The sequence below is a fragment of the Lepisosteus oculatus genome, unplaced genomic scaffold, assembly GCF_040954835.1.
Source record: "Lepisosteus oculatus isolate fLepOcu1 unplaced genomic scaffold, fLepOcu1.hap2 HAP2_SCAFFOLD_64, whole genome shotgun sequence".
In the NCBI taxonomy this organism is placed as follows: Eukaryota; Metazoa; Chordata; class Actinopteri; order Semionotiformes; family Lepisosteidae; genus Lepisosteus; species Lepisosteus oculatus.
Genome location: NW_027168193.1, coordinates 86,887 through 157,120, shown reverse-complemented (window position 1 = coordinate 157,120; position 70,234 = coordinate 86,887). Strand labels below are relative to the sequence as shown.

The window sequence follows — 70,234 nt, the reverse complement described above, 5'->3', positions numbered from 1 at the left end:
CCCTAAAAAAATAGTTGTACTTTGTCAATGGTCAGACAACACTAAATGACACGAACAGTCACTCAGTCTGTTTGATGGGCAGGAGGGCTATCCGTCCAGGAACTGCACATATCAGTGTCGTTATTGAGTGTCAACATTACGATCCTGTTTGCTCAGGTGGACCGATTCCTTGCAGTAGTTTATCATTATACTTAAAATCGTTATATAACTAGGACTAGTTATAGCAGTCTGTGCTTTCTGTTGGTTTTACAACATTTTTTCTTAACGATTCAGAACGTCCATGTAGCTGCAAAAATGAACGCTTATGGTACTTTTCGCTCCAGGCAATACTCTCCAGTGAGAGTGACGAAAAATGTGAAACTGAACTTCATCGCAAATACCAGATTGCTAGTCGATATCTTCTATCATGAAGCACTAATCAATGGCATAGCTGCGAGATTTCATTTGGGTAGCTGCACCGTACAGCTCCGTTTCAACCGAAATATCACCCCCCCTCAGAATTTCAGAAGCCCCCCTACAGATTTTTCCCCGGGCCCCGCGCACTGATGGGGGACGGGGTTTCCAGGAAATGGTATCAACTTTTCTCAAGAAAATAAAAATAGAAACTCTATAGGCACTCAAAAATTTTACTGTTTTTTTTTCAGGCAGGTGGCAAGACCCCTCCGCAAAACCCTTGTATGCCAAGCTGTGGGCATTGATTCGTCGAATATACGTATATTCACGGCGAAAATACGGCTATACGTATATATACGTCGCCTCGACGTATAATCAACGTCGAATTGCAACCGTAAAATCGACGACATTAATAAATGCATATATAACGTCGAAAACACATCTAACACTAGGAGTATACGGCACTCTGCACAGTGTACGAAGTAAATTATTTTCGCAGTAATTAATTTACACGTGTATAATAAATATAGTAAATATTGTAACGCCCTCGCCTGGTGGTGAGGAGGAAGCGCCCCTAGGCGCTCGTAGTACCGCTGGGCATGCTGGGAGTGGTAGCCGGGAAGAGTCTGAGGGTCAGCACGATGACCAGCGGCTGACCCTACCTGTGTAAATAATGTCCTAGTAATTCTAGTGCCCTGTGTAGTCCTGTAAAAGTAGAGTGTGTTGTTAGGTAATTACCACCCTAAATGTGCGTACGTTTTCGTCAGTCTCCTCATGTGTGTGTGTAGATCCTGTGTTCGGTTTTGGTGTGGTTGTTAAATAAAGTCAGTGCTTGGTTAATCGCGTCTCCACTGTTCTTTAGTTCTGAACAAGAACCTGCAAGCGCTACATTGGTGTCAGAAGTGGGCAGAATGAACAACTCGTGGCAGACACTACCCGATTCCGTAAAGCGCCGGCTGACGCTGAAAGACGCAGAACCCATCGGCGTCGCACATAGGGAGCCTGAGCAACTCCTGGGTGCGACAGGTGGCCACAGCCCTTACCAGGGCTACCCAGTAGTGGTCCCGCCAGTAGAATTGGGGCGGCCGCCCCGGAGAGAGGATGCCCTCCCTGCCGGAGCCGATCAGCGATTCCCACACCCATCGGCGCGGGTGCGACCAGGTCGCTACGATGGTGAAGCGCCTTGGGAGACCTATGAGGCGCAGTTCCAGCTCGCGGCCCGGACGAATGGCTGGAGCCGGGCGGAGATGGCCGGCCACCTGGCGGCGGCGCTGGAAGGAGCGGCCTGCCAGGTGCTCCTGGACGTCCCGGAGGAGGACAGAGGCGACTACACGGCGCTGGCAGCAGCCCTCCAGCTGCGCTTCGGTGTAGAGGAGGTGCCGGACTTGATGCGGGAGAGGCTGGCCCTGCGGCGGCGCCGACCAGGAGAGCGACTGGGCCCGGTCGCCGCGGATGTCATGTTCCTCGCCCGCCGAGGATACCCAACTTTCCCCCGGGAGGCGCAGCGGGAGATGGCTCTCCAGGCCTTTCTCAAGGCCATCTCGCCCGAGGAGCTGCGGCGCCACGTGCAGCTGGCCACGCCAACATCGCTGGAGCAGGCCTTGGCCCTTGCTACACGGGCTGAGGTAGTGTTCGGGGTGACTGGCAGCGCCAGCAGACGCAGTGCGCCCTGCCGGCTGACCGAGGCGGCGACGGAGGAATCCAGCGAGGGGGAAGAGGAGCCAGCCCGTGCAGCGACCGCCACGGAACAGCCCCGCACGCTGATTTGCAACCGCTGCGGGAAGAGAGGACACCAAGCCCGGTTCTGCCGGGCACCCGAACCTCGCTCTCCCCGATCGGCGTCGGGAAACGGGAACGGGGCGGCTCAGCGCGGGGAAGGCCACCCTTGAACACCTCAACCCCCGCTCCGGAGAGCGCTGTAAAAACCGGCGCCCCTCACGCCACCGTGGGGCGAGTCGGCTGTAGCCGGGGCCTGTACCTCCACTGCCGGATTGAGGACCAACCCTGCCTGGCCCTACTCGACACCGGTTCATCAGTAACCCTACTTCGGCCGGGCGTCCTCCCCGACACCGAGGGCACCAACCCCCCAGGATGGGAGGCCTCCAGGACCGTGAGGACCGTGACGGGACAGCTCGCTGCAGTCCGGGGGAAACGGGTGCTTGCCTTCCGTCTGGGCGCAGCGACGGTGCGCCACCCCTGCTACCTTGCACCCATCCAGGAGGACTGCATTCTGGGGCTGGACCTACTGCAGCGAGTGGGGGCCAGGTTGGACTTGGACCGGCAGGAGTTGGTGTGGCAGGGGGAGCGACTGCACCTGGTGGAGGGCAGGTCCGGCGAAGGCCGAGGGACGCGGGCTTGCCGGAGCCGGGGGAACAAGAGGCAGCGGCAGCGGCGGCGGCGGCGTCAGTCGCCGGGGCAGACCAGGCCTGCGAGCCGGGGAGCGAGCGTGCCGGATCCTGCTCCTGAGTCGGCCGGGGGGCCAGACAAGGTAGCGGCGGCGGGGGCCGAGCGTTGCGTGGAAGCGAGGCGCGCCGTTGAGGATCTCTACCAGCGGAGCTGCGAGGGCCTCGATCAGGACCAGCGGCAGCGGCTCCAGGAGCTACTCGCCCAGAACGAAGACCTCTTTGCGGCGAGAGATGAGGACTGCACCCGCACTGCCCTGGTCCAACACGAGATCAACACCGGCGACGCTCAGCCCATCCGCATCCCACCAGGACGCATGATTCACGCCAAGCGGACCGCCGCCGAGGAAAAGATCCGGGAGATGGCCGCAGCGGGGGTGATTGAGCCCTCCGCGAGCCCGTGGTCGGCGCCAGCCGTACTGGTTAAAAAAAAAGACGGCTCGTGGAGGTTCTGCGTCAACTACCGCAAGCTGAACAAGGTCACCCGGAAAGATTCCTACCCCCTGCCGAGGATAGATGACGCCCTGGACTACATCACCGGGTCGACCTAGTTCAGCTCCTTGGACCTCCGCTGCGGCTACTGGCAGGTACCGCTTGCTCCCGATGCTCGCCCGAAGACGGCCTTTTCCATCGGCCAGGGCCTCTGGCAGTTTACTGTCATGCCTTTTGGCCTGTGCAATGCCCCGGCGACGTTCGAGAGGCTGATGGAGAGGGTGCTGGCATCGGTCCCGCGGAACCAGTGTGTGTTGTATCTGGACGATCTGCTGGTTCATGCACGGAGTTTCGACCAGGCCTTGACGAACCTCCAGGCGGTGCTGGCCTGCATCCGCCGTGCTGGCCTGAGGCTCAACCCCCGCAAGTGCGAGCTCCTGCGGCGGGAGGTGACCTTCCTGGGACATGTTGTTGGATCGCGAGGGGTGGCTACGGACCCAGGTAAGGTCGCCGCAGTGAGGGGCTGGCCGACTCCACGCACCGTCGCGGAGCTCCGCAGCTTTCTGGGGTTGGCCTCGTACTATCGGAGGTTCGTCCGGGACTTTGCCAGCATCGCTGCCCCGCTGCACCGCCTCACCGACAAGGGCCGCCGTTTTGACTGGGACTCGGGCTGTGAGACTGCCTTTGGCCGGTTGCGTGAAGCTCTGGTGGGGGCCCCCGTGCTGGCCTACCCCAACCCGCGGTTGCCGTATATTCTCGACACCGACGCGAGTGACTCGGGGGTGGGGGCGGTGTTGGCGCAGGAAGGGCCAGATGGGGAGCGCGTAGTGGCTTACTATAGTCGGGCTCTGACTAGGCCTGAGCGGAACTACTGCGTGACCCGTCGCGAGCTGCTGGCGGTGATGGCGGCGGTCCACCACTTCAGGCCGTACCTGTTCGGGACCCGGTTCCGGTTGAGGACCGACCATGCGTCCCTCACCTGGCTGCTCCACTTTAAGGAGCCAGAGGGACAGATGGCGCGATGGATAGAGATACTGCAGGAGTACGACTTCACTGTCGTGCACCGTGCGGGGTCTCGCCATCTCAATGCCGACGCTCTCTCGCGGCGCCCCTGCGAGGCCGCGGACTGCCATCACTGCGCCCGGCGGGAGCAGCGTGAGGAGGCTGTCCGCGCCGTGGCGGGGGTGAGCGCCACGGCCACGGCCCGGGAGGGGCCGCTGGGGGTGGGCCTGCCAGACCTGGCGCAGCGTCAGGCAGCTGATCCTGACGTGGGGCCGGTGCTCCGCTAGAGGGCAGCAGGAGTGCGGCCTACGCGAGAGGAGCTCGCCCCGCACCCGAAGTCCGTCAAGGCCCTCTGCGCCCTGTGGGAGGCCTTGGAGGTAAAGGACGGGGTGCTGCGCCGGGGGTGGCGGGTACCCTCCAGTGGCGAGGTACGGTGGCAGCTGGTGGTGCCTCGGTCGCTCCGCGGGGCGGTGCTCCGAGCGGTGCACGGCCAGCCGGGTGTGGGGCACTTCGGCGGTAAAAAAACCCTGCAGCGTCTCCGAGGCCATTTTTATTGGGGTCTTTGCCACCGGGACGTGGAGCGGTACTGCCGAACGTGTGCGGTGTGCGTGGCGCAGAAGGGTCCCCCCGAGCGCTCTCGGGCCCCCCTCCAACAACACCAGGTGGGGGCTCCTATGGAGCGGGTGGGAGTGGACGTTTTGGGCCCGTTTCCGCGCACCGAGGCCGGGAACCGCTACGTCTTGGTGGCCATGGATTACTTTACGAAGTGGCCGGAGGCCTACGCCCTCCCGGACCAGAGTGCCCCCACGGTGGCCGATGCACTGCTGGAGGGGATGTTTGCCAGGCTGGGGGTGCCGGAGGAGTTACACAGTGACCAGGGGCGTAACTTCCGAGTCCCAGGTCTTCTCCAGAGTGTGCCAGCGCCTGGGGATTACTAAGACGCGGACCACCCCGCTGCATCCCCAGAGCGACGGGTTGGTAGAGCGGTTTAATCGGACGCTCGCCACCCAGCTGGCCACCCTGGTGTCCCGGCACCAACGGGACTGGGACCGCCACCTCCCCCTTGCGCTCTGGGCGTATCGGACCGCGGTCCAGGAATCCACCGGGTGCACCCCGGCCTCGCTCATGCTGGGCCGGGAAATGCGAACACCGGTGGACCTGGTCTTCGGCCCGCCGCCCGGAGACGGGTCGGCACCGCCGGCTGGACCGGACTACGAGTGGGACCTGCGGCAGCGGATGCAGCGGGTGCACAGCTTTGCACGGACCCACCTGACACAGGCGGGGGTCCGGCAGAAGCTGTACTACGACCTGCGCTGCAGGGGGCCTGCCTTCCAGCCCAGGGACTCGGTTTGGGTGTACAACCCGCGCCGCTGCAAAGGCCTCAGCCCTAAGCTGGCGCCGTCGTGGGAGGGGCCCGCTGAGGTACTCGGGGTGGTGGGCGAGGTCTGCTACCGTGTCCGGTTGCGAACACAGGGGAGAGTGGTGGTCCTGCACCGAGACCGCCTGGCCCCCTACCGGGCCCGGGAGGAGGAGCCGTGTGGGGAGGCTCCAGAGGACCAGCCGGGGCTGGAGCCGGCCGATAGTGGGGCGTCCGTGGATCGCCAGCCGTCACCGCGGCGCAGCGGCCGCTCGCGCAGGGTTCCGCAGCAGTTTGCCGAATACGAGTACAGCCTGAGGGGGGTGTTCGACGTCGGCGAGACGCCAGACGCTTCAGGTGGGGGCAGTGTAACGCCCTCGCCTGGTGGTGAGGAGGAAGCGCCCCTAGGCGCTCGTAGTACTGCTGGGCATGCTGGGAGTGGTAGCCGGGAAGAGTCTGAGGGTCAGCACGATGACCAGCGGCTGACCCTACCTGTGTAAATAATGTCCTAGTAATTCTAGTGCCCTGTGTAGTCCTGTAAAAGTAGAGTGTGTTGTTAGGTAATTACCACCCTAAATGTGTGTACGTTTTCGTCAGTCTCCTCATGTGTGTGTAGATCCTGTGTTCGGTTTTGGTGTGGTTGTTAAATAAAGTCAGTGCTTGGTTAATCGCGTCTCCACTGTTCTTTAGTTCTGAACAAGAACCTGCAAACGCTACAATATAATTAATTACTGCGAAAATAATTTACTTCGTACACTGTGCAGAGTGCCGTATACTCCTAGTGTTAGATGTGTTTTCGACGTTATATATGCGTTTATTAATGTTTATTTCACAGCGTCGTGCACCTTTTCATTGCTCTCGCTTTCAGAGCCTCCGCACGGCACACGACTCGACATCAGGAAGCACATTGAAGTGAAAGCAGGGAGCGCTGCGACATGCACTGTGCAGATCCCGCCACACTAAGAGGTATATAAGCGTCAAAGGCAAGTCATTCCGAGTTGGTCGTTTGTGTTTTCCGTTCAGACGCGAAATGCTGAAATGATCTCTCGGCTCCTCGGTTGTCATTTCTGCTCCGTAAAGGAATCACAGCACGCGTCGCCTTCCAGCACGCTGGGTCGGGACACGATGCCGGGGCTCGGAGCGTGCGATGTCTTCCTCGTTAGTATAGTGGCAAGTATCCCTGCCTGTCATACGGGAGACCGGGGTTCGATTCCCCGACGGGGAGTAGCTTTTCTTTTACCTCCTTAGAGAAAGGACTGCCTTTCACTTCTCTGTTTTCTAACACAGCGTCGTGCACCTTTTCATTGCTCTCGCTTTCAGAGCCTCCGCACGGCACACGACTCGACATCAGGAAGCACATTGAAGTGAAAGCAGGGAGCGCTGCGACATGCACTGTGCAGATCCCGCCACACTAAGAGGTGAGTGGGTCTGTTCGATGCACAAAGAACGCTTTGATAAGCGTCAAAGGCAAATCATTCCGAGTTGGTCGTTTGTGTTTTCCGTTCAGACGCGAAATGCTGAAATGATCTCTCGGCTCCTCGGTTGTCATTTCTGCTCCGTAAAGGAATCACAGCACGAGTCGGCTTCCAGCACGGTGGGTCGGGACACGATGCCGGGGGTCGGAGAGAGCGATGTCTTCCTCGTTAGTATAGGACCTGTCACCTGTCCCCACCTGTCACGCGGGAGACCGGGGTACATCAGGACGCGCATTGAAGTGAAAGCAGGATGCGCTGCGACATGCACTGTGCAGATCCCGCCACACTAAGAGGTGAGTGGGTCTGTTCGATCACAGCGCTAGGCGAATCCCCAATCCCCTTTTGTGCGTGGCGACAGAAGAAGTCTGGTCTGTTTCCGCCCGGTTTCGATCCGGGGACCTTTCGCGTGTGAGGCAAACATGATAACCACTACACTACGGAAACTGTGGTCAGATGTGCCCAGCGGCCCAGCGCTGAGCTTCGCCAATGCGATTCAGCTGCTTCCAGTGCCTTTATTGGGGTGCGCTGATGGACCGTGCTCTCTCTCCAGAGACCAGCACGCCTGTCATGGACGGAGCAGGAAAGACGGCGCCACATTCTACAGCCCTCTCCACGCAATCGACGAAATCGGGCTACTGAAGTGGAGAAAATCGCCTCTCCAGAAAGTGCAAATATCATCTTGGAGAGTATAAATCCTATTGCCGAAGGTCAGCCCTGTCTACCAGAGTGACCCTCCCACCTCCTGCAGCGATGGTCAGCTCGTCTCACACGCGAGAAGTTTCGGCTGGAAACAAGCGCCCCCTCTCTCGCACGTTTTGCACGTTGAGTAGTTTTAATGCGGCTCCTTCGTACACAGTGCTGATCTTTTGGAAAGCAGGAGGCAAAATTGACACGTTCCCATACCAGGAGTCGAACCCGGGCCGCCTGGGTGAAAACCAGGAATCCTAACCGCTAGACCATATGGGAGTGCACAACCCTGCTGTTCCGGGCATCATGCAAGCAAACTACATAAATATGAGAAAACACGCAAGAGAGTTGTCACTCAGAGTGTCGAAGGGTCGATGTATACTGGGGCTCAGTTGAAATGCAACGTCAGGACTTTCCCGAATTATGTCACACGAAGAGAGCACAGCCTTTTCCGCCCTGCCACGTGTGTATCGGTAACTCGCCGTGATCGTATAGTGGTCAGTACTTTGCGTTGTGGCCGCAACAACCCCGGTTCGAATCCGGGTCACGGCAGAATAGGGGCGTCTGCTTTTACTACTTGCACGAATGAAGGCAAAAAAAAGCCAATTGATGTGAACGAACGGCGCTTTACAGAGGAGTACTGCCTGACTGGATCGTTGATGAACGACAGAGACCACTCCGACCTCTTCTCGGGTTTCTTCAATGACTTACTAAGGATCTTCTTCACATTCGCCCATGCAGGGGAAGCCAGTTATACCAAAGCAAACGCAGGAAAGTGCAATTCAAGCAGAGACCAGGAGGGACTTGTTTACACCGAGAGTGGTCGGAGAATGGAACAATGCGCCCAGTCCTGTTGCTGGAGCCGATTCTTGATGAGATCTTGGGCTCACTAAGAAGCCCCCGCTGGATGCTAATCTTTCTGTTGTTCTTGCAGGTCCTGCGCTGCTTTTGAGCCGACAGAGCTCGTCCTGATCTGTCGGCACAGCCCAATTGCAAATGATCGGCTCCGCATACAGAAGGAACGTGCGTTTGGTACAAGAGTGCATGAAGGCACCGGAAATAGAGGTGCGAACGCAAAATGTGTGGTTATCTGAAGAATTTATTTCCATGACAGCAGAGCCAAGCGATTTAGCGTTCTTATAGTACCAGGAAAGGAGAAGCAGCACTTCGCCTTTGCCGCGCAGGCACAAGGCGACATGCGGCAGATGCCGTAGTCGGCAGGATTCAAATCTGCGCGGGGAGTCCCCAACGGATTTTGAATCCATCGCCTTAACCACTCGGCCACGACTACAGCGAGCTTTCCGCCGCCGCATTCTTCCTATAATCTAACACGGAGTGCGAGGTGGCTGAGGAAACGTTTTCAAAGTCGCTCTCCGTTAAAAAAAAAACCTTTCACAAAATACGTGCCGGCAGACAGACACGCCTCAGAGGGTTTAAGGCTGGCTTCACGTTCAAATGATAAAGTCTCCCCGTCTGGATGTCAAAATGCAACTTTGGCAGACAGAAAAACATCAACAAACCACAAATGTGGACAAGGATTTTACAAGCTGCACCACACTGCACTTTCAAAAGCATTTACATTCGTGTTAGACGCAGGAATTGCCTTTGATTTGCGCGCTTACGAACGCCATGGAAAACGAAACAAAACAAGAGCCCTCAGCTCCTGCACTTGATTATAATGCCATTACGTGTCGAAGCAGTAATTTACGTAATTTACTGCCTGAAAAAAAAAAACAGTAAAATGTTTGAGTGCCTATAGAGTTTCTATTTTTATTTTCTTGAGAAAAGTTGATACCATTTCCTGGACACCCCGTCCCCCATCAGTGCGCGGTGCCCGGGGAAAAATCTGTAGGGGGGCGTCTGAAATTCTGAGGGGGGGGGGTGATATTTCGGTTAAAACGGAGCTGTACGGTGCAGCTACCCAAATGAAATCTCGCAGCTATGCCATTGATTAGTGCTTCATGATAGAAGATAACGACTAGCAATCTGGTATTTGCGATGAAGTTCAGTTTCACATTTTTCGTCACTCTCACGGTTTGTATTGCCTGGAGCGAAAAGTACCATAAGCGTTCATTTTTGCAGCTACATGGACGTTCTGAATCGTTAAGAAAAAAATGTTGTAAAACCAACAGAAAGCACAGACTGCTATAACTAGTCCTAGTTATATAAAGATTTTAAGTATAATGATAAACTACTGCAAGGAATCGGTCCACCTGAGCAAACAGGATCGTAATGTTGACACTCAATAACGACACTGATATGTGCAGTTCCTGGACGGATAGCCCTCCTGCCCATCAAACAGACTGAGTGACTGTTCGTGTCATTTAGTGTTGTCTGACCATTGACCAAGTACAACTATTTTTTTAGGGCGCAAATTAAGTTAGGTAAATCTTTTTGCCCAAAACTGAAGGGGCGACACTCCTCCCTCCCCCCGTGATGCCAGGCCTGTCCCCATCCTATTCCATAATGTCATTATATATAATACCATACAACAGTACGATCCTTACTAACTGCATGCGTTAAAATTGCACATCAGCACATAGCAGGGGGCACATAGCCGCGATGTATTATCAATGTTAAATTTCAACCATAATATCGACAACATTAATAAACGCATACGTTGAGAAAATATCGAACCCAGCATATTTTCCGGTTATATACCACAATGCATTGCTAGTATTCGTTGGTCACCATTTTGGACACGTTTTTCAAACGTAAAAGTATATCCGCAAATATCTCAGCAATCCTCTTTTGACGAGTAAGTATGAACAATAATAATACTATCTGAATACACACAGATCTTTCTTAATATTATTTTGATTAAAATAGTACGTGAATAAGCAAAAAATGGCACATAAAAATAGTGTGAATGGGGAAGATGGCACAAAATCGTTTTGCCATTTCTCTATTCTTATTCTATGTTGTACTTTCAAACTTTAGGTACTCTTTAATTAGGACAGACTTTATTGCTCAACTGCTATGATGCAAGCCAAATTTTATACATTTATTTCAGCTTTGAGCTTTCAGCTTTGACCAACCTTGAACTCACCGGCCGTGGTTAACGCGTGTTGGATTTTAACGGGCTCTGTGTGTTCGATGTACATAAGCCACTGATGCTGGGTGTAGAAAATCGTTTTTGCTGGTGGTGGTAATTGTCATGGGGTAGCAACGCTATCGTCTCTTCCTGTAAAAACATAAGTCTGAACATGGCCATGCAGACACTAGCGATGGTCACAAACTGAAAGGGGTCGATGCACACAACGCAGGCGGCCCCTGACTCAGTCACGCGTGTCTGTCTGGTCATATTCATGACCTCGTCCCAAAACCTGACACAGCCTTCTCTTAGAATTGCCACATCCAACTGGCAGTAACGTTTCAACTCTCTCTGTAAGTTAAACACACTTCCCTTGCATTCTTCATACCAAACCAAAAACTCGGCTTTCTCCCTCTGCAGCATGTAGTTAACGCCGTAAAGTTCTGGCGGCGGCATCGGGCTGACATAATTTTGGTTTTCTGAAGTGTTCATCAAGTGTGGAAAATGACCCTTACCCCCGGGGAACCCCATGGCGGCCGACAGTTTGCTTAATTTCATAGGTAGAAAGTTTAAAGAATCGATAAATCTGATGTTCAGAGCTTTTACGGTCATACACATTATCTTACCACCCTGATTAATTAGTTCAACGTCCATCTTTTCATCTTACAACTGTCTGATTACTAGGTAATTGTCATATCCCTTGCCATTGTGCGATATGAATGTATGGATTTTGAAACGTCTATCGATAAATTTACACACAAAATCCTTTAGACAAGTTTCACCATAAAATTCCCAGCTTCGTTTATTGTTAATATGAAGGGCATGGATGTAATTTGGTATGTGTGTCCCCGTTTCTTGCATGCATTCAAAGTCGAAAAAAATGTACTTGTTTGAAATTTTGGGGTTGTCCAAAGGCAGTATGTAGCACAAATGTGTGTCAGGGGTGTCGATCACGTTGTTACAATGCGAGCACAGTTTCTCTTTACATTTGTGACTAGAGAGGTTATAAACCTCACATTTCTCACAAAAGACCCTGCGCTCACACTTACTAACACCCGTCGCTGCATTCCGAAAGTGTCTCGCCAAACATTGAGAGCTACGACAAAAGACCTTACAGGCCGGGCAATTCTGAATTTCTGCATCAATTTCGCAACACTGGGGATCTAAACAGGTTTTACAAGCTTTAACACAGGCGTGTGCGTTCTTGTGGCTATACGCCGCATGGTAGTTAGTGCAAAAATATGCCGCCCCCACAAAAGCTTTAATATTTAAAACCCCATAAAAATGCTCTTCATGCAGTAGAACAAAAAGTATTTTAGAATTAGGTGGTGTGGGCCCCGTTGTAAAATATTTCCAATCACCCTGGTCGTGGTACAAAATTTTAATGACCACCTTTAAATGTTTTTCAAAAGCGGTAATGTCTGACAAACTAATTTTCTGATTCTCTGAAAAACCCAACTCTTTGTGCATTCGTTTAGCGCCCTGTAACATTTCCCCATTGGTACAACCTTCATTCAACAAACCGTACACACTCCCGGTGAAACACAGATTACCGCCCGTGTAATGTAAGTCGATAAGGTGCGCTTTTTTCTGAGCAATTACCCAGAACGGATTTAAATCTTCGACGGGCACCCCCCTGCATATTCCTAACTATCGTCACCACTAATCGGAGGCTGTCATCGGTGAGAATTTCTGTGTGGCTCTGTAAGAGGTCTGAGATGTGGCTTAAAAAATCAGCAGCATTTAATTCTCCGGGTTGTCTCCTGCGTGAGAACAAGGGTTTGTTAAAACCACCCGCAGTCAAACGCAGCTGTACAAAATCATTCGCCCCGATGTTTGGAGAAAGTTCATCCAATATTCTCTGGACTGCACCATGCACATGTTTAGTCATTTATCCCGGTGGGTCTTCGCCAGTGCACCATGAAATAGCATTATCAGGAAACGAAATGCAGAGGTTAGATCAGCATCTTCTTTAGAAAAAACGTCTAAGAGTCTAGCGGCGTAAACCTGGATCAGTTTTGGAAACACTGAATGTACACTTGCTAAAGCGGCTCTTAGATTCTCTAATCTACACAGTGTACGAAGTAAATTATTTTCGCAGTAATTAATTTATTATATTTACTATATTTATTATACACATGTAAATTAATTGCTGCGAAAATAATTTACTTCGTACACTGTGCAGAGTGCCGTATACTCCTAGTTGCGGCACACACGATACATACAGTAAAAAGCCTCAGGCACTGTGTTAGATGTGTTTTCGACGTTATATATGCGTTTGTTAATGTCGTCAATTTTACGGTTGCAATTCGACGTTGATTATACGTCGAGGCGACGTATATATACGTATAGCCGTAATTTCGCCGTAAATATACGTATATTCGACGAATCAATGCCCACTGGGAACAAGCTCGCTTCTTTCTACCATGATGTCACCATGACCAAATCTGTCTTTAAACACCTTGCTCAGTCTCTAACGAGACTGTCAAAAATAGCTTTCGCTGATTGTATTGCAAACCGGCGGAAGCGGGGTATTGGGAAAAGTTTTCAACTAGCAATAATCCCGCCTCGGCTAAACCTCACAGGCTACGATACTGCCACTGCGCAAAGCTGACGGTTGCCAGGCAACCGCGGGGATCCTATGGAAATCGTTATCAATCGTCTCATGGCATGTCGTTGCTGTAACGCTTCATATTTGTCGTCTTCTTCTAGCTTGAGGTTTTGAAGAATTTCATGACAGACAAGGGCTCCGTTGGGAACAAAGAAACCCGTTGATTCTTTTCAGCAGCAGAAATACAACCCTTTAAATACAAGATGACAGAACAATGACGAAGGGCATGCCGGGAGGAACTCATGCACTACAGAGGAAAGGGGGTGGGCACGTACAGTTCACATTCAAGCCACAAGTACTCTTCTCGGATGTTGCACAAACAAATCCTAACGTCTTGAAAGCATTGCGGCATGTTTGTGTCCCACTTCCCGTGGCTGCAGGATGACTGACACGAACGGACAAACACAATCTGTGGCGTTTAGCGTGACATAGTCTTGCAGGCATCGTGCTGTCTCACTGCAATACTATACCGCTGGAGGAAACAGTCCATCTGGCCATGAAACTCATTTGAACGTCTAGCTACAGCAACTAACAATATCATGATTTATTCAGGATGTGTGGAATCAGCACGTCCCGGAGACAGCTTCCGAAATCTTGAGCATTCTCTGGTGGTAGGGGCGTTCAAGATGGCGCTCAGGTGGGAGGTAAAGTTTAGTGGTTGAGGATTTTTTTTGAGTTTTTCATGACCTGAATGTTAATTTTTGCTTTTTTTGACTACAGAAAAATAAGGACTTAACACTACTTGTTTAAACTTCAGTTATAATTGAAAGAAAAAAAAACTATTTTTTTTAGGTTTAAGAATTTCGATATGAGTAACACTGGGAAAAGAAAAGAGAGTGCTGGGTCTTCGAAGGAGAACTCTAAGATACCTCAATCGTATATGTATAGCACTACAAGAAAATTGATGGCAACTAAAGGGAAAAGTGAAGCAGCTGGAGGGGACGTGGAAAGAGTGCTGGAGATGCGCTCGTACGCGAGCGCTCGCAGCCCAAGTGAGACTCAGCTGCCAGAGGAAGAGCCGGAGTCCCTGCCCAGCACACCTGTGAAAACCCCGGCAGCCAAGAGAGGAAGGGGCAACCTGACGCTGGAGGAGCTCCAGACCAACATCTTCAACATGATGGCACAGAGCATGGGTGAGCTGAAGGAAATGACTTGATCTAATACAGTCGCAATCGAAAGTCTTAAAAAGTCCATGGACTGTGTGTTTAAAGAGGTTGAAGACTTAAAGAGTGAAGTAAAAGTTCTTAAACAAGTAAATACCAAACAAGAAAAGCATATTAAAGAACTTGAATTGAAAGTGAACGATGTAGATAGATACCGTCGATGATGGAATTTAAAATTATTTGGAGTTAAAGAGGAACGTGATAAGGACCTTGTTGCAACAGTGAAGGGTATCTGTAAAAGGACCCTGCCGGACCAGGAGGACGTAATATCGGCCATTGACTTTGTTCACAAGCTCGGGAGAGCGAACATGTCTGGGCAAGTGCTCCCCAGATCGATTATAATACAGTTCACCAAGAGGACGGCGAGGGACATGCTGTGGCGAGCGGCGAGGGGGAATGAGTATTTGAATGGGAACAAACTGAGGTTTGCAGAGGACCTGTCTGCTGCGGACAGGAGTACCAGGAACCAGCTGTGGCCCCAGGTTGAAGCTGCCAGAAGAGAGGGGAGGAGAGCCTACTTTGTGGGAGCGAGGGCCTTTGTGGACGGGAAGGAGATTTGCTCCCAGTGACTGCTCAGTTAATGATTATGTTTGGTTTTATTTGTTATACCAGTATATACTAGTGTTTCTTTAGTGTTAGTTTGGAATGGTGTAGTTAAGTGTTAAGGACTGTTATAGTTCTGGTTCTTTGAAAAACTCAATAGTTTAGACAGTCTTAGAGTTAGTTATTTGCTTTTGTGTATGTCTTTTTCATGAATGCCAGAGGTACTCGAAATGTTGTTAAAAGAAAAACTGTGTGCTGAGTTTTATTTTTTACAGGAAACGCATGCATGTTGAAACTAAAGTTTATAAATAATTGAGAAATATTAAAGCAAGATATGATACGTGTAAAATATACAATTTGATCACATAATTACTTAATTACCTCTGGTAGTTAAATGCTTTTTTCTGCTGCATTTTTTTTCTCTTGTACATGACTCTGATCCTCTTGTTGTATTTGTATTTGTAAATTCTGTTTAATAAAAAATTTTTTAAAAAAAGCATTCTCTGGTGGTGTCCTGCAGACTTCCTGTGGGCATGCGTTGGTGGTATAGTGGTGAGCATAGCTGCCTTCCAAGCAGTTGACCCGGGTTCGATTCCCGGCCAACGCAGTGGTGAATGTTTTCAAATGCTATCATGAGCCTTGGATTGTGACTAGCAAAGCGAAGCCTTTTGAAAGAGCTAAAGCACTGAAAAACGGAATTGAGGGAGAATCTTACAGGGGATTCTGAGTGGTGTCTGCATACACGCAGTCCGATATGGGTGCTGAAAGCTTGAGCTACTCTCAATGTCATGCTGGCTTTCCCCGGAGTAAATCTGTTACATTGAAAGAATGCTTCTCGCAGGTTCAAAAAGGGACCCTTGTTAATTGGAGAAATCAATGATTTCAAATGAATTCTGTATGCGTTAAAAGACAGCTATACACAGAAAACATGCAGGACACTGCTCATGAGTGTGGAGTTCAGCCGAAACACAGTGCGTTTTTTCAAGCCATCTGACAAAGCCCGCCCACTGAAAACTGCAGCAGATCGTGTAAAGACGTTCAACTTTGTAACTACTGCACGCACAGGAAGCAGAATAAATTCCTCTTTTCAAACTGTCAAAGGTTTGCTTTACGAATGCCGCAGGACATCGCACAATCTCTTTTGAACAGGGACAAACGATTTCTTATGGGGTGCAGTAAGTACTGTTACTGTCACTGCTCGATACCGACGTTGGCCTACTATACCATGTTCAGCCACCGCTAGAAAATGTACAGCTCTAGCACCGGAGCAAGCAACAGGAGGGCCGACGTCAAACAGGCACATGTGTCAGACATGGAGAGCGACGAGAATGAGATTTGAACCCATGACTGCAGAGCACAATGAATTAGCAGTCCATCACCTTAACCACTCAGCCACCTTGTCGACGAAACTGGGCTGTCCGGACATGGGTTGGCACGCTCCAGATGATCTTTTTCTTTTTTTTCCCTCGTACTCGAGGGTCATTTTCCTGTTCCACATGTGATTTCAACATTTTCCTTGGGAGATGTCAAGCCAGCAAGCCACTGCTGTGGTTCAGTGGCCAGTGTGGAGTTCAGTGGCCCTGTTGTACACAGAAAGCATATTGAGCTCCTTGGACATGAAAAGTTCCAGATAAGAGCCATTTGTCATCCTTTCTCTTGGTGTCGATGTTGCTATTGTATGTAAAGGTGGCAACTTGCTCAGCAAGCAGGCGGAGCACACACCGAATGCAGATGTGTCTGAGTGGTGTGTCCAAGTGGCTGCAAAAGGACAGCACTCCTGGGGCGCCGTGGCTTAGTTGGTTAAAGCGCCTGCCTAGTAAACAGAAGATCCTGGGTTCGAATCCCAGCGGTGCCTTCTTTGTTGTGTCTTCTCGAACAGAACTGGTCCTTACAGACAACCGCCTACGGCTAGACTTAATTAAATGCAATTGTCATTTCCTGTCTTTAACGCGACTTGTTTTTCTTAAAATGGATGCAACTTGCAAAACATGAAATACAAGCCTTGCTAATCAGCGCTAGCGGCTGGCAAAAAAAAAAGAAGTCAGCAATGTTTTTTTCTTTAACCTTAACCCTGCTAATGGAGAAGGGTTAAACGACCGAGTCAATGCAGCTTAAACGATGCGCAAGTCGGGTTCTTAGCTGAAAGGGTGGTAAATCACACTCACCCCAGTCCTTAATCTTTTAAAGAGGATACAAAATTGAACCTAGTCGCCACATCACATACATCCTGTTCAATGATAAAAAGGTAACATCTATCCTCGCTCCAGAGTAAATCTCACGTTGAGGGCATCTTTTTTTTCACTTTACCGTGAGTCGGGCTCGGCTGCACAGAGGAGAGAGCAGACCAATGAGGTCACAGGGACAGGGGAGTCACACGCTGGCGGTTTGAATACGCGGAAGATCACTGAGGGATCCACAGTATGTGGACCCTCCGTTCGCCATCAGTCCGCACTCCGGACTCTGAATCCTGCCATCCGAGTTAAGATCTCAGCGGAACCTGAGGTGCAGTTCCTTCTTAAAACGTAATCTGGTGAGCATTTCTAGAATCGCACTTGTATAGATGCAGCCTTTAATGTGTTGCTAGGTTAAAATTGATGACTTCTTGTATTTCAGTAGGCAACTGCCCTCTTGATTTTGGATTTAATCTCTTTATTACAGGGGCGCTTTTATGAAGACAGAGTCATGTTCAGGTACTTTGTTTGATGGAGGAAGCTTATTTCGGACTCTGTGATCTGCTCACCTGGAAAGGTCTGCTGTACTACTACAAGAGAGAAGTAGAGTCTGGAAGAAGGGACAATTTTATGATGCTTTGGAAGATAATGTTTTTTTTTCTTATACTGAAAATGAAAAGTAGTTGTTTCTATATGGACTCAGTCTTTGGAATTTGTATATTTATATATTTCAGTGAACCCTCAGCCATTCCTTCTGTATTGTAATTCAATTTCTCTTTTAAAATTCCTTCCCCACTTCTAGGACCTGCAGTTGCTGAACTCCACAATGGCTTCTATTGGAAAGTCTGTGACTGAGACCAAGTAAGTGTTCACTTTTTTATGAAACCATTATTTATTTTGGAGCAATGAGCAATTCTTATATAAATGCAATAAAATCATTATGCTCAAACTATGAGAGAGAATTTTAAGGATAATTTAAGAAATCAGTCTTAGCTTGTTTCTATACACAGATGGTATTATTTATTTTCAAAGGAAACCCGCGAGGATTCCCCTGGTGTGCAAGATGTGCCTGAATACTTTTGATCAGCTTCCTGCTCACTTCAAGAGAGCGTGTATGAAGCATGCCACGGCAGAAGAGATCGGGATGGCCTCTCAACAGACGAGGGAGGACATGATGAATCACCTGAAGAACGGGGTCATTGTGGATTACCACAGAATAGAGATCAAAGGACACTTTGTGGGCTTGAAATACAAAGAAAATCTTGTTCTATGGTACAAGATAAATACAAAACTTAAGCTTTTATTTTAATTAGATTTATTTATAAAGCATAAGCAATCATTTATTACATTAATATATGTGAAAATAACATTTTAGTATCATACGTTTAGTATATTTAGTTCCTAATGCTGAAAGAAATGATCATAGAACATGACATCTAACCTTACCTGCGGTGTTTTTAATCCCTATTGCTCAATGCACGGTGAAAGCATTGCATACATATGTCTGACAATGAGGAATGGGACCCTGAGACAGTCATTTGCCTGTTTCACAAATGATCGTATTTTACTAGAGATTCTGTTTGGGATTCAGATGTGCATTCTGACAGCAATCCCTTTCAATAAATGATACGTTCTGGATGAGGTCAAAGGTGTTGGAACACTGTATTTAGGATGTGTTTGCAGTGATTGTGTGTCTTCTGCTTCAACGCAGTGATATATAGACGTGCTCCTGTAATTTATTGGTACAAGCCCAGGGCAGTGAGCAGTCTGAGGATTTATTTCCAGACGGCATAGAGCAGTGAAGCAGTGAAGTAGTGCAACACACTGGATCATTATATTGTTAGAATCTATTCTACTTAAATTATTACATTATACACAATTTGAGTTCATTTTAAAAAGTAAAAGGTAATGAAAGGAATGCATTTTCGTAAGAAAGATAATACCGATATGCATGTGATAATCTTCCTTATATCATGTAGTGCGTCATTTGGACACTTTGTGGGATTGAAATACAAAGAAAACCATGTTATATGGTACAAGATAAATACAAAACTTAAGCTTTTATTTTAATTAGATTTGTTTATAAAGCATAAGCAATCATTTATTACATCGCTTCTTGAATTAAATCTTTTGACGTAAGAGGTAAGACTTCTATTTTACATTTAAACCCATGTTTAGCTGTGTTTTTTAGATTTAACTGAACCAATTTCTGTGTGTGATAATGTCCTTGAATTCTGACAACATCACACTAAATTACATGATATAAAACAGCTAATGTTTCTAGAGATAGAATGTTTCTAGAATGTTTCTGGGATGCTGGGATGTTTCTGGGATGCTTCTAATTACTTTTTATTACCAGGGACAGTTTAATTCACCTTGTACAGTACTGAAAGACCAAGATGCTTTTTTCTAAAGTTATTTAACATTTTATAGAACTTTGTCTACTATGGCAACATGATGAGCTTGGTGAAACTTGGAAAAATACTGCTTGGACACTTATCTTAAGATAAAGATAGGATAAAGGTTTATCTTTTGCACCTACCTGACCCCCAGGGAAGGCCAATGCTTTCTAAGTTGATGGTTCCCTACAGTAGACTGTACCTTATCTTCAAAGGTAATGTATATTGACCCAAATCAGTTTTGGACTCCAATCTACTGACGAAATGGAGCCTATCCTTTTTTCAGGATTTTAGCATCATACGTTTGGTATATTTAGTCCCTAATGATGAAAGAAATGATCATAGAACATTTGGACACTTTGTGGGCTTGAAATACAAAGAAAATCATGTTCTATGGTACAAGATAAATACAAAACTTAAGCTTTTATTTTAATTAGATTTATTTATAAAGCATAAGCAATCATTTATTACATTAATATATGTGTGTAGCGGCGAGGCTTATTAATAAGGCAGAATTAAGTGTTCTGAGCCTTTCCAAATGAGGCCCCATTTCTCTGTTCATCTCTGTGGTGCAGCCACAGAGAGACTATTCATGCAGGGTGATTTAAGGTCCTAGGACAGCTCCCAAAGGGGGATGCACTTAGCTAAGCCTTTCTATCATGATCAATGGTCATCCATTGGCGCCTATCTGTCTAGGGAGTGCCAGTTGGACATCTGGACTGCATTACTAAGTGTCAGGACTAAGTGACTCATATCTCACCTTGATCAATCAATCAGGGACTTGTAGGGCCGAGTAACCCACGTGGGACCCTGATGCCCATGGAACTTTCAGCCAATCAATGAGCTGAAGTTCCTCCAGGTAAAAACAGGCAACACAGAGAGCCTGTGAGATTCAGTAAGATTCAGAAGGGAGGATTCAGAGGATTCTGTGGACAATTCTAAAGGGAATTCAAAGGAGAATTCCAGGGCAGGACGGCCCAGGAGCAGAAGGCTCCCAAGGGCAGGACATTCTCGCAGCGCGCCTCCTGACCATCCTGAGACTCAGCCCGGACAACCACGGAACGGCCAGTGTGTCCGAGTGCCAGAACTTTCCTTTGTTCTAAGAGTCTAGAGCGGAGGTTGCCAGAGAATAACCAGAGGATCCACCCGAGGTTAGCACCAGCAGCAGGCCTCGTGAACAGGTCGGAACTGTGGACAGCTGAATCACTATTCAGAACTAGCTCTTCATCAGAAACGAACCGGTCCTCTTCCTGACTTGCTCGGACCCACAGTCATCTTTTCTCCTGTGCACAAACTTTGCTAGTTAAAGCCAACACTAACTAGCCGGTCAGTGAGCATCAGCAGCGCAGCGTCGCAAGCCGCACAGCACAGCCTGGCACGGAGCCAGAGAGCGCGGATTGGACAGCAACAGCCTGCAACTGTTTCTTTGTACCCGCAGGAAGATCTGAATCCCCAAAGATTGGATGAGTATTCAACTTCAATGCATTACAGCTCGAGAATTCAATTGTTATCCCAACCAGTTGATATCAATTTAATTCCTAAGAGTTATGTACTTGTTTGAGTATCTAATGTAGAAGTTATAACCAAGTTCATTAACGAAACGGTCTTAATGAATGATATACTGAACGTATGTCCTCTTGATATGTGTAACACTTCGTAACTGACTGAATATATATCTTTTGTATTCTGATAACCCTCTTGATAAGATCTGTTAGGTTTACATGCATATTTTATGTATTAATAAATGTATCCTCGTGTATTAGTACCTGTGTGTGCGCGTTGTTTGAGTTATGTCGCATGGTTTGATTCTAAAGCCATCAAAAGAATCAACTTTGTGATTTACTGCTACAATTAATAATTGTCTCAGTAAATGCCCAAACCCTACAGAACTGGTGCCTTCAGAGAGCCACTACATTTAATTTTGCTATGGCAACATTACATATTTGGCGTCCCTGAGCCGGTTTTCTTACATTATTTGGCGTCCCTGGGTGGGCGTGGCAAGACTGAAATGAGTCAACCAAGCGGAATAATTCAATATAAAACGCCGCGGGTTTCATACACAACAATACGGTGTGCTGAAAGCCGAAAGAAAAAAAAGTTCCCCTTGCTCTTTAAGCAGTGCTTGATTGTTTTGTGATCTTTTGCGATCTATCGGGTTGATTGCATACTTGATCTTGTGGTTTTCTGTGGTAAAACTGTGATTTCGTACTTAAAAGTAATACTCTTTAAGTTTAAGGATGGTTGCTAAAAGGTCTGAATTCGAGTCGCTATTAAGCACTCTCTCTAGCAGCGACAGGTCTGACCACGATCTCTTCCATATCTCCGTCAGCGGAGAAGCTAGAAGGATAAATCTCCATTCTCTGAGAGAGCTAGCGAAGGACATAGAGAGATTTGACCCCGCAGTGTCAAAGAATAATATCGAGAGTTATATTCAGGACCTCAGGTATACCCTGCAGTATCTGCCAAACGCCACAGAACAGGAGAAAGTGTTTCTGGTCAGGAAAACTACCAGCAGAGCTGTACATGAGTGGATGGCTAGGCAGATGAAAGAAGTCTGTAATGATTTTGAGCAGCTTTGTCAAGCACTAATCGAAGAATACAGTGCGTTTATTGACCCGACTGCTGCGATAGCCGCCGCTCTTAACATTAAGCACAAGAGAGCAGAGTCCCCTCGCGAATATTACGAGAGACTTAGACGAACTTATTTTGCAGGGCGAAATGATGAGGGTTGCGAAGAGAACACACATTTCAAGGGTTTATTCATTGCGAATCTCCACCCGTCAGTCAGAAAGATGATCTTAATGCATACAGATGCACAGACCATGAAAATGACTGATATTAAGAGATTCGTGCAGAAAGCCTGGGAGTATGATGTCCAAAGTCGCTCTGAGCAAAAAGCTGTTAAAGTGACTGTGTTTGCCGTCAGAGCCAGCAGGGTTAATTCCCCCCTGCTCGAAGGAGCACAGGCTCCTGAGCTGGCTAAGCCCCGTTCCAAAGCATGCACACAGGACCACACCCAGCGTCCTAAGTGCCATGAGAACACCGGGGGAGGGAAAGGGCTAGATAAAGCTGAACAAAAGGATTCAGTAGCCACCCGCCTGGCCAGGCTTGAACAAGCTTTATTAGGACAGGGACAACCGCTCCCCAAGGCTGCCGGAAGCGTGAATGAGCTGATACTCTCCATGAGGAGGCGGAGACCCGCCCCCTCTCCCTCCCTCAGTCTATCTGATTGAGCAGAAGGGTTCCTGCCTGGATGAATTCAGCCACTCCCAAGTGAGTGCTGACTCCACCCCTGAAGTCACAGAGCAGGCAGTAAAACACAGAGGAAAAGCAAGAAGCTTTTACCTCAAGGCTGCCATGGGAGATGTCTTACACTGTGAGACACTGATTGACACTGAGGTTGAAAGGTGTTTGATGTCACACGGCAAGCTCAAACGGGTTGAAAAAGAAAAGGGCATGCGACTCAGAGAGGAACCTTTGGTGGATCACCAGAAAGGCAAAGTGTGGAAACAGGTCAAGGCTCCTAAGCCTTCTGTACAGAAGGAAAGGGGGGCCAAGAGGCAGACTGTGCTCACACAGTGCCCACCGAACACAGAAGCCTATGTGGAGATTCCTTCTGTTCCCTCTGGACAAGAAATAAAAATATTTCCTTGTTCCCCGGATATACAGGGAAGTCGTGTCCCGGCCAAGGTCCCAACAGCCTCCATGCCACAGGAGCGGTGCTCCAAGCAGCCGCCTGATCCACCAGGTAAAGCACACACCTTTTACATCCCTAAAGAGGAGCAGATCTCCCCACCTGGCGATGAAAAGGAGCTTTCCCTGTGCACCCTGGCACCCAAGAGGGGTCAGGAACACCACCCTGCAGTGGTGGAAGGGATCCAGATGGCAGGAGAGCAGGTTGGTGATGTAGCCCTCACCCTTAGCCCTGAGAGGTCCTCTATTAGTAAGGATCTGCTTGAGCAGCTGTCACAGGGCCACCGCCAGGTGCCCCTGGTGCAACATTCACAGGTTAGACAGGAGGTCCAGCTGGACGCTGAGACTACTGCGCTGTGGACACACCTGATCCCAGATGCCGATTCCCTCTGCTCTGACCCAGGGAACCTGCAGTCAGGTAACATTATTTCTCACAACTACCAGGTAGTGAGTGAGACTGACCTGATTGTTCCTGCCTCAACGGCAGGGTTGCCAACACACCCAGTCCCCCAGAAGGGACAGGGAATGAAAGCCGAGCCGGTTTTCTTACAGCCACCAGCTCAGTCTGTCAGTCTGAGTCTGACCAACAGTGGTTCAGCCAGACTGGAGCTGGATGGTCAAGTCACCCGCCTGCCAGTGCAGGACATCGCAAAGAGGGGTGTCAGAATCCCCGCCTGCACTGACATGGGCCTGGTGAGTGATAGTAAGTTCAAAGACAGTGAACTAGCTATCCCAGTGCTGGGGCAGCTCCCTGAACCCCTAGCAAGGGAAGGGGGGAGCGAGCAGGTGTCCTACACCCACGCCCAGCGAACGATTGTAAACATGCCGATAGAGGGATTCCTCAATCAGGAAGTGTGCAGGGTGGACCTGAACAGTGAGAATGGGGTAACAATCCCAGATCACTCAGGTGCTCCAGATGACCACTCAGCCGAGGGTCAGGCATGCTCTACCGCTGCACCACCCCCTGCAGGGTTCCTAGAGCACAGGCATGAACAAATCGAAAAAGCAGATGCCCTGGAAAAGGAGGAGCAGCATCAGCAGCTGCGTCAGATCTCCCCATATTTCCAGGATGTTGGTGCCCAAGATGCCACAGGGCATACTGTGAAAGACACCATGTACACGCTGCGCCAGCTTAGAAAGGCGACAGTCACTCAGAAGGAGATGACTGGGATCAGCCACCCGAAAAGACTTTTGGGAGGACTGATTGCTGCCGCCACTGTTGCACGTTTGCTTTTTTCTGGTAGGTTTGTGTGCTACTGGCACTCTCACCCTGACTGCCCCAAGAAGGCAGGGGTCAGAGATGCCGGAGGGTAGTGACAGACTGTATCGACAGCAGCAAAAGTTGGAAAGCTTAGGGAAAACCCTACAGGCAATTTCCTATGCAACAGGGTTAAACCTTATTCCCCAACCAGTGGACATGATTGTTGGTGTTATACAGTGGGTTTATGCTTGTGTGCAACAGGCCAGAATGTTGACACAAGACCTATTAAGGGAGCTTAGTGCCACTGTAGCTAGTCTAACCACGGCACGATTCCCAACCCACTTGATTCCACTCTTCTCAGTAGAGGAGTATGTGACATTAACCCCATCGCTCATAGCTCACCCAGAAGGCAATCCAAGATTGAATTTGGTTCCAAATCTTGAGATGGGTATGGCTACCAAAGCTATCCATTGGCTGTGTCTAAACGATTCACCAATGAAGGGTGTAAAGCTACTAACGAGCAGAGGGAGGTTAATGAACCCCATGAAGAGCAGGTAGGAAGTAAATGGCTGGTCAGCACACCACATTTAACTGACACTATGACTTGTGACAGGCATGATACAGCTACCACAATGCAGCTACCTAATCAAACAGTTTTCCTGCAAGTTCCCGAGGAGGCCATAGTACAGCATGGTAACTTAACACTGTACGGTCTGGAACCAGACAACATAAGACCAAACTTGAGGTCATGGATGCCTTCAGGTGCCACACTATTGAATTGGATAGAAATCCAAGAAACAGTAAGCCCTGAAGAGGTACAGGTAGTTAGTTTGCTTTAATGGAACAAACCTCCAAACCACCCAAGCAGATACCCAACACAGGTGTTGTGGTTTATCGCGGGGCTGGGAACAGGAACTGTTGTTATTGTAACACTGCTGCTGGGAAGCTGGATCATGACTGACAGTGTACTCTGAATGCTGTACTCTTGCATCAAAATGTAATCTGGGTAGCATGAATGAGTCAAAGGTAGCATGTCAAAAGAAAGGAAGTGATTTCTTCCCAAATATGTACTACAGAGGTATCAGATATTGACAGTGAACTTCCTGATGTGTAATTCCTAGACTTAGATAATGTCTCCTACCGTGTTTATACATACTCCAGATGTTATTCATCCTGTTTGTATCCAACGCTGGTTCCGGTATGAATTCTCGAGGAGTAATGTGGACATTTAAGATTAATGTTCTAATGGCAAGGGACATCACTTAACTCTGTTTTGTTTTGAAGGCAACAACGCCTCAGGACCTCATGACCTTCAAAAAGGGGGGATATGTAGCGGCGAGGCTTATTAATAAGGCAGAATTAAGTGTTCTGAGCCTTCCCAAATGAGGCCCCATTTCTCTGTTCATCTCTGTGGTGCAGCCACAGAGAAACTGTTCTGCAGGGTGATTTAAGGTCCTAGGACAGCTCCCAAAGGGGGATGCACTTAGCTAAGCCTGGCTATCATGATCAATGGTCATCCATTGGCGCCTATCTGTCTAGGGAGTGCCAGTTGGACATCTGGACTGCATTACTAAGTGTCAGGACTAAGTGACTCATATCTCACCTTGATCAATCAATCAGGGACTGGTAGGGCCGAGTAACCCACGTGGGACTCTGATGCCCATGGAACTTTCAGCCAATCAATGAGCTGAAGTTCCTCCAGGTAAAAACAGGCAACACAGAGAGCCTGTGAGATTCAGTAAGATTCAGAAGGGAGGATTCAGAGGATTCTGTGGACAATTCTAAAGGGAATTCAAAGGAGAATTCCAGGGCAGGACGGCCCAGGAGCAGAAGGCTCCCAAGGGCAGGACATTCTCGCAGCGCGCCTCCTGACCATCCTGAGACTCAGCCCGGACAACCACGGAACGGCCAGTGTGTCCGAGTGCCAGAACTTTCCTTTGTTCTAAGAGTCTAGAGCGGAGGTTGCCAGAGAATAACCAGAGGATCCACCCGAGGTTAGCACCAGCAGCAGGCCTTGTGAACAGGTCGGAACTGTGGACAGCTGAATCACTATTCAGAACTAGCTCTTCATCAGAAACGAACCGGTCCTCTTCCTGACTTGCTGGGACCCACAGTCATCTTTTCTCCTGTGCACAAACTTTGCTAGTTAAAGCCAACAGTGAGCATCAGCAGTGCAGCGTCGCAAGCCGCACAGCACAGCCTGGCACGGAGCCAGAGAGCGCGGATTGGACAGCAACAGCCTGCAACTGTTTCTTTGTGCCCGCAGGAAGATCTGAATCCCCAAAGATTGGATGAGTATTCAACTTCAATGCATTACAGCTCGAGAATTCAATTGTTATCCCAACCAGTTGATATCAATTTAATTCCTAAGAGTTATGTACTTGTTTCAGTATCTAATGTAGAAGTTATAACCAAGTTCATTAACGAAACGGTCTTAATGAATGATATACTGAACGTATGTCCTCTTGATATGTGTAACACTTCGTAACTGACTGAATATATATCTTTTGTATTCTGATAACCCTCTTGATAAGATCTGTTAGGTTTACATGCATATTTTATGTATTAATAAATGTATCCTCGTGTATTAGTACCTGTGTGTGCACGTTGTTTGAGTTATGTCACATGGTTGGATTCTAAAGCTATCAAAAGAATCAACTTTGTGATTTACTGCTACAATTAATAATTGTCTCAGTAAATGCCCAAACCCTACAGAACTGGTGCCTTCAGAGACCCCCTACATTTAATTTTGCTATGGCAACATTACATATTTGGCGTCCCTGAGCCGGTTTTCTTACATGTGAAAATAACATTTTAGCATCATATTATTACATACAGGTCTCTAGCTTCAACACAGTGATATATATATATACTCAGTGATTTATTGGTACATGCCCAGGTCAATAATCAGAATGAGGATTTATTTCCAGACGGGCTACAGGTAGTGTTGTGAAATACTTCAACACACTGGATCGCAGATTTAGACCCCCTGCACTCTTACTCCTTAAATACCAACAAATGCAGATATGTAGCAATCATATTGTAGCGGACACTCATTTGCCTGTTTCACAAATGATCATATTTTACTAGAGATTCTGTTTGGGATACGGATGTGCATTCTGACAACAATCTCTTTCAAAAAATGATTTTACCTTATCGCAGCTTTGCCCTTCTTGCCTCTTTGGAAAATATCTCCATCTTGTGGTCGTTGTTGGTAATGTCTAGACAACATCTCCATCTTGTGGTCGTTGTTGGTAATGTCTTCTTATGCCCTTTTTTATTTTAATTCTCTATTAGTTGATTCTAGTATCTCTACAATGGAGCTGAAAATTTTCCAGAAAGTGGTTGCAAGCCCGATATCATGCGAAGAAACTTCAGGATTCGGGGATCAGTCAATGGATTTTCTTCAAAGTTGGATTTTTGCACTCTGTGGACCAAGAGATGTTGTTCTATAATGTTTTTTTTTTCAAATTTAAAAATATCATTTTTTCATGGAGCTTTGAATGGGATGGATTCACCCTCCTTTAGCCAGGACAGAGCTCCAGGAGCCTGGGTAGGATTCTAGCTTTCTCCCCTTGCAGGCACCTGGCATAGAAGACAATATTTTTTTCCTTAAAATCTTTTTTTTGTGTGTTCCTTGTTGTTCCAAACTTAATTTTAATCACTTTTAATTAGAGATTTTATTAAAAATAGTGCAATAAATGACTAATTTCACAAAAATTAATGTAATATAAAACGGATGTTTTCAACTTAATTGTAGTGTTTTAGAAACTAATATGTCTTCAAAAATGGTTGTTTTTCACTCCTATGAATGAAAACTGTTGTTATATGATGTTTTTTTTTCAAATTTTAAATGATCATTTTTTCATGGAGCTTTGAAGGGGATGGATTCACCTCCTTTAGCCAGGACAGAACTCCAGGAGCCTGGGTAGGATTCTAGCTTTCTCCCCTTGCAGGCACCTGGCACAGAAGACATCATTTTTTTCCTTAAAATCTTTTTTTTTTGTGTTCCTTGTTGCTCCAAACTTAATTCTATTCACTTTTAATTAGAGATTATATTAAAAATAGTGCAATACATGACTAATTTCACTAAAAATACTAAAAGTAATATAAAACGGATGTTTTTAACTTTATTGTAGTGTTTTAGAAACTAATATGTCTTCAAAAATGGTTATTTTTCACTCCTAGGAATGAAAGCTGTTGTTATATGATGTTTATTTTCAAATTTTGAAAAAGCAAAGGATTCTAGCTTTCTCCCCTTGCAGGCATCGGACACAGAGAACCTCATGGTTTTCCTAAAAATCATTTTTTATGTTCCCTGGTGTTCCAAATTTAGTTTTAATCAATTTTAATTTGTTATGTTACAAACAGGGTAATAAAGTCTTAATTGGACTATAACTAATGTCATATTGTCTGCTACAAAACTGATATTTTCAGCTCTATTGTAGAGATTCTAGAATCAACTAATAAAGAATTGAAATAAAAAAGGGCATAAGAAGACATTTCCAACAACGACCACATGATGGAGATATTGTCTAGACATTACCAACAACGACCACAAGATGGAGATATTGTCTAAACATTACCAACAACGACCACAAGATGGAGATATTTTCCAAAGAGGCAAGAGGGGCAAGGCTGCGATAAGGTAAAATCATTTTTTGAAAGAGATTGTTGTCAGAATGCACATCCGTATCCCAAACAGAATCTCTAGTAAAATATGATCATTTGTGAAACAGGCAAATGAGTGTCCGCTACAATATGATTGCTACATATCTGCATTTGTTGGTATTTAAGGAGTAAGAGTGCAGGTTTAAACCTGCGATCCAGTGTGTTGAAGAATTTCACAACACTACCTCTAGCACATATGGAAATAAATCCTCATAATGATTATTGCCCTGGGCATGTACCAAAAAATCAGTGAGCATATATATATATATCACTGGGTTGAAGCTAGAAACACAGAATAACTGCAAACACATCCTAAATACAGTGTTCCAGCACCTTTGAACTCATCCAGAACGTATCATTTCTTGAAAGGGATTGCTGTCCGAATGCACATCTGAATCCCAAACAGAATCTCTAGTAAAATACGATCATTTGTGAAACAGGCAAATGACTGTCTCAGGGGCCCATTTCTCATTGTCAGACACATGTATGCAATGCTTTCACTGTGCATTGAGCAATAGGGATCAAAAACACAGCAGGTAAGGTTAGAAGTCATGTTCTATGATCATTTCTTTCAGCATTAGGGACTAAATATACTAAACGTATGATGCTAAAATGTTATTTTTACATATATTAATGTAATAAATGATTGCTTATGCTTTATAAACAAATCTAATTATAATAAAAGCTTAAGTTTTGTATTTATCTTGTACCATAGAACATGATTTTCTTTGTATTTCAAGCCCACAAAGTGTCCAAATGATGCACCTTTGACCTCATCCAGAATGTATCATTTCTTGAAAGGGATTGCTGTCCGAATGCACATCTGAATCCCAAACAGAATCTCTAGTAAAATACGATCATTTGTGAAACAGGCAAATGACTGTCTCAGGGGCCCATTTCTCATTGTCAGACACATGTATGCAATGCTTTCACTGTGCATTGAGCAATAGGGATCAAAAACAGAATGGAAACAGACGTGGAAACCAACGAGGATGGGATTTGAACCCATGCGTGCAAAGCACAATGGACTAGCAATCCATCGCCTTAACCACTCGGCCACCTCGTCAACAAAACTGGGCTGTCCCAACTGGGTTGGCGCGCTCCAGATGATCTTTTTCTTTTTTTCCCTCGTACTCGAGGGTCATTTTCCTGTTCCACATGCGATTTCAACATTTTCCTTGGGAGATGTCAAGCCAGCAAGCCACTGCTGTGGTTCAGTGGCCAGCGTGGAGTTCAGTGGCCCTGTTGTACACAGAAAGCACATTGAGCTCCTTGGACATGAAAAGTTCCAGATAAAAGCCATTTGTCATCCTTTCTCTTGGTGTCGATGTTGCTATTGTATGTAAAGGTGGCAACTTGCTCAGCGAGCAGGCGGAGCACACACCGAATGCAGATGTGTCTGAGTGGTGTGTCCAAGTGGCTGCAAAAGGACAGCACTCCCGGGGCGCTGTGGCTTAGTTGGTTAAAGCACCTGTCTAGTAAACAGAAGACCCTAGGTCTGAATCCCAGTGGATAACCGCCTATGGCTAGACTTAATTAAATGCAAGTATTCATTTCCTGTCTTTAACACGACTTGTTTTTCTTAAAATGGATGCAACTTGCAAAACATGAAATACAAACCTTGCTAATCAGCGCTAGCAGCTGGCAAAAAAAAAAGAAGTCAGCAATGTTTTTTTTCTTTAACCTTAACCCTGCTAATGGAGAAGAGTTAAACGACCGAGTCTATGCAGCTTAGACGGTGCGCACGTCGGGTTCTTAGCTGAAAGGGTGGTAAATCACGCTCACCCCAGTCCTTAATCTTTTAAAGAGGATACAAAATTGAACCTAGTCGCCACATCACATACATCCTGTTCAATGATAAAAAGGTAACATCTATCCTCGCTCCAGAGTAAATCTCACGTTGAGGGCATATTTTTTTTTCACTTTACCGTGAATCGGGCTCGGCTGCACAGAGGAGAGAGCAGAGCAATGAGGTCACGGGGACAGGGGAGTCACACGCTGGCGGTTTGAATACGCGGAAGATCACTGAGGGATCCACAGTATATGGACCCTCCGTGCGCAATCAGTCCGCACTCCGGACTCTGAATCCTGCCATCCGAGTTAAGATCTCGGCAGAACCTGAAGCGCAGTTCCTTCTTAAAACGTAATCTGGTGAGCATTTCTAGAATCGTACTTGTATAGATGCAGCCTTTAATGTGTTGCTAGGTTAAAATTGATGACTTCTTGTATTTCAGTAGGCAACTGCCCTCTTGATTTCAGATTGAATTTCTTTATTACAGGGGCGCTTTTATGATGACAGAGTCATGTTCAGGTACTTTGCTTGATGGAGGAAGCTCATTTCGGACTCTGTGATCTGCTCACCTGGAAAGGTCTGCTGTACTACTACAAGAGAGAAGTAGAGTCTGGAAGAAGGGACAATTTTATGATGCTTTGGAAGGTAGTTTTTTTTTTCTTTGAAATCGAAATGAATCAGAATATCAGAGCAAAAGACAAACTCTTGGTTTGGTTTAAAGAGATATGGTTTTAAAACAGACAAAATGTAGAAAACAGGTGTTTCTCACTTTTGGAAAAGAATGGACCGGGGGTATTTTACTAGTTGCAGTGCTGAGCTCACCGGGTTGCAGTCCTGCAGTGTTGCACCAGGGTCAGTGGTGCAATGGATAACACGTCTGACTACGGATCAGGAGATTGTAGATTCGACTTCTGCCTGGCTCGGGTCGTTTTTAAACGCATCAGGCTACTCCCTAAGTAGCCTGTGCTACTTACTGTATTGTAATCGTACCCAGTAAGAGATTTCCTTCATGTAAATGAACTGCACCTGACAGCTTTAGAAAAACACCTGGGCTCAGTACGGTGCTGAGAGCTCAGCGTTGCTGTTGTTCTAATTAGCACGCACTGCATCGGCTATGAACCCGAACTTTTCAATTATTCCGATCAGTAAGTCAACACGTAGTCCACATGAAAGGTAGAAATATTCTCTTGTCTGTCTCTTGTTTGTATAGAACTGAATGTCCCTGACAATGTACTGTTAGTTTTAATTGAAGAACGGCATTTGTGTTCAAATATACCAGACAAGTTTACGTAACTGCTCATGCGACACTCAGTTGTAATTAGTCAAGAAATAAAGTCGAACAACAGCTGCGGGTTTGATTCTGAACGTATGAGATTGCAGCGCCTTTTACTTCCATTGACAAATGATAGAGATTCGAAGAGAGATCCTTCAGACCAACAAGCAAACCCACGGCTATTTCGGTTTTCTATCTAGGCAACGTTGGTGTCTGCAATAGCATACATGAAAGCGTGATGCAATTTCTGTGGCTACATTTGTTGCACATCATGCACAGTAAGAGTGTTTCTAACACCAAATAAAAAGTCAACAATTAGCGATCACGCCTTCTCCTCAGTTAACCCACTGAAACCCTTGCTGTTAACAGTTCTTTAATGCGTGCTTTACGAGCACCTACATATCGTGTCGGTTCTTTCAGCTTTATTCATTAGGTTTTCAAAGGCATAAGTAGAGCACCAGAGGTGCGAACGCAGAATGTGTGGTAATCTGAAGAACTGCTTTCCATGGCAGCGGGTCCAAGCGATTTAGCATTTTCATAGTACCGGGAAAGGAGAAGCGGCACGTTGCCTTTGCCGCGCAGGCACAAGGCGACGTGCGGCAGACGCCGGAGTCGGCAAGTTCCGAACCTGCGCGGGGAAGCCCCAACGCATTTCGAGTCCATCGCCTTAACCACTCGGCCATGACAAAAGCGAGCTCGCTGCCGCCGCATTCCTCCTATAATCTAACACGGAGTGCGAAGTCGCTGCGGAAACCTTTTTAAAGTCGCTCTCCGTTAAAAAAAAAATACCTTTCACAAGATTCGTGCCGGCAGACAGACATGCCTCAGAGGGTTTAAGGCTGGCTTCACGTTCAAATGATGAAGTCCCCCAGTCCGGATGTCAAAATGCAACTTTGGCAGACAGAAAAAACATCAACAAACCACAAATGTGGAAAAGGATTTTACAAGCTGCACCACACTGCACTTTCCAAAGCATTTACATTCGTGTTAGACGCAGGAATTGCCTTTGATTTGCGCGCTTACGAACGCCATGGAAAACGAAACAAAACTAAAGCCCTCAGCTCCTGCACTTGATTATAATGCCGTTACGTGTCGAAGCAGGAATTTACGTCATCCTACCACTGCAACACGGGGAATAGAGGGAAATGAGAACAATCTACGAATTGTCTCTAAACAGTCCCTACAGTTGTAAGACGCCTGGAAGCGTGCACCCCCATCATTAATCTTTGCGCATCTGTGCAAGGTAAACTCTGGAGCAGTCTCTGAAACGGCTCAAAGGAAACACGTGATTGATTCCATGTGCATCTGGGGTTCATTTCTTATTTACATTTAATTCAAGGGAAAGGCTTGGGTCAGTTTCAGACGGCCTCCAACAGCGAGATTCAAGCGTCCCACCTTCAGCCCAATCTGCGCCGCCAGAACGCCAATGGCTCCTCTGGTCTCCGGGGTGCGGTTGTGACTCTGTAACCTAAAGTGTTGGTGGCAGACAAATGGAGACTAACAGGTGATGTCCTAGGACATGACTACATTGTGACACTCGGTGGGGATGGTGACCATTGCTTGGAAAAGAGTGCGAGGCCCCTTTAGAAAAACATTTTGTTAACAGGCATTCTGCCTCAGCCTAAACACCTATAGCTTGCAAAGCACATGCTATTAGACAGGCACCTCTGCAAGACCTTAAGAGTCTCTTAAACTAGTGATAGAAAGGTGTTCCCAATAGGCGATGTTCGGCTTTCAAATCATCTCTCCGTGGAAGCGCCGAGATGCAGCTGTTTAAGGCTTAGAAGCAGCTGACTGTTTCACTACCTAGCTGATCACTGTCAGTCAGGGAGCTCAGAGGTGAAAAGCCTGTCTGAGAGACAATTCGTCGTCGATCAGTTCAATATGTTCCGTACCAGCTCGGCGCACCTGAGATCATTTTGGTAGCCGTGTAGCTCAGATGAGTGAGAGCGTGTGTGTGTGTACCACCGTGATTGGATGCCGGTCCTTCTCAGGTCACAGTAAACCTTCTGCTGCCTAACTTCCCTAATTTTGGGGATCCCTTTGAAAAAGCAAAGGAAAAAAAAACTGGCTCTCATCAGCGTGATTGACCCTCCCCAGTGTGCCCCAGTGGCCTAATGGCTAAGACACTGGCCTCCTAAAACAGCGATTGTGGGTTTGAGTCCCATCTGGGGTGCTCCTGTCCCATTTTGAGCGTACAAATGTCCTTGTGATTTGCAAAGCTACAACCCCACCTTACTCAGTGAGCGTCTCTGCTTTTCTCTCACATACAGTTGGGAGAAAAACTTTTGTAAACAGCCCTTTGGAATGATGTGGATTTCTGCATGAATGGCTCCTAACATGTGATCTTATCTTTATCTAAGTCATAATAATTAATAAAGAGAGTCTGATTTCACAAACAACACACGCCCAACATTTGACATTGCTGTTTCTTTATTGACCAAATGGTTTAAACAATCAAGGTCATTGATGGAAAAAGTATGTGAACCCTTATATTAAGGAGCTAGTGGAACCTCCTTTATGACAAAAACCTCAATCCCCACTTTCTGTAGCGGCTGGTCAGACCTGAGCAGCGGTTAGGAAGTATTTTGGCCTATTCCTCTATGCAAAACTGTTTCAGTTCATGTATATTTTTGGGATGTCTTGCGCTGAACGGCCTGCTTCAGATCACGCCACAGCACTTCAATGGGATTGGGGTCAGGACTCTTACTTGGCCATCCCAAAATATGGAATTTCTTCTGTTTCAGCCACTCTGTTGTTGATGTACTCCTTTGTTTTTGTCATGCTGCATGACCCAGCGTCTTTCGAGTTTTAGATCACAGGCAGACACCCTGACATTCTGCTGTAGAATTTCCTGATACATCTTGGAATTCATCGGTCCCTCGATGATTGCAAGCCGTACAGCCTCCGCCATGCTTCCCAGGTGGGATGAGGTTTTGGAGTTGGTATGCAGTGTTTTGTTATCTCCAAACATAACGCTGTGCACATTTACCAACAAGTTCAACTTTTGTCACGTCTGTCCACAGAACATTGTTCCAGGAGTTGCTGTGGAACATCCATGTGGTCTTTAGCAAACTTGAGAGGGGCAGTGGTGGTTTTTTTGGGGGGGAGAGCAGTGGTTTCCTCCGTGGTGACCTCGCATGATCACCACTCAGATTTCTGTTCAGATTTCTTCTTATGGTGGACTCATGGACACAGACGTAAGACAAAGTCAACCACCTGTTCGCTAGATCCCATACCCACTCAGCTAGTCAAAGATTCCCTCGAAGGACTGGCAGGACCTATAATTAGTATGATGAATGCATCGCTTGCGTCAGGCGTTGTACCTGATCAATTTAAGGTAGCGGTTGTTAGACCGCTCCTTAAGAAGTCAAATTTGGATCCACAAGTTCTTAACAACTACAGGCCTGTCTCAAAGGTCCCATTTCAATCTAAAAGTTTTGAGAGAATAGTTGTTGCCCAACGTCAATCGTATCTGGATTCAAATAATATACTTGAGAAATTTCAGTCTGGTTTCTGAAACAGCATTAACAAGAGCCTTAAATGATATTCTTTTAGCTACTGATGCGCGGAATGCAACAGTGCTAGGTTGCAACAGTGCTAGGAATGCAAACGTTAGGTTGCGCTTCTTCATGCTGCATGGTCGGCATGAGTGGAGCTTTTTAAACGTCTGTACTTAGTGCGCCTCATAAGAAATCGTTTGTCCCCGTTCAAAAGAGATTGTGCGATGTCCTGCAGCGTTCGCAAAGCAAACCTTTGACAGTTTGAAAAGAGGAATTTATTCTGCTTCCTGTGCGTGCAGTAGTTACAAAGTTGAACGTCTTTACACGATCTGCTGCAGTTTTCAGTGGGCGGGCTTTGTCAGATGGCTTGGAAAAACGCACTGTGTTTCGGCTCGGGAAACATCATGAGCAGTGTCCTGCATGTTTTCTGTGTATAGCTGTCTTTTAACGCATACAGAATTCATTCGAAATCATTGATTTCTCCAATTAACAAAGGTCCCTTAAAGGATGAGTCAAAGTAACGTCTAATCGGATTAGTTTCCTTAGAGCTGGTTTAGAGTTTGCTCAAGAGTTTACCTTTCACAGATGCGCAAAAAAGAATGTTGGCGGTGTACGCTTCAAAGCGCCTTACAGCTGTAGGGAGTGATTCGAGACGATTCGTGGCGTGTGCTCGTTCCCATATACCGTACACCCCGGGGTGCAGTGCTAGGATGACGTATAATACCGCTTGGGCAAGTAACGGCGTTATACGCAAGTGCGGGACGTGAGGGTTTTCGTTTGTTCGTTTTGTTTTGCTCTGCTTTGCTTTGTTTTGCTTTCCATCGCGTTGGTAAGAGCGTAAATAAAAAGGCGATTCCTGCGTCTACCACTAATGTAAGAGCTATTTCAAGTGCGACGTGGTGCGGCTTTTCAAATGCTTGTGGGCATTTCTCTGTTGTTGATTCTTTTTTTGTGTGTAACAAAGTGGCATTTTCATGTCCGGACGGGGAGACTTTATCATTCCGACATGAAGCCACCCTTAAGTCCTCTGAGGCGTGTCTGTCTGCAAGGCTTGTATTTTGGAAATGTTTTTTTGAAACGGAGAACGACTTTGAAATAGGCTTCCGCCGGCGCCTTGCGATCCAGGTAAGATTGTAGCAAGAACGCAGCGGTAGTGGGGCTTGCTGTAGTCGTGGCCGAGTGGTTAAGGCGATGGACTAGAAAACCATTGGGGTCTCCCCGCGCAGGTTCGAATCCTGCCGACTACGTTATCCGCCTCCAGTCGGTGTGTTTCGGCGCAAGCAAAGAAGCGCGCCTCTTTGCTGTTCCTGGTGGTTTTAAAACGCCCAATCGCTTGTACCCGCTGCCTTGGAAATAAGTTCTTCAGCGTCCGCGAATGGCATTTTGCAGCTGGAAGCAGATGTCGACGCGTTTTGCACAGAGCACCAAAAAAGCGTCTTTTTTGGAGGCCCAGGCACTGAGCATTGGTGGTTCAGTGGTAGAATTCTCGCCTGCCACGCGGGAGGCTCGGGTTCGATTCCCGGCCAATGCAGTGGCTTTTGCAGCGAGCGGCTCCATCACTTGCATCCCCTTGCAACTCGCAACTCAAAAAACCCACTGAAGCTAAGCAGGTGTGAGCCAGGTCAGTACCTGGATGAGGGTGAGCTACAGGGAAAAACAAAGCTTCCAGCTGGAAGCGGTGTTAATGGTGCCGGCAGTGGGGCGCTCACCCTGAGGTCTGTGCGGGTCCCAATGCCCCAGTATAGTGACGGAGATGCTGTGTTGTAAAAGGGCGCTGTCTTTTGGATGAGATGTAAAACCGAGGTCACAGCGCTCTGTGGTCATTCAAAATGACCACCAAAACCTTTGACAAAAGCTCTTGGTAATTGATGGTCTTCAATAATGCTTCTCCTTTAGGTACATTTTAAATCAGCTGAAAAATGCTGTGAAATGGGGGGGCACTTCAGGCCAGTGTAGGATTTGGGTTACAAGAACCATGAAACTGCACGAGAAAGCCCGTACACTGAATTACACGGCTTTCTATTCAAAGGAGGACAAAAGAAATTCCCTGAGTTCGATTTTTTGCAGCACAGAGAGGAGCACTGTCGTGAGGCGGGTTAGCTCAGTTGGTACGAGCGTGGTGCTAATAACGCCAAGGTCACGGGTTTGAGCCCCGTACTGGCCAGGTCCTTTTCTCCTCTCTTACCAAAGCTGTTAGGTTCCTTTCCGTGGTGAGAGGGGTTGTCATGCAACGCTGCCACATAGTGCCGACAGACAAGAGTGTTGCGGGAGAAGAGAAAAGTGTTTGAAGATTTAAGAGTGTCTTAGGTGGAGCCAAAATCAAGTGTCACAAATACAAGTGGGAGGATTTCCAATGTTTAATATGGTAAAAATAAGCGGAAGTTATCTGCCGGTCCGGCACAGTCTGCCATGCTTTTGTCATATACTGTAAAGTGGTGTCGAACTGGGTGTCGAACTGGAGCCTCACCATTTGCATATGTGAGGCTCCAGTTATACATCGAGTGTCACATTAAATGACAAAAATGAAGAGAGTTAAAGCAGCTGGAGAGGTTTTCTTACAACTTTTGAGCTGACAGTTTTGGAAAATGTTTCCTTCACGCTGCACTGTACAACATAGGCAGCCAAGAGTCTCCAAAACAAAACAGAATTGACAGATAGGAGAAAATTCCCACTCATCCTGAAGTTCCCAAAATCCAGCACTGAGCGTAAACAAAGTGTCTAAGTAGCGTGGGAATGCTAACCCTAACCCTAGCTGGAGTTTGAGCAATCCAGCACTGAGCGTAAAAAGATGAGTCAAAGTAACGTCTAATCGGATTAGTTTCCTTAGAGCTGGTTCAGAGTCTGCTCAAGAGTTTACCTTTCACACATGCGCAAAGAAGAATGTTGGGGGTGCACGCTTCAAGGCGCCTTACAGCTGTAGGGAGTGATTCGAGATGATTCGTGGCGTGTGCTCGTTCCCATATACCGTACGCCCCGGGGTGCAGTGCTAGGATGATGTACAATACCGCTTGGGCACGTAACGGCGTTATACGCAAGGTTTTCGTTTGTTCGTTTTGTTTTGCTCTGCTTTGCTTTGTTTTGCTTTCCATCGCGTTGGTAAGAGCGTAAATAAAAAGGCGATTCCTGCGTCTACCACTAATGTAAGAGCTATTTCAAGTGCGTCGTGGTGCGGCTTTTCAAATGCTTGTGGGCATTTCTCTGTTGTTGATTCTTTTTTTGTGTGTAACAAAGTGGCATTTTCATGTCCGGACGGGGAGACTTTATCATTCCGACATGAAGCCACCCTTAAGTCCTCTGAGGCGTGTCTGTCTGCAAGGCTTGTATTTTGGAAATGTTTTTTTGAAACGGAGAACGACTTTGAAATAGGCTTCCGCCGGCGCCTCGCGATCCAGGTAAGATTGTAGCAAGAACGCAGCGGCAGTGGGGCTTGCTGTAGTCGTGGCCGAGTGGTTAAGGTGATGGACTAGAAATCCATTGGGGTCTCCCCGCGCAGGTTCGAATCCTGCCGACTACGTTATCCGCCTCCAGTCGGTGTGTTTCGGCGCAAGCAAAGAAGCGCGCCTCTTTGCTGTTCCTGGTGGTTTTAAAACGCCCAATCGCTTGTACCCGCTGCCTTGGAAATAAGTTCTTCAGCGTCCGCGAATGGCATTTTGCAGCTGGAAGCAGATGTCGACGCGTTTTGCACAGAGCACCAAAAAAGCGTCTTTTTTGAAGGCCCAGGGACTGAGCATTGGTGGTTCAGTGGTAGAATTCTCGCCTGCCACGCGGGAGGCTCGGGTTCGATTCCCGGCCAATACAGTGGCTTTTGCAGCGAGCGGCTCCATCACTTGCATCCCCTTGCAACTCGCAACTCAAAAAACCCACTGAAGCTAAGCAGGTGTGAGCCAGGTCAGTACCTGGATGAGGGTGAGCTACAGGGAAAAACAAAGCTTCCAGCTGGAAGCGGTGTTAATGGTGCCGGCAGTGGGGCGCTCACCCTGAGGTCTGTGCGGGTCCCAATGCCCCAGTATAGTGACGGAGATGCTGTGTTGTAAAAGGGCGCTGTCTTTTGGATGAGATGTAAAACCGAGGTCACAGCGCTCTGTGGTCATTCAAAATGACCACCAAAACCTTTGACAAAAGCTCTTGGTAATTGATGGTCTTCAATAATGCTTCTCCTTTAGGTACATTTTAAATCAGCTGAAAAATGCTGTGAAATGGGGGGGCACTTCAGGCCAGTGTAGGATTTGGGTTACAAGAACCATGAAACTGCACGAGAAAGCCCGTACACTGAATTACACGGCTTTCTATTCAAAGGAGGACAAAAGAAATTCCCTGAGTTCGATTTTTTGCAGCACAGAGAGGAGCACTGTCGTGAGGCGGGTTAGCTCAGTTGGTACGAGCGTGGTGCTAATAACGCCAAGGTCACGGGTTTGAGCCCCGTACTGGCCAGGTCCTTTTCTCCTCTCTTACCAAAGCTGTTAGGTTCCTTTCCGTGGTGAGAGGGGTTGTCATGCAACGCTGCCACATAGTGCCGACAGACAAGAGTGTTGCGGGAGAAGAGAAAAGTGTTTGAAGATTTAAGAGTGTCTTAGGTGGAGCCAAAATCAAGTGTCACAAATACAAGTGGGAGGATTTCCAATGTTTAATATGGTAAAAATAAGCGGAAGTTATCTGCCGGTCCGGCACAGTCTGCCATGCTTTTGTCATATACTGTAAAGTGGTGTCGAACTGGGTGTCGAACTGGAGCCTCACCATTTGCATATGTGAGGCTCCAGTTATACATCGAGTGTCACATTAAATGACAAAAATGAAGAGAGTTAAAGCAGCTGGAGAGGTTTTCTTACAACTTTTGAGCTGACAGTTTTGGAAAATGTTTCCTTCACGCTGCACTGTACAACATAGGCAGCCAAGAGTCTCCAAAACAAAACAGAATTGACAGATAGGAGAAAATTCCCACTCATCCTGAAGTTCCCAAAATCCAGCACTGAGCGTAAACAAAGTGTCTAAGTAGCGTGGGAATGCTAACCCTAACCCTAGCTGGAGTTTGAGCAATCCAGCACTGAGCGTAAAAAGATGAGTCAAAGTAACGTCTAATCGGATTAGTTTCCTTAGAGCTGGTTCAGAGTCTGCTCAAGAGTTTACCTTTCACACATGCGCAAAGAAGAATGTTGGGGGTGCACGCTTCAAGGCGCCTTACAGCTGTAGGGAGTGATTCGAGATGATTCGTGGCGTGTGCTCGTTCCCATATACCGTACGCCCCGGGGTGCAGTGCTAGGATGATGTACAATACCGCTTGGGCACGTAACGGCGTTATACGCAAGGTTTTCGTTTGTTCGTTTTGTTTTGCTCTGCTTTGCTTTGTTTTGCTTTCCATCGCGTTGGTAAGAGCGTAAATAAAAAGGCGATTCCTGCGTCTACCACTAATGTAAGAGCTATTTCAAGTGCGTCGTGGTGCGGCTTTTCAAATGCTTGTGGGCATTTCTCTGTTGTTGATTCTTTTTTTGTGTGTAACAAAGTGGCATTTTCATGTCCGGACGGGGAGACTTTATCATTCCGACATGAAGCCACCCTTAAGTCCTCTGAGGCGTGTCTGTCTGCAAGGCTTGTATTTTGGAAATGTTTTTTTGAAACGGAGAACGACTTTGAAATAGGCTTCCGCCGGCGCCTCGCGATCCAGGTAAGATTGTAGCAAGAACGCAGCGGCAGTGGGGCTTGCTGTAGTCGTGGCCGAGTGGTTAAGGTGATGGACTAGAAATCCATTGGGGTCTCCCCGCGCAGGTTCGAATCCTGCCGACTACGTTATCCGCCTCCAGTCGGTGTGTTTCGGCGCAAGCAAAGAAGCGCGCCTCTTTGCTGTTCCTGGTGGTTTTAAAACGCCCAATCGCTTGTACCCGCTGCCTTGGAAATAAGTTCTTCAGCGTCCGCGAATGGCATTTTGCAGCTGGAAGCAGATGTCGACGCGTTTTGCACAGAGCACCAAAAAAGCGTCTTTTTTGAAGGCCCAGGGACTGAGCATTGGTGGTTCAGTGGTAGAATTCTCGCCTGCCACGCGGGAGGCTCGGGTTCGATTCCCGGCCAATACAGTGGCTTTTGCAGCGAGCGGCTCCATCACTTGCATCCCCTTGCAACTCGCAACTCAAAAAACCCACTGAAGCTAAGCAGGTGTGAGCCAGGTCAGTACCTGGATGAGGGTGAGCTACAGGGAAAAACAAAGCTTCCAGCTGGAAGCGGTGTTAATGGTGCCGGCAGTGGGGCGCTCACCCTGAGGTCTGTGCGGGTCCCAATGCCCCAGTATAGTGACGGAGATGCTGTGTTGTAAAAGGGCGCTGTCTTTTGGATGAGATGTAAAACCGAGGTCACAGCGCTCTGTGGTCATTCAAAATGACCACCAAAACCTTTGACAAAAGCTCTTGGTAATTGATGGTCTTCAATAATGCTTCTCCTTTAGGTACATTTTAAATCAGCTGAAAAATGCTGTGAAATGGGGGGGCACTTCAGGCCAGTGTAGGATTTGGGTTACAAGAACCATGAAACTGCACGAGAAAGCCCGTACACTGAATTACACGGCTTTCTATTCAAAGGAGGACAAAAGAAATTCCCTGAGTTCGATTTTTTGCAGCACAGAGAGGAGCACTGTCGTGAGGCGGGTTAGCTCAGTTGGTACGAGCGTGGTGCTAATAACGCCAAGGTCACGGGTTTGAGCCCCGTACTGGCCAGGTCCTTTTCTCCTCTCTTACCAAAGCTGTTAGGTTCCTTTCCGTGGTGAGAGGGGTTGTCATGCAACGCTGCCACATAGTGCCGACAGACAAGAGTGTTGCGGGAGAAGAGAAAAGTGTTTGAAGATTTAAGAGTGTCTTAGGTGGAGCCAAAATCAAGTGTCACAAATACAAGTGGGAGGATTTCCAATGTTTAATATGGTAAAAATAAGCGGAAGTTATCTGCCGGTCCGGCACAGTCTGCCATGCTTTTGTCATATACTGTAAAGTGGTGTCGAACTGGGTGTCGAACTGGAGCCTCACCATTTGCATATGTGAGGCTCCAGTTATACATCGAGTGTCACATTAAATGACAAAAATGAAGAGAGTTAAAGCAGCTGGAGAGGTTTTCTTACAACTTTTGAGCTGACAGTTTTGGAAAATGTTTCCTTCACGCTGCACTGTACAACATAGGCAGCCAAGAGTCTCCAAAACAAAACAGAATTGACAGATAGGAGAAAATTCCCACTCATCCTGAAGTTCCCAAAATCCAGCACTGAGCGTAAACAAAGTGTCTAAGTAGCGTGGGAATGCTAACCCTAACCCTAGCTGGAGTTTGAGCAATCCAGCACTGAGCGTAAAAAGATGAGTCAAAGTAACGTCTAATCGGATTAGTTTCCTTAGAGCTGGTTCAGAGTCTGCTCAAGAGTTTACCTTTCACACATGCGCAAAGAAGAATGTTGGGGGTGCACGCTTCAAGGCGCCTTACAGCTGTAGGGAGTGATTCGAGATGATTCGTGGCGTGTGCTCGTTCCCATATACCGTACGCCCCGGGGTGCAGTGCTAGGATGATGTACAATACCGCTTGGGCACGTAACGGCGTTATACGCAAGGTTTTCGTTTGTTCGTTTTGTTTTGCTCTGCTTTGCTTTGTTTTGCTTTCCATCGCGTTGGTAAGAGCGTAAATAAAAAGGCGATTCCTGCGTCTACCACTAATGTAAGAGCTATTTCAAGTGCGTCGTGGTGCGGCTTTTCAAATGCTTGTGGGCATTTCTCTGTTGTTGATTCTTTTTTTGTGTGTAACAAAGTGGCATTTTCATGTCCGGACGGGGAGACTTTATCATTCCGACATGAAGCCACCCTTAAGTCCTCTGAGGCGTGTCTGTCTGCAAGGCTTGTATTTTGGAAATGTTTTTTTGAAACGGAGAACGACTTTGAAATAGGCTTCCGCCGGCGCCTCGCGATCCAGGTAAGATTGTAGCAAGAACGCAGCGGCAGTGGGGCTTGCTGTAGTCGTGGCCGAGTGGTTAAGGTGATGGACTAGAAATCCATTGGGGTCTCCCCGCGCAGGTTCGAATCCTGCCGACTACGTTATCCGCCTCCAGTCGGTGTGTTTCGGCGCAAGCAAAGAAGCGCGCCTCTTTGCTGTTCCTGGTGGTTTTAAAACGCCCAATCGCTTGTACCCGCTGCCTTGGAAATAAGTTCTTCAGCGTCCGCGAATGGCATTTTGCAGCTGGAAGCAGATGTCGACGCGTTTTGCACAGAGCACCAAAAAAGCGTCTTTTTTGAAGGCCCAGGGACTGAGCATTGGTGGTTCAGTGGTAGAATTCTCGCCTGCCACGCGGGAGGCTCGGGTTCGATTCCCGGCCAATACAGTGGCTTTTGCAGCGAGCGGCTCCATCACTTGCATCCCCTTGCAACTCGCAACTCAAAAAACCCACTGAAGCTAAGCAGGTGAGCCAGGTCAGTACCCAGATGAGGGTGAGCTACAGGGAAAAACAAAGCTTCCAGCTGGAAGCGGTGTTAATGGTGCCGGCGGTGGGGCGCTCACCCTGAGGTCTGTGCGGGTCCCAATGCCCCAGTATAGTGACGGAGATGCTGTGTTGTAAAAGGGCGCTGTCTTTTGGATGAGATGTAAAACCGAGGTCACAGCGCTCTGTGGTCATTCAAAATGACCACCAAAACCTTTGACAAAAGCTCTTGGTAATTGATGGTCTTCAATAATGCTTCTCCTTTAGGTACATTTTAAATCAGCTGAAAAATGCTGTGAAATGGGGGGGCACTTCAGGCCAGTGTAGGATTTGGGTTACAAGAACCATGAAACTGCACGAGAAAGCCCGTACACTGAATTACACGGCTTTCTATTCAAAGGAGGACAAAAGAAATTCCCTGAGTTCGATTTTTTGCAGCACAGAGAGGAGCACTGTTGTGAGGCCGGTTAGCTCAGTTGGTTCGAGCGTGGTGCTAATAACGCCAAGGTCACGGGTTCGAGCCCCGTACTGGCCAGGTCCTTTTCTCCTCTCTTACCAAAGCTGTTAGGTTCCTTTCCGTGGTGAGAGGGGTTGTCATGCAACGCTGCCACATAGTGCCGACAGACAAGAGTGTTGCGGGAGAAGAGAAATGTGTTTGAAGATTTAAGAGTGTCTTAGGTGGAGCCAAAATCAAGTGTCACAAATACAAGTGGGAGGATTTCCAATGTTTAATATGGTAAAAATAAGTGGAAGTTATCTGCCGGTCCGGCACAGTCTGCCATGCTTTTGTCATATACTGTAAAGTGGTGTCGAACTGGAGCCTCACCATTTGCATATGTGAGGCTCCAGTTATACATCGAGTGTCACATTAAATGACAAAAATGAAGAGAGTTAAAGCAGCTGGAGAGGTTTTCTTACAACTTTTGAGCTGACACAGTTTTGGAAAATGTTTCCTTCACGCTGCACTGTACAACATAGGCAGCCAAGAGTCTCCAAAACAAAACAGAATTGACAGATAGGAGAAAATACCCACTCGTCCTGAAGTTCCCATAATCCAGCACTGAGCGTAAACAAAGTGTCTAAGTAGCGTGGGAATGCTAACCCTAACCCTAGCTGGAGTTTGAGCAATCCAGCACTGAGCGTAAAAAGATGAGTCAAAGTAACGTCTAATCGGGTTAGTTTCCTTAGAGCTGGTTCAGAGTTTGCTCAAGAGTTTACCTTTCACAGATGGGCAAAGAAGAAAGTTGGGGGTGCACGCTTCAAGGCGCCTTACAGCTGTAGGGAGTGATTCGAGACGATTGGTGGCGTGTGCTCGTTCCCATATACCGTACGCCCCGGGGTGCAGTGCTAGGATGACGTACAATACCGCTTGGGCACGTAACTGCGTTATATGCAAGTGCGGGACGTGAGGGTTTTCGTTTGTTCGTTTTGTTTTGCTCTGCTTTGCTTTGTTTCGTGGTCAAGAGGCGTAAGGTAAGTCGTAATCCAGGGAGAACACTGGTGGCAAACAGTCCGAGGTGAGAGGCGAGGTCCAAAGTCAAAAAGGCAGAAGGGGAGTCCAATATCCAGAATAAACGAGGTAATGGAAAAAACGCCAGGTAGAGCTCTCAAGGAATAGACTCAATACAGAGCAGCGGGAAGCAGGTAAAGATGGTAAAAATAGCACTGTGTACCGCACGGTGGAGTGTGTGCAGGTGGGTTAACTCGTGCGGCAGCGTTTGTTAATAATCACCCCCTGCTGGTGCTGATTAGATCGCTTAAGAGTTGGTCTTAACTGCCTGGCGGTCATGACAAGCTCCTCTTCAAGCTGTGGTTTAGTTTTGCATTCATGTGTTTCTAGAGCAGTTATTTATGGGGGTGGTTGGGTCTTTCACAGAGGCTCAGGACAAATCCCCCGCATGAAAGTCTACTGTGTGCGTTCAGACAGTCACAGGTCAAGAGCCAGGCAGGAGGACAATGGACAGAAGAGCCAACGAGCTAAAAATAAAAGAACGAATATGAAAAAGCCACCATCTTTTTCTTTTTGACATATTCCGACATTCATGCAAGCCAAGACAAAGTTGCTCGTAGCTACTTGTGGATTCAAATACTCTATCGAGTGCTTTGATGAGTTTTTGCAATTTGATTGTCGTCCTGTCAGCCTGTTTCTGTTTTTTTTTTTCAATCTAGTGATGGAAAGTAAGAGGGAAATGATGGAGCAATCAATAACCGCTCCGGAAAAATGGCAGAAAGAAATGGCCCGTCACTAAGGACATTTGTGAAGCAGAGGAGTGACATCACCACAAAGGCGACTTATTCTGCTGATCGTTTTGGTGAATAATGATTGAGGCGCGTTAAGAGAAAGGTAGCTGCGTCAGCATGCTTAGGCTGCAAAGGATAAAGCAAAGATTTACTCCATGCTGAAAAGAGAAGAAAAGAAGCACAACGTTTCGGCTGTGGAGCCTTCTGCGCCATCTTCTTTAGCGATGGTGATGATGTTTACATTGGAAAAACTGAGACACGCATACCAGAGGAGCTTGAACCACCAACCTTTCAGTTAACAGCCAAATGCACTAACCGATTGCTCCACAGAGACTGACAGCCTTTTGTGCTCCCTACATTTGCAGGTTTATGGTCAAAGAAAACAATCGTTTGCGCTTCTTGTAGCCAGCAATATTTTTTCACTGACAACCAAGAAATTGATTTCATCTTTCACAAAATGTATGGATTTCTTCAAAAACAAGTTATTCCAGAAAGGAAATGAATTCTTGCATTAAACTGAACAAAGCTGTACATGTTTGTCTGAAATGATACATTTGGCACAACAAGACACGGAGAGAGGCACAGCTGGTATTCAGACCCAGGATCGCCTGCTTACTAGGCAGGCACTTTAAGCCACTAGGGAGCACCGCACTTTTACAGACACTTGGACACATCTGCGCTCGGTGTGCACTTAACAATCTCTGAGCCCGTTGCCACTTTCCCATTTAATAGCAGAACTGACGCCAAGAGAAATGATGAGAAATGGCATTTATCTGGCACTTCTCATGGAGCTCAATGCCCTTGACACCTCCCCAAGGCGACAGAGCTGTGCATTCTTTGGCGACAACATTTTTTCTTTTGTTTTATTTCTATACTTATTGATAGAAAAAAAAAACGATATGTCATGTACTGTAAGGGAAATGTCTCTTTTCATGGGGAAAGCTAGCACCAGCAAATGTTGTGTTTAGAAGAAGTGATTTAACATGACACGTGACCTAACATACCGGAGCAAAAGCTCACCCAGCAAGCCCTGCTTTACTTCTACAGGAGAGAAGTAGAGCCTGCAAGATGTTCAGCTGGGTAGCTATGTCAGCATGCCTCGGCTGCAAAGGAACAAGTAATAGGTTTATTGCATGCTGAAAAGAGAAGAAAGGAAACACAACGTTTCGGCCGTGAGGTCTTCTCACACCTGAAGAAGCCTCACACCTGTAAAAGGTTCCATGGTTTTTCTTTCTTCTCTTTTCAACATGGAATACACCTATTGTCTGCAAGATGTGACAATTTCACGGTGTTTTGGAAGAAAACCTTTTTTCTTTGAATTCAAAATCAATCGGAATTTCAGCACGACACATCAACACTTTTTCTGTTTTAAGGAGATGATATTTTAAACCTGATAAAAATAGTAGGAAACACAAGTTTCTTGCTGTGAAAATTTAGATGGGGAAGTGTACTACTGGTAGCAGTGTAGAGCTCTCTGTGGTGGAGTACAAGCACATGTTCTATGGGCCAGTGGCGTAATGGATAACGCGTCTGACTTTGGATCAGAAGATTGTAGGTTCGAGTCCTGCCTGGCTCGTGAGGCTTTTAAACCTCTCAGGTTCCTCGGTAACAGGTTGCCGTCATGTATGTGAACTATAGAAAAGCATTTGCCACAACCCGTAAATTAGCACGCAAGTGCGGGCTAGTTAACACAGAACTGTATGGAGATCATCTCCAGCTCCGAGCTCAATTGCAATGAAAAAACATGCAGAACAGAACTGGAGAGCAGCTGAATTTGTGCTCAGTAGGGTGGGGAGGACTCAGCGCTGCTATTGTTCTAATTGGCATGAACTGCAGGGGATCTGAATCAGAACATGTCAGTTAGTTCGATCATTGCGTCAATATGTAGGCCACGTTAATATAGAATTATTACTTTGTCTGTCTCGTCTTTGTATATAGCTGAATGTCCCTGACAATTTCATGTTAGTTTTTAAGAACGACATTGGTGCTAATATATACATATATAGCATATAAGGAACACGTAAAAGTTTAGTCCATGCTGAAAAGATAAGAAAACCGCCACAACGTTTCATCTTGGAATAAATCTTTACTTGTTGTTTTGCAGCCTACCCATTCTGACCTAACTCCTCCCTTGAAATTCCCTAACAGATAAGGGTACGTAACGGCTCATGCGATGCTCAGTAGCAATTTTTCCCAAAACAAACAAGAACAGCAGCTGAGGGTTTGAGTTTGAACATGCACTTTATTAAAGCAGCTTTTATTTCCATTGATAAATGCTAGATATTCCTACAGAGATTCTCCAGGTGAGTAAGCGATTCCTGTTTCTGTTTCTATTTCTGTTTCATATATATATACAGTATGTATATATATATGTTACATGTGTCTCTGCAATAGTATAAATGTGTTATACACTATCAGGGGCTGCTTTTTTGTGCACCTCATCTACAGCAAGGGTTTTTTTTTTCATTTATGTTTGTGGACCTTCACCATTTGAGGAAGTGAGTTAGATAAGAAAGTTACAGGTATGGTGAGCAATGACTGACAAAGGCACGTACTGCGTATTCCTTACAAAAGTGTAAGCAATTTGTTCTAAAAAACACCGGCTAAAGTACAACATCGTTAGCAATCTTATTACTTAAACAGAATTAACATCAATAAACTGTAAGGTGCTGGTACATGCGAGTAGATTTGATCTTCTATTAAACAAAAATGCAATTACAGCTCTAAAAAGGTCAACCTAGACTTCTGTAACAGATCTGTTCAGGTCATCGCTGTTCCTCTGACCTTGTGAGTCTTTGGAATTTTAAAAGTGTATTTTGCTTGCCTTTCATGTGGTCTGTGTACAAGTCACTGTGGCGTATGCGGTCCTACACAGCCTTGCCTTAGACGTGACGAGCCTCCGCTATGTTGCAATGGAGAAAGGTTCAGTACGGAGCTGCCGAGAAAATTCAGCTGGAAAGCTCGTTGCAGAAAAGCATCGTTATCTGTGTCTATCTGCAGAGCGTCCTTCGTGGGTGCTGAAGATTCGATTTCACAGGCTGCAGGTCCAGGCGATTTAGAGTGTTAAAGGTCCCAGCGAAAACGAAACGGCGCTGGTCCTTTTACACGCACGCACGCACGCAACCAAATGCAAAGGACGCCGTAGTCGGCAGGATTTGAACCTGCGCGGGGAGACCCCAACGGATTTCAAGTCCGTCACCTTAACCACTCGGCCACGACTACAGCGAGCGCCGCGGCCGCTGCCTTCTTGCTACAATCGAACAGGGAGTGCGAGGCGGCGGCGGCGGCGGAGGCAACTTTTTTCAAGTTCGCTCTCCGTTTAAGAAACCTTTTACGCTATACGTGCAAGCACACACACACACCTCAGAGGACTTAAGGGTGGCTTCAAGTTGGAATGATAAAGTCTCCCCGTTCGGACATGAAAACAGAACGTTCTTAGACAGAAAGCAATCAACAACAGAGACATGTGGACGACGATTTCAGTCACTGCACTTTGAATAGCATTTTTACTCCAGTTACAGGAGATGCACCAATGGCCCTTGACCTACGCTCTTACCAATGCCTTGAACATTCAAACAAAACAGCCCTCAAGTCCTGCGGTTTAATATAACGCTGTTACGTATCGAGGCAGTATTTGACTCCGTCCTACCGTTGAGACACGGGGCGTACAGATGCAGCTATTCAAAACAAGCGGGCGATACCACATTATTTTGCGGTGCGCTTTACGCAGTCTACCACGAGTTACCGTAAATTCTCCTATAAAACCGCAAAAAAATAATAGTATCCGGAATTACTGCAAGGTGGAGCTAATAAAGCTCAACCTCTCATGTTTGAGCTGTCGCCATCAAAGTCTTTAACGAAGATATTACTAATAGTATTAATAATGAATGACCTTGGACAAGCTGTAAACTCAAAGTAGTGCCCTGGTCCACATTCTTTTTTTCATTGACCGTCTTTGTAAAAGTAACACCACAGCATTTCGCAATCACGCATTTGTTTCCAATCATGCAAAGTACAGTAATTTTTGAGAATCTCCGATTCACCATGCCTTTCACATGCTCATTAAAGAGATTGATTTAGGAACATAAACATATTACTGTATGCAAACTGTACTGTATACAGTATGTATATGTACATGTATATTTAATGTCTTTACTGTGCCCGTTTAAGCATTGAATATTTATATGGAATTTTACCACTGAAGGGAAATCTTAGTACCTGAGCATAAAAAGAATAGGAGCATACTGTAACACGTGTGAAGGCCATAAACAATATTAATTTTGGAACTTAAACATACAGTATATGGCTGGTCTCGGTACTTTAAAGAAAACATACACACCAGTATTCCATTTCTCCCTAAACATTTTAAGCATCGAAGTCTTTAACTAACGTGATACTGGAGTCAACAAGCTCCGGTACAAGAATTTGATTAAAAGGGACTATAATATGGAATCGCGTATTTAAAGAAATTAATAACGATATAATTATACTCATGTACCGCAACACAAGAATTGTTACATAATGTTTTGTAGGGCTTTTTCGACACTCTTTGTGTGACCTTGCTGGTGGTGCTGTGGGTTAGCTTCCTGACTCCCAAATCACATGTTGTGTGTTTGAATCCTGCTGGAGCCGTTACTTTTTTTTTTAATAAACATTTTTTTTTAAAAAATACAATGTTTCCCTGGCTCAGAGATTAAATAAAACTTCACTCGCACCAAACAAATTTATATTTCTAATTATCACAACATGATCAAATTTAAGTCATTTTAATAACAATGAATAGTCACCTAGGCATTACAATATAAACATTTATATTGATTTAAAACCCATAAATAAAGCTGATACTGTTTAGACTTTTAATTATTTAAAACTGTATTACAGCAACACAATGCACAATGCAACGTAATAATAATAATAATAATCATAATAATAATTGCTTACATTTATATAGCACTTTTCTGGACACTCCACTCAAAGTGCTTTACAGGCAATGGGGACTCCCCACCAATGTGCAGCATCCACACATAAATCGCTATCTTTGTCTTCCGTGTAATAATGTTCACCTCTCTGTCCAGCAATTTAACAATAGTAATAATAATGAACTTTATTGTATATGGCGCCTTAAAAGCTGGCTCCTCAAAGCGCTTTACAGGATAAAAACAATAACAACAATACTGTTAGGCTGGGCAAACGATTTTTTAAAAAGAAATACAAAATGAGATATAATGATGTGTTCCGGCTTAGACATTAATGAAGAGCATAACACGTGGGTGGCCAGCGGGAGTGCTGGCTGTGACGGATTAAACCGGTTTCACAGGTATTTTCACAGTAGAAGGGGACCAGATTTCCAGCGAAAGACACCTTCCCCCCTACAAAACCAAGGAAGTACAGTACTTACTAGTTAAGAAAGCTAGGCTCCTCAACAAAATCGCTTTAACATGCTAATGCGTTGGTGTAACAGTCCGGGCGTGGCAAGCTTCTAATGTCAACCCGACTATGGCGAAAGGAACCCTTCTTTTATTGGAAGACAATGAACATATTCTAGTCCTAAATGAATTAATAGCAAACATGGTTTACATAAAAGACATTTTTCCAAGAAAGTTTAGCCATTGTCACTAATGAAACCACTAAATAAAGACATAAATAAAGAAATCCCCTGGTGCAACATTCACAGGTTAGACAGGAGGTTCAGCTGGACGCTGAGACTACTGCGCTGTGGACACACCTGATCCCAGATGCCGATTCCCTCTGCTGTGACCCAGGGAACCTGCAGTCAGGTAACATTATTTCTCACAACTACCAGGTGAGATTGAGATTGAGTGAGTGAGATTGACCTGATTGTTCCTGCCTCAACGGCAGGGTTGCCAATACACCCAGTCCCCCAGAAGGGACAGGGAATGAAAGCCGAGCCGGTTTTATTACAGCCACCAGCTCAGTTTGTCAGTCTGAGTCTGACCAACAGTGGTTCAGCACCAACCACTGGAGCTGGATGGGCAAGCCACCCGACTGTGAGTGCAGAACATGGAAAAGGGGGGTGTCAGAATCCCCGCCTGCACTGACATGGGCCTGGTGGGTGATGGTGAGTTCAAAGACAGTGAACTAGCTATCCCAGTGCTGGGGCAGCTCCCTGAACCCCTAGAGAGGGAAGGGGGGAGCGAGCAGGTGTCTTACACCCACGCCCAGCGAACGATTGTAAACATGCCGATAGAGGGATTCCTCAATCAGGAAGTGTGCAGGGTGGACCTGAACAGTGAGAATGGAGTAACAATCCCAGATCACTCAGGTGCTCCAGATGACCACTAAGCCAAGGGTCAGGCATGCTCCACCGCTGCACCACCCCCTGCAGGGTTCCTAGAGCACAGGCATGAACAAATTGAAAAAGCAGATGTCCTGGAAATGGAGGAGCAGCATCAGCAGCTGCGTCAGATCTCCTCAGATTTCCAGGATGTTGGTGCCCAAGATGCCACATGGCATACTGAGAAAGAGACCATGTACATGCTGCGCCAACTTAGAAAGGCAACAGTCACTCAGAAGGAGATGACTGGGATCAGCCACCTGAAAAGACTTTTGGGAGGACTGATTGCTGCCGCCACTGTTGTGTGTTTGCTATTTCTGATAGGTTTGCATGCTACTGGCCCCAAGGAGGCCATAGTACAGCATGGTAACTTGACACTGTACGGTCTGGAACCAGACAACATAAGACCAAACTTGAGGTCGTGGATGCCTTCAGGTGCCACACTATTGAATTGGAGAGAAATCCAAGAAACAGTAAGCCCTCAGGAGGTACAGGTAGTTAGTTTGCTTTAATGGAACAAACCTCCAAACCACCCTGGCAGGTGCCCAACACAGGTCTCATGGTTCATCAGGGGGGCTGGGAACAGGAACCGGTGTTATTGTAACACTGCTGATGGGAAGCTGGATCATGACTGACAATGTACTCTGAATGCTGTACTCTTACATCAAGAAGTACTCCGGGTAGCACAAATGAGTCAAAGGTAGCATGTCAAAAGAAAGGAAGTTACTTCTTCCCCAAATATCTGCCTACAGAGGTATCAGATACTGACAGTGAACTTCCTGATTTGTAATGCCTAGACTGAGATGATGTCTCCTACCGTGTTTATACATACTCCAGATGTTATTAATCCTGTTTGTTCCCAATGCTGGTTCCGGTATGAATTCTCGAGGAGAAATGTGGACATTTAAGGTTAATGTTCTAATGACAGGGGACATCACTTAACTCTGTTTTGTTTTGAAGGCAACAACGCCTCAGGACCTCGTGGCCTTCAAAAAGGGGGGATTTGTAGAGGCAATGCTTGTTAATAAGACAGAAATAAGTGTTGCTGTGCTTTCCCAAATGAGGCCCCATCTCTCTCTTCATCTCTGTGGTGCAGCCACAGAGAAACTATTCATGCAGGCTGATTTAAAGATGTTTTCTTTTGATAAGGGACAGCTCCCAAATGGGGATGCACTTAGCTAAGCCTGGCTATCATGATCAATGGACATCCATTGGCGCCTATCTGTCTAGGGAGTGCCAGATGGACATCTGGATTGCATTCCTAGGTGTCAGGAGTAGGTGACTCATATCTCACCTTGATCAACCAGTCAGGGACTGGTAGGGCAATGTAACCCATGTGGGACTCTGATGCCCATTAAACTTTCAGCCAATGACAAGCCGAAGTTCCTCCAGGTAAAAACAGGCAACAGAGAGCCTGGAGAAGGAGAACTAGTAGGACTATTCCAGTAGGAGAATTCTAAGGAGAATTCCAGGGGTGCAAGACAATTCCATGGCAGGACGGCCCAGGAGCAGAAGGCTCCCAAGGGCAGGACATTCTCACAGCACGCCTCCTGACCATCCTGAGACTCAGCCCGGACAACCACGGAACGGCCAGTGTGTCCGAGTGCCAGTACTTTCCTCTGTTCTAAGAGTCGAGAGTGGAGGTTGCCATGAGTAACCAGAGGATCCACCCGAGGTTAGCATCAGCAGCAAGCCTCGTGAACAGGTCGGATCTGTGGACAGCTGAATCACTAATCAGAACAAGCGCTTCATCAGGAACGAACCGGTCCTCTTCCTGACCTGCTGGGACCCACAGTCATCTTTTCTCCTGTGCATAAACTTTGCTAGTTAAAGCCAACACTAACTAGCCGGTCAGTGAGCATCAGCAGCGCACTGTCGCAAACCGCACAGCACAACCTGGCACCAAGCCAGACAGCGCGGATTGGACAGCAACAAGCCTGCAACTGCTTCTTTGAGTCTGCAGGAGATCTGAATCCCCAGAGACTGGATGAGTATTCAACTTCAATGCATTACAGCTCGAGAATTCAATTGTCATCCCAACCAGTTGATACCAATTTAATTCCTAAGAGTTATGTACTTGTTTTGAGTATCCAATGTAGAAGTTATAACCAAGTTCATTTACGAAACGGTCTAAATGAATGATATACTGAACATATGTCCTCTTGATATATGTAACTCTTTGTAACTGACTGAATATATACCTTTTGTATTCTGATAACCCTCTTGATAAGATCTGTTAGGTTTACATGCATATTCTATTTATTAATAAATGTATCCTCGTGTATTAGTACCTATGTGTGTGCGTTGTTTGAGTTATATCGCATGGTTGGATTCTAAGGCCATCCAAAGAATCATTTTATGATTTACTGCTACAATTAATAATTGTCCCAGTTAATGCCCAAACCCTACAGAACTGGTGCCTTCAGAGAGCACGCTACAATCTATACAAGTACGATTCTAGAAATGCTCACCAGATTACGTTTTAAGAAGGAACTGCGCCTCAGGTTCCGCCGAGATCTTAACTCGGATGGCAGGATTCAGAGTCCGGAGTGCGGACTGATGGCGCACGGAGGGTCCATATACTGTGGATCCCTCAGTGATCTTCCGCGTGTTTAAACCGCCAGCGTGTGACTCCCCTGTCCCCGTGACCTCATTGCTCTGCTCTCTCCTCTGTGCAGCCGAACCCGATTCACGGTAAAGTGAAAACAAATATGCCATCAACGTGAGATTTACTCTGGAGCGAGGATAGATGTTACCTTTTTATCATTGATCAGGATGTATGTGATGTGGCGACTAGGTTCAATTTTGTATCCTCTTTAAAAGATTAAGGACTGGGGTGAGCGTGATTTACCACCCTTTCAGCTAAGAACCCGACGTGCGCACCGTTGAAGCTGCATAGACTTGGTCGTTTAACTCTTCTCCATTAGCAGGGTTAAGGTTAAAGAAAAAAAACATTGCTGACTTCTTTTTTTTTGCCAGCCGCTAGCGCTGATTAGCAAGGTTTGTATTTCATGTTTTGCAAGTTGCATCCATTTTAAGAAAAACAAGTCGCGTTAAAGACAGGAAATGAATACTTGCATTTAATTAAGTCTAGCCGTAGGCGGTTGTCCATAATGACCAGTTCTGTTCGAGAAGACAGAACAAAAAAAGGCACCGCTGGGATTTGGACCAAGGATCTCCTGTTTACTAGACAGGCGCTTTAACCAACTAAGCCACGGCGCCCCGGGAGTGTTGTCCTTTTGCAGCCACTTGGACACACCACTCAGACACATCTGCATTCGGTGTGTGCTCCGCCTGCTCGCTGAGCAAGTTGCCACCTTTACATACAATAGCAACATCGACACCAAGAGAAAGGATGACAAATGGCTTTTATCTGGAACTTTTCATGTCCAAGGAGCTCAATGTGCTTTCTGTGTACAACAGGGCCACTGAACTCCACACTGGCCACTGAACCACAGCAGTGGCTTGCTGGCTTGACATCTCCCAAGGAAAATGTTGAAATCGCATGTGGAACAGGAAAATGACCCTCGAGTACGAGGGAGAAAAAAGAAAAAGATCATCTGGAGCGAGCCAACCCATGTCCGGACAGCCCAGTTTCGCCGACGAGGTGGCCTAGTGGTTAAGGCGATGAACTGCTAATCCATTGTGCTCTGCACGTGTGGGTTTGAATCCCATCCTCGTCGCTCTCCATATCTAACTCGTGTGCCTGTTCAACGTTGGCCCTCCTGTCGTTTGCTCCGGTACTAGAGCCTTACATTTCCTAGCGGTGACTAAACATGGTATGGTAGGCTAACGTCGGTATCGAGCAGTAACAGTATTTACGTGCTGCTGCTGCCAAGTGGCCCTGGGTTGAGACCACGTTTTCACTTACTTGCAGCACGAATGGAGAAAGAGATTTTTGACAGTCTCTCGAGAGACTGCGCTAGGTGTTTAGGGATAGACTTTGTCAGTTCCCCCTGGGATGATGGCCTCTCAAATAGTTTGTGATTCCTCTAGACCTTTATACAGAAGAAGCCTGCTTCGTGGCTTAAATCCAAGCTAAGGAAACGAGTTAGAGGTCTGATGCAGAACTGCGAATTCAATGAAGGGGAACACTACAGTACATTGCACTGTATGTGTGAGGAAAGCTGCCCCCTTCGGTCCCTTGTCGACCGAACAGAGGACTGTAAAGGATACCGCCAAGAAACTTAAGGATGCTGGTTGGAATCCAGCTCCAAAGAAGCCCCTTTGGGTGTTATGTCATCAAAAAGTAAGAACAGCGAATCTCCCTTTGATCAAAAGCGCAACAGAACTGTTTTCCGTGGAGCAGGTTTCAGACCCGTAGACCTGTTTTATTTGTAGGGCAGGGCGCATTCCTAAACGCGAATCTCCTGTTTTAGAAATGCTTTGGGCGGCGTGAAGTGAAAATAAGAAATGGGCTCCAGATGCGCATGGAAGCAATCAAGTGTTTGATCTGAGCTGTTTCAAAGACTGCTCAAGAGCTTTCCTTTCACAGAGGCGCAACAATTAATGATGGGGGTGCACCCTTCAATGCGCCTTACGACTCTAGGGAGCGATTGAGACGATTCGTAGCTTGTGCTCATTTCCCTCTATTCCCCGTGTTGCAGTGGTAGGATGGCGTAAATTACTGCTTCGACACGAAATGGCATTATAATCAAGTGCAGGAGCTGAGGGCTTTTGTTTTGTTTCGTTTTCCATGGCGTTCGTAAGCGCGCAAAACAAAGGCAATTCCTGCGTCTAACAGGAATGTAAATGCATTTGAAAGTGCAGTATGGTGCAGCTTGTAAAATCCTTGACCACATTTGTGGTTTGTTGATGTTTTTTCTGTCTGCCAAAGTTGCATTTTGACATCCGGACGGGGAGACTTTATCATTTCAACGTGAAGCCAGCCTTAAACCCTCTGAGGTGTGACTGTCTGCCGGCACGTATTTTGTCAAAGGTATTTATTTTTTTTTAACGGAGAGCGACTTTGAAAACGTATCCGCAGCCACCTCGCACTCCGTGTTAGATTATAGGAGGAATGCGGCGGGAGTGAGCTCGCTTTTGTCGTGGCCGAGTGGTTAAGGCGATGGACTTGAAATCTGCTGGGGACTCCCCGCGCAGGTTCGAAACCTGCCTACTCTGGCGTCTGCCGCACGTCACCTTGTCCCTGTGCCTGTACTATAAAAACGCTAAATCGCTTGGACCCGCTGCCATGGAAAGCAATCCTTCAGATAACCACACATCTTGGGTTAGGACCTCTGGTGCTCTACGTATGCCTTTGAAAACCTAATGAATAAAGCTGAAAGAACCGACACGATATGTGGGTGCTCGTAAAGAACTGTTAACAGCAAGGGTTTCAGTGGGTTAACTGAGGAGAAGGCGTGATCGCTAATTGTTGACTTTGTATTTGGTGTTAGAAACACTCTTACTGTGCATGACGTGCAACAAATGTAGCCACAGAAATTGCATCACGCTATCATGTATGCTATTGCAGACACCAACGTTGCCTAGATAGAAAACCGAAATAGCCGTGGGTTTGCTTTCTGGTCTGAAGGATCTCTCTTCGAATCTCAATCATTTGTCAATGGAAGTAAAAGGCGCTGCAATATGATACGTTCTGAATCAAACCTGCAGCTGTTGTTCGACCTGCAGCTGTTGTTTATTTCTTGACTAATTACAACTGAGTGTCGCATGAGCAGTTACGTAAACTTGTCTGGTATATTTGAACACAAATGCCGTTCTTCAATTAAAACTAACAGTACATTGTCAGGGACATTCAGTTCTATACAAACAAGAGACAGACAAGAGAATATTTCTACCTTTCATGTGGACTACGTGTTGACTTACTGATCTGAATAATTGAAAAGTTCGGGTCATAGCCGATGCAGTGCATGCTAATTAGAACAGCAAAGCTGAGCTCTCAGCACCGTACTGAGCCCAGGTGTTTTTCTAAAGCTGTCAGGTGCAGTTCATTTACATGAAGGAAATCTCTTACTGAGTACGATTACAATGCAGTAAGTAGCACAGACTACTTAGGGGAGTAGCCCGATGCGTTTAAAAACGACCTGAGCCAGACAGCAGTCGAACCTGCAATCTCCTGAACCGTAGTCAAACGCTTTATCCATTGCGCCACTGGCCCTCGTGTGACACTGCAGGACTGTAACCCAGTGAGATCAGCACTGCAACTAGTAAAATACCCCCGGTCCATTCTTTTCCAAAAGTGAGAAACACCTGTTTACTACATTTTGTCTGTTTTAAAACCATATCTTTTTAAACCAAACCAAGAGTTTGTCTTTTGCACTGATATTCTGATTCATTTCGATTTCAAAGAAAAAAAAACATTATCTTCCAAAGCATCATAAAATTGTCCCTTCTTCCAGACTCTACTTCTCTCTTGTAGTAGTACAGCAGACCTTTCCAGGTGAGCAGATCACAGAGTCCGTAATGAGCTTCCTCCATCAAGCAAAGTACCTGAACATGACTCTGTCTTCATAAAAGCGCCCCTGTAATAAAGAAATTAAATCCGAAATCAAGAGGGCAGTTGCCTACTGAAGTTCAAGAAGTCATCAATTTTAAACTAGCAACACATTAAAGGCTGCATCTATACAAGTACGATTCTAGAAATGCTCACCAGATTACGTTTTAAGAAGGAACTGTGCCTCAGGTTCCGCCGAGATCTTAACTCGGATGGCAGGATTCAGAGCCCGGACTGTGGACTGATGGCGCACGGAGGGTCCACATACTGTGGATCCCGCAGTGATCTTCCGTGTGTTCAAACCGCCAGCGTGTGACTCCCCTGTCCCCGTGACCTCATTACTCTGCTCTCGCCTCTGTGCAGCCGAGCCCGACTCATGGTAAAGTGGAAAAAAATATGCCCTCAACGTGAGATTTACTCTGGAGCGAGGATAGATGTTACCTTTTTATCGTTGAACAGGATGTATGTGATGTGGCAACTAGGTTCAATTTTGATTCCTGCGGCGATTCCTGTGTCTACCACTAATGTAAGAGCTATTTCAAGTGTGGCGTGGTGCGGCTTTTCAAATGCTCAACAGGATGACTTTGCATGCACGCGTGCTTTCATGCAGTCGTTTGTGCAACCATGTCTGCTTACGTGCAAACGGGCGTGGTTTCATGTATGCAAAAAACTTTCCTGGGCTCTTCTGAAGCACATAAAATTATTTGGAGATATACATTTGTCTTGTTTTCCTCTTAGGCTCTAGAATTGATAACTTTTTTTTCATTTTTGGCCTTTTTCTTCGTTTTCCAGAAAGTGGTTGCAAGCTTGATATCATGCGAAGAAACTTCAGGATTCGGGGATCAGTCAATGGATTTTGTTCAGAGTTGGATTGTTGCTCTCTGTGGACCAAGAGATGTTGTTCTATAATGTTTTTTTTTTCAAATTTAAAAATATCATTTTTTCATGGAGCTTTGAAGGGGATGGATTCACCCTCCTTTAGCCAGGACAGAGCTCCAGGAGCCTGGGTAGGATTCTAGCTTTCTCCCCTTGCAGGCACCTGGCACAGAAGACATCATTTTTTTCCTTAAAATATTTTTTTTTTGTGTTCCTTGTTGTTCCAAACTTAATTTTAATCACTTTTAATTAGAGATTTTATTAAAAATAGTGCAAAAAATGACTAATTTCACAAAAAATAATGTAATATAAAATGGTTGTTTTTAACTTATTGTAGTGTTTTAGAAACTACTATGTCTTCAAAAATGGTTGTTTTTCACTCCTAGGAATGAAAGCTGTTGTTATATGATGTTTATTTTCAAATTTTGAAAAAATCAAAGGATTCTAGCTTTCTCCCCTTGCAGGCATCGGACACAGAGAACCTCATGGTTTTCCTAAAAATCATTTGTTATGTTCCCTGGTGTTCCAAACTTAGTTTTAATCAATTTTAATTTGTTATTATGTTAAAAACAGGGTAATAAATTTCTAATTGGACTATAAATAATGTCTTATTGTCTGCTATAAAACTGATGTTTTCAACTCTATTGTAGAGATTCTAGAATCAACTAATAGAGAATTGAAATAAAAAAGGGCATGAGAAGACATTACCAACAACGACCACAAGATGGAGATATTGTCTAGAAATTACCAACAACGACCACAAGATAGAGATATTGTCCAAAGAGGCAAGAAGGGCAAAGCTGCGATAAGGTAAAATCATTAAAAGAGATTGCTGTCAGAATGCACATCCGTATCCCAAACAGAATCTCTAGTAAAATATGATAATTTGTGAAACTGGCAAATGAGTGTCTGCTACAATATGATTGCTACATATCTGCATTTGTTGGTTTTTAAGGAGTAAGAGTGCAAGGGGTTTATACCTGCGATCCAGTGTGTTGAAGTATTTCACAACACTACCCCTAGCACATCTGGAAATAAATCCTCAAAATGATTATTGCCCTGGGGATGTACCAAAAAATCAGTGAGCATATATATATATATCACTGTGTTGAAGCTAGAGACACAGAATAACTGCAAACACATCCTAAATACAGTGTTCCTGCACCTTTGACCTCATCCAGAATGTATCGTTTTTTGAAAGGGATTGCTGTCAGAATGCACAACTGAATCCCAAACAGAATCTCTAGTCAAATATGATCATTTGTGAAACAGGCAAATGAGTCTCTCAGGTGCCCATTGCTCATTTTCAGACACAATTATGCAATACTTTCACCATGCGTTGAGCAATAGGGATTAAAGATACCAGAGGTAAGGTTTAAAAGTGATTCTGAGGTGCAACACATCAGCGATACAGCTAGGCATCTGAAATGTGGGGTTTGAGAGCCCTTCAGGGAACACCGTACCCTAAAGGTACCAGAAGTCCACTAGTATAAGCATTAAGTCACTGTCACCCCTGTTACAATGTGATTGCTACATATCTTCATTTCTTTGGTTTTTAAGGAGTAAGAGTGCAGGGGGTCTAAATCTGCGATCCAGTGTGTTGAAGTATTTCACAACACTACCTGTAGCCCATCTGGAAATAAATCCTCATTCTGATTGTTGCCCTGGGCATGTACCAATAAATCACTGAGCATATATATATAGCACTGTGTTGAAGCTAGAGACCTGTATGTAATAATATGAGTCTAAAATGTTATTTTCAGATATATTAATGTAATAAATGATTGCTTATGCTTTATAAACAAATCTAATTAAAATAAAAGCTTAAGTTTTGTATTTATCTTGTACCATAGAACATGATTTTCTTTGTATTTCAAGCCCACAAAGTGTCCAAATGACGCACTACATGATATAAGGAAGATTATCACATGCATATCGGTATTATCTTTCTTACGAAAATGCATTCCTTTCATTACCTTTTACTTTTTAAAATGAACTCAAATTGTGTATAATGTAATAATTTAAATAGAATAGATTCTAATAATATAATGATCCAGTGTGTTGCACTACTTCACTGCTTCACTGCTCTATGCCGTCTGGAAATAAATCCTCAGACTGCTTACTGCCCTGGGCATGTACCAATAAATTACAGGAGCACATCTATATATCACTGCGTTGAAGCAGGGGACACACAATCACTGCAAACACATCCTAAATACAGTGTTCCAGCACCACTGATCTCATCCAGAACGTATCATTTCTTGAAAGGGATTGCTGTCCGAATGCACATCTGAATCCCATACAGAATCTCTAGTAAAATATGATCATTTGTGAAACAGGTAAATGACTGTCTCAGGGGCCCATTCCTCATTCTCAAGACACATGTATGCAGTACGTACACCATGCATTGAACAATAGGGATTAAAGACACCACAGGTAAGGTTAGAAGTCATTCTGACTATATTCTAAAATATTGGACTCATATTCTTATGATGGCAGACATGATGCTGCGTTTTAAGCCGGGGTTAATGGACATTATATGACTGTCAATTCTGTTTTGTTTTGGAGACTCTTGGCTGATTATGTGGTACAGTGCAGCGTGAAGGAAACATTTTCCAAAACTGTGTCAGCTCAAAAGTTGTAAGAGAACCTCTCCAGCTGCTTTAACTCTCTTCATTTTTGTCATTTAATTGTCTGTTGGCACTATGTAGCAGCGTTGCATGACAACCCATCTCACCTGGACCGTACAGGGCTCGAACCCACAACCTTGGCGTCACTAGCACCACGCTCTAACCCACTGAGCTAACCGGCCTCACGACAGTGGTCCTCTCTGTGCTGCAAAAAATCGAACTCAGGGAATTTCTTTTGTCCTCCTTTGAATAGAAAGCTGTGTAATTCAGTGTACGGGCTTTCTCATGCAGTTTCATGGTTCTTGTAACCCAAATCCTACACTGGCCTGAAGTGCCCCCCCATTTCACAGCATTTTTCAGCTGATTTAAAATGTACCTAAAGGAGGAGCATTATTGAAGACCATCAATTACCAAGAGCTTTTGTCAAAGGTTTTGGTGGTCATTTTTAATGACCACAGAGCGCTGTGACCTCGGTTTTACATCTCATCCAAAGGACAGCACCCTTTTACAACACAGCGTCTCCGTCACTATGCTGGGGCATTGGAACCCGCACAGACCTCAGGGTGAGCTCCCCCCCGCCGGCACTGTTACGTCCCAGTGTGTGTTATGTGTGTTTTTCTGTTATGTCCACACTGCTGACCCTTGATTGTTCGCCCTTCCCCATTGGCCAACCATCACACCACTGTTTCAATATGATGTCATCATCAATCAGCCTTCAGCCAATCAGAACACATTTTATTCACTATATAACATGGAGGCTTTCAGAAAGAAAAGGCCTTTCGTTTGACTTCGGTCCCGTTCGGTTTTGGTTTTCGCTTCGCTTCGCTTCGCTTCGCTTCTTGTTATTGCTTCGGCTTCGTTTGTTGGTTTGTTTTGCTTTGTTTTTGTGTATTTTCGTATAGCTTCGGCTTTGTTGTTTTGTTGGTTTTACGTTAGTTTCTTTGTACTTTCGTTTGTTTGTGTGTTCATCCTTGATTTGTCTTTACCTTGCCCAAGTGTTACATGTTCAACTTATGTGTTCTTTTGTACCCTGTCCTGTTGATTACTCTTGTTTTTCCTTATTTCTATTCCTGGTTCACTTGTGTTTTTGTGTGAACTTTTGTATATAAGGTTAGTTTAGGTTGTTGGGTACACTTACACACTTAGTTAATTTTGTATTAGTACACTAGTTTAGTACGGGTGAGTGCCATTTGTCTTGTATGGTTTTGGGTAGTCAGTGCAGGTTAACTAGGGTGTTGAAGACGCAGAAGACCGTGTGTTTCTGGTTTTCTTTTGTTGTCGGATTAGCTTTCCCTCACTGTCCCAGCCAGCTCCATTTTGTTTGTTATTTTCTTTTCTTTGGCACCACTCTAGTTCCTTACCCTTATCACGCTTCCTAGTCCCTCACCAAAACCCATCTGCTTCCAAAAGAATTATCCTAAATGTTACACCCCTTTTCCCCTGGACACTTGGGGTCGTAACATTATTGGGGGTCGTCCGGGATATCAAATTCCCGTCCTAAGGATTTTTTTTTGTGTTACAGAATTTTGGTGTTGGTACAGGATTTTGATTTGTGGATTGTGTTTTGGCAAGGTACTGTAGTTATGGCTACTTTTGATTTGCGAAAGTTTGTGGAGGAACCTTCCTTTGAGCAGCTGGATAAGTGTAGGAAGGACGAATTGCTCCAAATTGCTGATTACTTCCAGATTCAGGTTTCGACGCAAGCTCTTAAAAGGGACGTCAAGAGAGCTGTGATGGATAGGTTGGTAGAGTTAGAGGTCATTGCATTAACGAGCAGGTACGCCGGTTCTCCTGGGGCTGGTGCTAAACCTGCTATGGTGGTGGAAGAACAGGACGAGGTGCAGGGGGTGGCTGAAGACTTAGTGGAGGCTGAGGTCAAGGCCACCTTGCCTCCCTTTGAACCGTTCTCTCCGGTCTCCACCGGGTCAAAAAGCAATACTCGTCTGAAAGTTCATTTGGCCCGCTTGCACATGGAGGCGCAGGAAAAAGCCCAAGTACGCCAGGCAGAATTTGAATTGCGCCTTGCAATTCGTAAGATGGAGATCGAGGCGGAGAAAGAGGTTAAGCTCCGACAGCTTGAGCTAGAAGCACGAAAGAATGCTCCTGCTGTGCAGCCGACCCACTCCGAGGCCTCTAGCGTGTCTCCTTTGCAAGATCCACTCTCTACCACCTTTGATGTAAGTAAGCACATTGCTTTAGTTCCTCTGTTTAGGGAGACGGAAGTTGATTCGTACTTTGGTGCATTCGAGCGAATTGCCACATCACTTCGTTGGCCTAAGGAGGTTTGGTCACTGCTTTTGCAGTGTAGATTAGTGGGCAAAGCTCAGGAAGTTTGTTCTACACTTTCTTTAGAAGAAAGTTTGAATTACAATACTGTGAAAGCTGCTATCTTACGGGCTTATGAATTAGTTCCTGAGGCTTATAGACAACGCTTCAGAAATCATCGTAAAGTGTCAGACCAGACATTTGTTGAATTTGCTAGAGAGAAGGGCACTCTCTTTGATAAATGGGTTGTAGCCAGTAAAGTGAGTGACTTTAACTCATTGTGTGAGTTAATGCTCTTAGAGGAATTTAAGAACTGTTTGCCTGAACGCATTGTTGTGTATTTGAATGAGCAAAAAGTAACTACTTTATCGCAAGCCGCTGTTTTGGCAGATGAGTTCGTGCTCACTCATAAGAATGTTTTCATGTCTGTGCGTGCGGAGAAGACTTTGTCTACTCTAAGTTCCCAGTCTCAGTCTCCCCCAGTAAAAACTAGTTCCTCACGTTCTAAAGAGGAGCGTGAATGTTTTTATTGTCACAAGAGAGGTCATATAATTGCAGATTGTTTGGCCCTAAAACGTAAGCAGCAGCAACAGCAACAACCTAAGAGTGCTGGGTTTGTTAAGACTGTTTCCCGTTCTGCTATTCCTTTGTCTAGTGAAAACAGTCTCCCTGACCCTAGTTATGAACCATTTATTATGGAAGGATTCGTTTCGCTAACAGGTAAACCAGAAGACCAGAAAACAATTAAAATATTAAGAGATACTGGAGCAGCCCAGTCATTTATTGTTGTGGATGCACTGCCTTTATCTGATAAATCTTTCTGTGGTTCGAGTGTATTAGTTCAAGGCATCGAAATGGGTTTTATGAAAGTGCCTTTACACTGTGTACATCTACAATGTGGTTTAGTAACTGGATTTGTTAGAGTTGGGGTACGTCCTTCGCTACCTGTTAAAGGGGTAACTCTTATTCTTGGAAATGACCTGGCTGGGGGTAGAGTATAGCATATTGTTTGATTGGTTTTGTCTTCATTGTCCAAACATTAGATGTTTGTTTTTATGGGTGGGGGTGTTACGTCCCAGAGAGTGTTCTGTGTGTGTTTTTTCTGTTATGTCCACACTGTTGACCCTTGATTGTTCTCCCTTCCCCATTGGCCAACCATCACACCACTGTTTCAATATGATGTCATCATCAAACAGCCCTCAGCCAATCAGAACACATCTTATTCACTATATAACATGGAGGCTTTCAGAAAGAAGAGGCCTTTCGTTTGAATTCGGTCCCGTTCGGTTTTGGTTTTCGCTTTGCTTCGCTTTGCTTCTTGTTATTGCTTCGGCTTCGTTTGTTGGTTTGTTTTGCTTTGTGTTTGTGTATTTTCGTACAGCTTCGGCTTTGTTGTTTTGTTGGTTTACATTAGTTTCTTTGTACTTTCATTTGTTTGTGTGTTCTTCCTTGTTTTGTCATTCCCTTGCCCCAGTGTTACATGTTCAACTTTTGTGATCTTTTGTACCCTGCTCCTGTTTATTACTCTTGTTTTCCCTTATTTGTATTCCTGGTTCACTTGTGTTTTTGTGTGAACTTTTGTATATAAGGTTAGTTTAGGTTGTTGGGTACACTTTACACACTTAGTTGACTTTGTATTAGTACGCTAGTTTAGTACGGGTGAGTGCCATTTGTCTTGTATGGTTTTGGGTAGTCAGTGCAGGTTAGCTAGGGTGTTGAAGACGCCGAAGACCGTGTGTTTCGGGGTTTCTTTTGTAGTCAGATTAGCTTTCCCTCACTGTCCTAGCCAGCTCCATTTTGTTTATTTTCTTTTCTTTGGCACCACTCTAGTTCCTTACCCTTATCACGCTTCCTAGTCCCTCACCAGAATCCCCCTGCTTCCAAAAGAATTATCCTAAATGATACACCCCTTTACCCCTAGACACTTGGGGTCGTAACAGACCGCTAACTCGTTTCCTTAGCTTGGATTTAAGCCACGAAGCAGGCTTCTACTGTATAAACGTCTAGAGGAATCACAAACTATTTGAGAGGCCATCATCCCAGGGGGAACTGACAAAGTCTATGCCTAAACACCTAGCGCAGTCTCTCGAAAGACTGTCAAAAATCGATTTCTCCGTTTGCGTTGCAAGTAAGTGAAAACGCAATCTCAACCCAGAGCCACTTGGCAGCAGCGGAACGTAAATACTGTTACTGCTCGATACCGACGTTAGCCTACGCTCGATACCATGTTCAGCCACCGCTAGAAAATGTTCGGCTCTAGTACCGGAGCAAACGACAGGAGGGCCAATGTCGAACGGGCACACGTGTCAGACATGGAGAGCGACTAGGATGGGATTCGAACTCATGCGTGCAAAGCACAGTGGATTAACAGTCCATTGCCATCGCCTCGTCAAGGAAACTGGGCTGTCCGGACATGAGTTGGCGCGCTCCAGATGATCTTTTTCTTTTTTTTCCCTCGTACTCGAGGGTCATTTTCCTGTTCCACATGCGATTTCAACATATTCCTTGGGAGATGTCAAGCCAGCAAGCCACTGCTGTGCTTCAGTGGCCAGTGTGGAGTTCAGTGGCCCTGTTGTACACAGAAAGCACATTGAGCTCCTTGGACATGAAAAGTTCCAGATAAAAGCCATTTGTCATCCTTTCTCTTGGTGTCGATGTTGCTATTGTATGTAAAGGTGGCAACTTGCTCAGCGAGCAGGCGGAGCACACACCGAATGCAGATGTGTCTGAGTGGTGTGTCCAAGTGGCTGCAAAAGGACGGCACTCCTGGGGCACCGTGGCTTAGTTGGTTAAAGCGCCTGCCTAGTAAACAGGAGATGCTGGGTGAGCCTGGGTGATTCTCGATGATTGCAAGCCATACAGCCTCCGCCATGCTTCCCAGGTGGGATGAGGTTTTGGAGTTGGTATGCAGTGTTTTGTTATCTCCAAACATAACGCTGTGCACATTTACCAACAAGTTCAACCTTTGTCACGTCTGTCCACAGAACATTGTTCCAGGAGTTGCTGTGGAACATCCATGTGGTCTTTAGCAAACTTGAGAGGGGCAGGGTGGTTTTTTTGGGGGGGAGAGCAGTGGTTTCCTCCGTGGTGACCTCGCATGATCACCACTCCAGTTCAGATTTCTTCTTATGGTGGACTCATGAACACAGACGTAAGACAAAGTCAACCACCTGTTCGCTAGATCCCATCCCCACTCAGCTAGTCAAAGATTCCCTTGAAGGACTGGCAGGACCTATAATTAGTATGATGAATGCATCGCTTGCGTCAGGCGTTGTACCTGATCAATTTAAGGTAGCGGTTGTTAGACCGCTCCTTAAGAAGTCAAATTTGGATCCACAAGTTCTTAACAACTACAGGCCTGTCTCAAAGGTCCCATTTCAATCTAAAAGTCTTGAGAGAATAGTTGTTGCCCAATGTCAATCGTATCTGGATTCAAATAATATACTTGAGAAATTTCAGTCTGGTTTCTGAAACTGCATTAACATGAGTCGTAAATGATATTCTTTTAGCTACTGATGCAGGGAATGCAATAGTGCTAGGTTGCAACAGTGCTAGGAATGCAAACTTTAGGTTGCGCTTCTTCATGCTGCATCATTGGCATGAGTGGAGCTTTTTAAACGTCTGTACTTACTGCGCCCCATAAGAAATCGTTTGTCCCCGTTCAAAAGAGATTGTGCGATGTCCTGCACCATTCGCAAAGCAAACCTTTGACAGTTTGAAAAGAGGAATTTATTCTTCTTCCTGAACGTGCAGTAGTTACAAAGTTGAACGTCTTCACACGATCTGCTACAGTTTTCAGTGGGTGGGCTTTGTCAGATGGCTTGGGAAAACGCACTGTGTTTCGGCTCGGGAAACATCATGAGCAGTGTCCTGCATGTTTTCTGTGTATAGCTGTCTTTTAACGCACACAGAACTCATTCGAAATCCTTGATTTCTCCAATTAACAAGGGTCCCTTAAATGATGACTCAAAGTAACATCTAATCAGATTAGTTTCCTTTGAGCTGGTTCAGAGTTTGCTCAAGAGTTTACCTTTCACAGATGCGCAAAAAAGAATGTTGGGGGTGCATGCTTCAAGGCGCCTTACAGCTGTAGGGAGTGATTCGAGACGATTCCTGGCGTGTGCTCGTTCCCATATACCGTACGCCCCGGGGTGCAGTGCTAGGATGACGTACAATACCGCTTGGGCACGTAACGACGTTATATGCAAGTGCGGGACGTGAGGGTTTTTGTTTGTTCGTTTTGTTTTGCTCTGCTTTGCTTTGTTTTGCTTTCCATCGCGTTGGTAAGAGCGTAAATAGAAAGGTGATTCCTGCGTCTATCACTAACGTAAGAGCTATTTCAAGTGCGACGTGGTGCGGCTTTTCAAATGCTTGTGGGCATTTCTCTGTTGTTGATTCTTTTTTTGTGTGTAACAAAGTGGCATTTTCATGTCCGGACGGGGAGACTTTATCATTCCGACATGAAGCCACCCTTAAGTCCTCTGAGGCTTGTCTGTCTGCAAGGCTTGTATTTTGGAAATGTTTTTTTGAAACGGAGAACGACTTTGAAATAGGCTTCTGCCAGCGCCTCGCGATCCAGGTAAGATTGTAGCAAGAATGCAGCGGCGGTGGGGCTTTCTGTAGTCATGGCCGGTTGGTTAAGGCGATGGACTAGAAATCCATTGGGGTCTCCCCGCGCAGGTTCGAATCCTGCCGACTACGTTGTCCGCCTCCAGTCGGTGTGTTTCGGCGCAAGCAAAGAAGCGCGCCTCTTTGCTGTTCCTGGTGGTTTTAAAACACCCAATCGCTTGTACCCGCTGCCTTGGAAATAAGTTCTTCAGCGTCCGCGAATGGCATTTTGCAGCTGGAAGCAGATGTCAACGCGTTTTGCACAGAGCACCAAAAAAGCGTCTTTTTTGAAGGCCCGGGTATTGAGCATTGGTGGTTCAGTGGTAGAATTTTCGCCTGCCACGCGGGAGGCTCGGGTTCGATTCCCGGCCAATACAGTGGCTTTTGCAGCGAGCGGCTCCATCACTTGCATCCCCTTGCAACTCGCAACTGAAAACCCACTGAAGCTAAGCAGGTGTGAGCCAGGTCAGTACCCGGATGAGGGTGAGCTACAGGGAAACGATTTCTTATGGGGCGCAGTAAGTACAGACGTTTAAAAAGCTCCATTCATGCCGACGATGTAGCATGAAGAAGTGCAACCTAACGTTTGACAGACAAAAGCCGGGCGCCGCTACGAGCAATATGAAATCAAA

The 70,234-nt window shown here is 46.0% G+C and overlaps 18 non-coding genes across 18 annotated transcripts; 12 read left to right on the top strand and 6 right to left on the bottom strand.

The window, feature by feature from the left end:
- Nucleotides 1–7,432: 7,432 nt before the first annotated feature.
- trnav-cac (transfer RNA valine (anticodon CAC)) lies at nucleotides 7,433–7,505 on the bottom strand. Its single transcript has one exon. It is a non-coding gene; the product is annotated as a tRNA-Val (tRNA).
- A 450-nt stretch (nucleotides 7,506–7,955) lies between these two features.
- Nucleotides 7,956–8,027, bottom strand: trnae-uuc (transfer RNA glutamic acid (anticodon UUC)). Its single transcript has one exon. It is a non-coding gene; the product is annotated as a tRNA-Glu (tRNA).
- Nucleotides 8,028–8,228: 201 nt separating this feature from the next.
- On the top strand, nucleotides 8,229–8,300 carry trnah-gug (transfer RNA histidin (anticodon GUG)). Its single transcript has one exon. It is a non-coding gene; the product is annotated as a tRNA-His (tRNA).
- Nucleotides 8,301–8,957: 657 nt separating this feature from the next.
- On the bottom strand, nucleotides 8,958–9,039 carry trnal-caa (transfer RNA leucine (anticodon CAA)). The gene has a single exon. It is a non-coding gene; the product is annotated as a tRNA-Leu (tRNA).
- Nucleotides 9,040–13,252: 4,213 nt separating this feature from the next.
- Nucleotides 13,253–13,394, bottom strand: LOC138232888 (U4 spliceosomal RNA). The gene has a single exon (XR_011187330.1). It is a non-coding gene; the product is annotated as a U4 spliceosomal RNA (small nuclear RNA).
- Nucleotides 13,395–15,634: 2,240 nt separating this feature from the next.
- Nucleotides 15,635–15,706, top strand: trnag-ucc (transfer RNA glycine (anticodon UCC)). Its single transcript has one exon. It is a non-coding gene; the product is annotated as a tRNA-Gly (tRNA).
- Nucleotides 15,707–16,880: 1,174 nt separating this feature from the next.
- Nucleotides 16,881–16,954, top strand: trnat-agu (transfer RNA threonine (anticodon AGU)). The gene has a single exon. It is a non-coding gene; the product is annotated as a tRNA-Thr (tRNA).
- Nucleotides 16,955–37,262: 20,308 nt separating this feature from the next.
- On the top strand, nucleotides 37,263–37,333 carry trnag-gcc (transfer RNA glycine (anticodon GCC)). The gene has a single exon. It is a non-coding gene; the product is annotated as a tRNA-Gly (tRNA).
- A 1,901-nt stretch (nucleotides 37,334–39,234) lies between these two features.
- trnas-aga (transfer RNA serine (anticodon AGA)) lies at nucleotides 39,235–39,316 on the top strand. The gene has a single exon. It is a non-coding gene; the product is annotated as a tRNA-Ser (tRNA).
- Nucleotides 39,317–39,529: 213 nt separating this feature from the next.
- Nucleotides 39,530–39,600, top strand: trnag-gcc (transfer RNA glycine (anticodon GCC)). Its single transcript has one exon. It is a non-coding gene; the product is annotated as a tRNA-Gly (tRNA).
- Nucleotides 39,601–41,501: 1,901 nt separating this feature from the next.
- Nucleotides 41,502–41,583, top strand: trnas-aga (transfer RNA serine (anticodon AGA)). Its single transcript has one exon. It is a non-coding gene; the product is annotated as a tRNA-Ser (tRNA).
- A 213-nt stretch (nucleotides 41,584–41,796) lies between these two features.
- trnag-gcc (transfer RNA glycine (anticodon GCC)) lies at nucleotides 41,797–41,867 on the top strand. The gene has a single exon. It is a non-coding gene; the product is annotated as a tRNA-Gly (tRNA).
- A 1,901-nt stretch (nucleotides 41,868–43,768) lies between these two features.
- trnas-aga (transfer RNA serine (anticodon AGA)) lies at nucleotides 43,769–43,850 on the top strand. The gene has a single exon. It is a non-coding gene; the product is annotated as a tRNA-Ser (tRNA).
- A 213-nt stretch (nucleotides 43,851–44,063) lies between these two features.
- Nucleotides 44,064–44,134, top strand: trnag-gcc (transfer RNA glycine (anticodon GCC)). Its single transcript has one exon. It is a non-coding gene; the product is annotated as a tRNA-Gly (tRNA).
- A 557-nt stretch (nucleotides 44,135–44,691) lies between these two features.
- Nucleotides 44,692–44,765, top strand: trnai-aau (transfer RNA isoleucine (anticodon AAU)). Its single transcript has one exon. It is a non-coding gene; the product is annotated as a tRNA-Ile (tRNA).
- A 3,209-nt stretch (nucleotides 44,766–47,974) lies between these two features.
- On the top strand, nucleotides 47,975–48,047 carry trnaq-uug (transfer RNA glutamine (anticodon UUG)). The gene has a single exon. It is a non-coding gene; the product is annotated as a tRNA-Gln (tRNA).
- A 1,564-nt stretch (nucleotides 48,048–49,611) lies between these two features.
- On the bottom strand, nucleotides 49,612–49,693 carry trnas-uga (transfer RNA serine (anticodon UGA)). The gene has a single exon. It is a non-coding gene; the product is annotated as a tRNA-Ser (tRNA).
- Nucleotides 49,694–55,914: 6,221 nt separating this feature from the next.
- Nucleotides 55,915–55,988, bottom strand: trnat-agu (transfer RNA threonine (anticodon AGU)). The gene has a single exon. It is a non-coding gene; the product is annotated as a tRNA-Thr (tRNA).
- Between the last annotated feature and the right edge of the window lie 14,246 nt (nucleotides 55,989–70,234).